This window comes from Ranitomeya variabilis, chromosome 2 (genome assembly GCF_051348905.1).
Source record: "Ranitomeya variabilis isolate aRanVar5 chromosome 2, aRanVar5.hap1, whole genome shotgun sequence".
In the NCBI taxonomy this organism is placed as follows: Eukaryota; Metazoa; Chordata; class Amphibia; order Anura; family Dendrobatidae; genus Ranitomeya; species Ranitomeya variabilis.
In genome coordinates this window covers 849,585,170-849,657,258 of record NC_135233.1, presented here as the reverse complement: position 1 = coordinate 849,657,258, position 72,089 = coordinate 849,585,170, and the positions used below count along the sequence as shown (strand labels likewise).

General features: G+C 45.0%; 1 protein-coding gene across 1 annotated transcript; it reads right to left on the bottom strand.

Annotated features, from left to right (window-relative positions):
* Window positions 1–20,600: 20,600 nt before the first annotated feature.
* On the bottom strand, window positions 20,601–69,172 carry CHRNG (cholinergic receptor nicotinic gamma subunit). Its single transcript, XM_077290208.1, has 12 exons — window positions 69,126–69,172; window positions 66,707–66,846; window positions 55,754–55,798; window positions 55,434–55,543; window positions 46,434–46,589; window positions 45,052–45,149; window positions 44,540–44,740; window positions 40,994–41,108; window positions 27,355–27,469; window positions 25,414–25,624; window positions 25,185–25,318; window positions 20,601–21,784 (listed from the first exon to the last, which is right to left on the bottom strand). The coding sequence occupies exons 1-12, from the start codon at window positions 69,163–69,165 to the stop codon at window positions 21,602–21,604; spliced, it is 1,548 nt and encodes a 515-aa protein (XP_077146323.1). The 5' UTR covers window positions 69,166–69,172; the 3' UTR covers window positions 20,601–21,601.
* Window positions 69,173–72,089: the final 2,917 nt, after the last annotated feature.

The window sequence follows — 72,089 nt, the reverse complement described above, 5'->3', positions numbered from 1 at the left end:
TCGGTGACCCCTCCTCAAGGGGGGGGGGGTACTGTTGTGAATTCCGTTCTGGAGCTCCCTCCTGTGGTTGCTAATGGTATTTTTGTGAGTTCTGCCCTTGGGCTCCCTCTGGTGGTTTCGAGTGGAACTGCTGCTCCTTTAGGTGGCTGTAGCAGCTGCCTTCACTAATCGCCTTGCCTGGGTTTGTTATTTAAACCTGCTCTGGGCTTTAGTTCATGCCAGCTGTCAATGTTCTTAGTTGGATTTGGTTCTCTCCTTGGATTTCTCATATGGCCTGTCCTTGTCAGCAAAAGATAAGTTTTTGCTAGTCCTTGTTTGTCCATTTGTTTTGGACTTTATTGCTCTGCAAATATGTCTCTTTTTGTCCAGCTTGTCACTATGTCATATTCAGGCTAGCTGGAAGCTCTGGGAAAGCAGATTTGCCCCTCCACACCGTGAGTCGGTGTGGAGTTCATTTTTGTAAGCTCTGCGTGGATTTTGTAGTTTTTAATACTGACCGCACAGTATCCTTTTCTCTCTGTCTATCAAGTTTGGCCTCCTTTGCTGAAACCTGATTTCATTTCTGTGTATGTCATTTCCCTCTCCACTCACAGTCAATATTTGTGGGGGGCTATCTTTCCTTTTGGGGTTTTCTCTGAGGCAAGATAGCTTTCTATTTCCTTCTTTAGGGGTAGTTAGTTCTTAGGCTGTGAAGAGGTGTCTAGGGAGAGTCAGGAACATCCCACGGCTATTACTAGTGTTGTTGTTAGGATTAGGGACTGCGGTCAGTAGAGATACCACCTTCTCAGAGCTCGTCCCATGTTGTGTTTTAGCCACCAGGTCATATCAGTGCGGCCTCTTAACCACCAGGTCATAACACTTACCAACTACTTAATGAGAGCCTGAAGATTGAAGCTCAGCTTTGTTCAGTGGAGGACAACACCAGGGAGCGGCAGACACCATTAGTAGGCCCAATCCAACTAGTATCCTGTTATGATCTGGTGACCTTGGAGCCGCATGAAACTTTCTCTGGAGTAGGTGGAAACTGTACTGACCACAGATCCTGAACTAACACTGCAACTAGAAGTAGCCATGGGGTGTGCCTAACAAACCCTAGACACCTCGACACAGCCGGAGGACTAAATACCCCTATAGATGGAAATAGGAATACTACCTTGCCTCAGAGCAGAACCCCAAAGGATAGGCAGCCCCCACAAATATTGACTGTGAGTAGGAGAAGAAAAGACACACGCAGGCAGAAAACAAGATTTAGCAAAAGAGGCCACTCTAGCTAAATAGGAAAGGATAGGACAGAATACTAGGCGGTCAATATTAAAACCCTTCAAAAAATATCCACAGCAGATAATACAAAAAATTCCACAATCTAACTAAAGACGTGGAGTGAATATCTGCAACCCCAGAGAATCCAACAGACTGAGAAAATACTGACACAATCTAAGCTGGACAAGAAAACACAAAAGAATAGCACTGAATTATGAAGCACACAGCATGTGTGCCACAGAAACAAAACCAGACACTTATCTTTGCTGATTTGGCAGAAAGGCAGGAGGAACCAGGCAGAGGTCCAACACCTCCCAACAACAATTGACAACTGGCAAGGACTAATGAATCCTGCACACCTAAATACCCCAGTCAGAACTGCAATATCAGCAGATACACCTGACCAGGACTGCAACTCAGGGACAACTGCATTACCACCTACAACCACCGGAGGGAGCCCAAAAGCAGAATTCACAACAGTATCCCCCCCTTGAGGAGGGGTCACCGAACCCTCACCAGAGCCCCCAGGCCGATCAGGACGAGCCAGATGAAAGGCACGGACCAAATCAGCAGCATGGACATCAGAAGCAAAAACCCAAGAATTATCCTCCTGGCCATAACCCTTCCATTTGACAAGGTACTGAAGCCTCCGCCTCGAAAAACGAGAATCCAAAATATTCTCAACCACATACTCCAACTCCCCATCAACCAACACAGGGGCCGGAGGATCAACAGAGGGAACAACGGGCACCACATAATTCCGCAATAAAGATCTATGGAAGACATTATGGATAGCAAAAGAGGCAGGAAGCGCCAATCAAAAAGACACCGGATTAATAATCCCAGAAATCCTATAAGGACCAATAAACCGAGGCTTAAACTTAGGGGAAGAAACCTTCATAGGAACATGACGGGAAGACAACCAAACCAGATCCCCAACCCGAAGCCGGAAACCAACACACCGACGACGGTTAGCAAAACGTTGAGCCTCCTCCTGAGACAACACCAAATTGTCCACCACATGAGCCCAAATCTGCTGTAACCTGTCAACCACAGAATCCACACCAGGACAGTCAGAAGGCTCAACCTGCCCAGAAGAAAAACGAGGATGAAAACCAAAATTACAAAAGAAAGGCGAAACCAAAGTAGCTGAACTAGCCCGATTGTTAAGGGCAAACTCGGCCAATGGCAAAAAGGCCACCCAATCATCCTGATCAGCAGACACAAAGCATCTCAAATAGGTCTCCAAAGTCTGATTAGTTCGCTCGGACTGGCCATTTGTCTGAGGATGAAATGCAGACGAAAAAGACAAATCAATGCCCAGCCTAGCACAAAAGGCCCGCCAAAACCTAGAAACAAACTGGGAACCTCTGTCGGACACAATATTCTCCGGAATACCATGCAAACGAACCACATGCTGAAAAAACAACGGAACCAAATCTGAAGAGGAAGGCAATTTAGGCAAAGGCACCAAATGAACCATCTTAGAAAACCGGTCACAAACAACCCAGAAAACCGACATCCTCTGGGAAACCGGAAGATCAGAAATAAAATCCATAGAAATATGTGTCCAGGGCCTCTCAGGGACCGGCAATGGCAAAAGTAACCCACTAGCACGGGAACAACAAGGCTTGGCCCGCGCACAAGTCCCACAGGACTGCACAAAAGAACGCACATCACGTGACAAGGAAGGCCACCAAAAGGACCTACCAACCAAATCTCTGGTACCAAAAATACCAGGATGACCAGCCAACACAGAACAGTGAACCTCAGAAATCACTCTACTAGTCCATCTGTCAGGAACAAACAATTTCCCCACAGGACAGCGGTCAGGTCTGTCAGCCTGAAATTCCTGAAGAACCCGCCGTAAATCAGGGGAAATGGCAGAAAGGACCACCCCTTCTTTCAGAATGCCGACCGGTTCAAGGACCTCAGGAGAATCAGGCAAAAAACTCCTAGAAAGGGCATCAGCCTTAATATTCTTAGAACCCGGAAGATACGAAACCACGAAATCAAAATGGGAAAAAAACAAGGACCATCGAGCCTGTCTAGGACTCAGCCGTTTGGCAGACTCGAGGTAAATCAGATTCTTATGATCGGTCAGGACCACAATACGGTGCTTAGCTCCCTCAAGCCAATGTCGCCACTCCTCAAACGCCCACTTCATAGCCAACAACTCCCGATTGCCAACATCATAATTGCGTTCAGCAGGCGAAAACTTGCGGGAGAAGAAGGCACACGGTTTCATCAAGGAACCAACAGAATCCCTCTGAGACAAAACGGCCCCTGCCCCAATCTCAGAGGCGTCAATCTCAACCTGAAACGGAAGAGAAACATCCGGTTGGCGCAACACCGGAGCAGAAGTAAATTGGCGTTTAAGCTCCTGAAAGGCAGAGACAGCCGCAGAGGACCAATTCGCCACATCAGCGCCTTTCTTCGTCAAATCAGTCAAGGGTTTAACCACGCTGGAGAAATTAGCAATGAAACGGCGATAAAAATTTGCAAAACCCAAAAATTTCTGAAGGCTCTTCACGGATGTGGGTTGAAACCAATCATAAATGGCCTGAACCTTAACCGGATCCATCTCCATAGATGAGGGCGAAAAAATGAAGCCCAAAAAAGAAACCTTCTGCACCCCAAAGAGGCACTTAGACCCCTTCAAAACAAAGCATTGTCACGAAGGATCTGAAATACCATCCTGACCTGTTCCACATGAGACTCCCAATCATCGGAAAAAATCAAAATATCGTCCAAATATACAATCAAGAATTTATCAATATAAGTCCGGAAGATATCATGCATGAAGGATTGAAAAACCGATGGAGCATTAGTGAGCCCGAATGGCATCACAAGGTATTCAAAATGGCCTTCGGGCGTATTAAATGCAGTTTTCCATTCATCACCCTGTTTAATACGAACAAGATTATATGCCCCCCGAAGGTCAATCTTAATAAACCAACTATCGCCCTTAATCCTAGCAAACAAATCAGAAAGCAAAGGTAAAGGGTATTGAAACTTGACCGTGATCTTATTCAAGAGGCGATAATCAATACAAGGTCTCAAGGAGCCATCCTTCTTAGCAACAAAAAAAAATCCCGCTCCCAACAGTGAAGAAGATGGCCGAATATGCCCTTTCTCCAAAGACTCCTTAACATAACTCCGCATGGCGGTATATTCAGGCACAGACAGGTTGAAAAGTCGGCCCTTAGGAAACTTACTGCCTGGAATCAAGTCAATCGCACAATCACAGTCCCTGTGCGGTGGAAGGGAACTGGACTTGGGCTCATCGAATACATCCTGAAAATCAGACAAAAAACTCTGGAATTTCAGAAGAGGAAGAAGAGGAGATTGACATCAAAGGAACATCATTATGAACCCCCTGACAACCCCAACTAGTCACAGACATAGACTTCCAATCCAACACAGGATTATGTACCTGCAACCACGGAAAACCCAGCACGATGACATCATGCAAATTATGCAACACCAGAAATCGACAATCTTCCTGATGGGCTGGCGCCATGTGCATGGTCACCTGTGTCCAAAACTGAGGCTTATTTTTAGCCAAAGGTGTAGCATCAATCCCCCTTAAAGGAATAGGGTTCTGCAAAGGCTGCAAGGGAAAACCACAATGCCTGGCAAACTCAAAATCCATTAAGTTCAAGGCGGCGCCTGAATCCACAAACGCCATGACAGAAAATGATGACAATGAGCAGATCAAGGACACCGATAACAGAAATTTAGGTTGTACAGTACTGATGGTAAATGTTATGATCCGGTGACCTTGGAGCCGCATGAGACTTTCTCAGGAGTAGGTGGAACCTGTACTGACCGCAAACCCTAAACTGACACCGCAACTAGAAGTAGCCGTGGGGTGTACCTAACACATCCTAGACACCTCGACACAGCCGGAGGACTAAATACCCCTATAGATGGAAATGGGAATTCTATCTTTCCTCAGAGCAGAACCCCAAAGGATAGGCAGCCCCCCACAAATATTGACTGTGAGTATAAGAGGAAAGACACACGCAGGCAGAAATCAGGATTTAGCAAAAGAGGCCACGCTAGCTAAATAGGAAAGGATAGGACAGAATACTAAGCGGTCAGTATTAAAACCCTAAAAATATCCACAGCAGATAATACAAAAATTCCACCATCTAACTAAAGACATGGAATGTATATCTGCATCTCCTGAGAATCCAACTTGACTGAAAAAATCCAAACACAGTCTAAGCTGGACAAGAAAAAACAGTGAATAGCACTGAATTGTAAAGCACACAGCATGTGTGTTGCGGAAACAAAAGCCAGACACTTATCTTTGCTGATTTGGCAGCAGGGCAGGAGGAACCAGACAGAGATGCATAACCTCCAAGAACAATGGACAACTGGCAAGGGCTAATGAATCCTGCACACCTAAATACCCCAGTCAGAGCTGCAATCAGGAGGAACACCTGCCCAGGATTGCAACCCAGGGACAACTGTATTACCACCAACAACCACCGGAGGGAACCCAAGAGCAGAATTCACAACAGGTAAATGAACTAGCGATCCTTTTTGTCCGCTTAGGGCAGACTGAAATGACATGAGAAGCGTCGCCACAATAATAACACAACCTATTCTGACGTCTGAATCCTTGTCGTTCCGTTCTAGACAAAATCCTATCACACTGCATTGGCTCAGGAATTGGCTCTGAGGACGACGCCAGAGCGCACACAGTTCTACGCTCCCGCAAGCGCCGATCAATCTGAATGGCCAGAGACATAGAATCACTCAGACCGGAAGGTGTGGGAAACCCCACCATAACATCTTTAACGGATTCAGAAAGACCCTTTCTGAAAATTGCCGCCAAAGCATCATCATTCCATTTAGTCAACACAGACCATTTTCTAAATTTCTGACAATACAATTCTGCCGCCTCTTGACCCTGAGACAGGGCCAACAAGGTCTTCTCCGCTTGATCCACAGAATTCGGTTCATCATATAATAATCCTAAAGCCTGAAAAAAGGAGTCTACATTAAGCAAAGCAGGATTCCCAGATTCCAGGGAAAATGCCCAATCCTGTGGATCACCACGCAGCAGGGAGATGACGATTTTAACCTGCTGAATGGAATCACCGGAGGATCGAGGTCTCAGAGCAAAAAACAGTTTACAATTGTTTTTAAAACTCAAAAATTTGGACCTGTCACCAAAAAACAAATCAGGAGTAGGAATCTTCGGCTCTGAAACAGGAGTCTGAACAATATAATCAGAAATACCCTGTACCCTAGCAGCAAGCTGGTCTACATGAGAAGCTATTTCCTGAACATCCATGCTAGCACAAGACTCCTCAGCCACCCATAGATAAAGAGGGAAGAAAAGACAAAACAGACTGCAGAAAAAAAAATGGCTCAACGCCTTTCTTCCCTTCTTCTGACATGCATTTAACTCATTATGGGCCAGTTGTACTGTTATGATCTGGTGACCTTGGAGCTGCATGAAACTTTCTCAGGAGTAGGTGGAACCTGTACTGACCGCAAACCCTAAACTGACACCGCAACTAGAAGTAGCCGTGGGGTGTACCTAACACATCCTAGACACCTCGACACAGCCGGAGGACTAAATACCCCTATAGATGGAAATGGGAATTCTATCTTGCCTCAGAGCAGAACCCCAAAGGATAGGCAGCCCCCCACAAATATTGACTGTGAGTATAAGAGGAAAGACACACGCAGGCAGAAATCAGGATTTAGCAAAAGAGGCCACGCTAGCTAAATAGGAAAGGATAGGACAGAATACTAAGCGGTCAGTATTAAAACCCTAAAAATATCCACAGCAGATAATACAAAAATTCCACCATCTAACTAAAGACATGGAATGTATATCTGCATCTCCTGAGAATCCAACTTGACTGAAAAAATCCAAACACAGTCTAAGCTGGACAAGAAAAAACAGTGAATAGCACTGAATTGTAAAGCACACAGCATGTGTGTTGCGGAAACAAAAGCCAGACACTTATCTTTGCTGATTTGGCAGCAGGGCAGGAGGAACCAGACAGAGATGCATAACCTCCAAGAACAATGGACAACTGGCAAGGGCTAATGAATCCTGCACACCTAAATACCCCAGTCAGAGCTGCAATCAGGAGGAACACCTGCCCAGGATTGCAACCCAGGGACAACTGTATTACCACCAACAACCACCGGAGGGAACCCAAGAGCAGAATTCACAACAGGTAAATGAACTAGCGATCCTTTTTGTCCGCTTAGGGCAGACTGAAATGACATGAGAAGCGTCGCCACAATAATAACACAACCTATTCTGACGTCTGAATCCTTGTCGTTCCGTTCTAGACAAAATCCTATCACACTGCATTGGCTCAGGAATTGGCTCTGAGGACGACGCCAGAGCGCACACAGTTCTACGCTCCCGCAAGCGCCGATCAATCTGAATGGCCAGAGACATAGAATCACTCAGACCGGAAGGTGTGGGAAACCCCACCATAACATCTTTAACGGATTCAGAAAGACCCTTTCTGAAAATTGCCGCCAAAGCATCATCATTCCATTTAGTCAACACAGACCATTTTCTAAATTTCTGACAATACAATTCTGCCGCCTCTTGACCCTGAGACAGGGCCAACAAGGTCTTCTCTGCTTGATCCACAGAATTCGGTTCATCATATAATAATCCTAAAGCCTGAAAAAAGGAGTCTACATTAAGCAAAGCAGGATTCCCAGATTCCAGGGAAAATGCCCAATCCTGTGGATCACCACGCAGCAGGGAGATGACGATTTTAACCTGCTGAATGGAATCACCGGAGGATCGAGGTCTCAGAGCAAAAAACAGTTTACAATTGTTTTTAAAACTCAAAAATTTGGACCTGTCACCAAAAAACAAATCAGGAGTAGGAATCTTCAGCTCTGAAACAGGAGTCTGAACAATATAATCAGAAATACCCTGTACCCTAGCAGCAAGCTGGTCTACATGAGAAGCTATTTCCTGAACATCCATGCTAGCACAAGACTCCTCAGCCACCCATAGATAAAGAGGGAAGAAAAGACAAAACAGACTGCAGAAAAAAAAATGGCTCAACGCCTTTCTTCCCTTCTTCTGAGATGCATTTAACTCATTATGGGCCAGTTGTACTGTTATGATCTGGTGACCTTGGAGCTGCATGAAACTTTCTCTGGAGTAGGTGGAAACTGTACTGACCGCAGATCCTGAACTAACACCGCAACTAGAAGTAGCCGTGGGGTGTGCCTAACAAACCCTAGACACCTCGACACAGCCGGAGGACTAAATACCCCTATAGATGGAAATAGGAATACTACCTTGCCTCAGAGCAGAACCCCAAAGGATAGGCAGCCCCCACAAATATTGACTGTGAGTAGGAGAAGAAAAGACACACGCAGGCAGAAAACAAGATTTAGCAAAAGAGGCCACTCTAGCTAAATAGGAAAGGATAGGACAGAATACTAGGCGGTCAGTATTAAAACCCTTCAAAAAATATCCACAGCAGATAATACAAAAAATTCCACAATCTAACTAAAGACGTGGAGTGAATATCTGCAACCCCAGAGAATCCAACAGACTGAGAAAATACTGACACAATCTAAGCTGGACAAGAAAACACAAAAGAATAGCACTGAATTATGAAGCACACAGCATGTGTGCCACAGAAACAAAACCAGACACTTATCTTTGCTGATTTGGCAGAAAGGCAGGAGGAACCAGGCAGAAGTCCAACACCTCCCAACAACAATTGACAACTGGCAAGGACTAATGAATCCTGCACACCTAAATACCCCAGTCAGAACTGCAATATCAGCAGATACACCTGACCAGGACTGCAACTCAGGGACAACTGCATTACCACCTACAACCACTGGAGGGAGCCCAAAAGCAGAATTCACAACAGTATCCCAAATCCAGTTTCATATTTCAAATATATGCTGAATGCCTGAAGATTGAAGCTCTGGCAAGTAAACCTGGAGAACACCTTGGAGCGGCAGACACCGTTAGTAGGCCCCAAACAAACTAGTAGGCCAACTGCAGTGTTATATTACCAACTACTTAATGAGAGCCTGAAGATTGAAGCTCAGGCAAGAAAACCTGGAGAACACCTTGGAGCAGCAGACACCGTTACTAGGCCCCAACCAAACTTGTTGGCCAACTGCAGTGTTATTTTAACAACAACTTAATGAGAGCCTGAAGATTGAAGCTCAGCTTTGTTCAGTGGAGGACAACACCAGGGAGCGGCAGACACCGTTAGTAGGCCCCAACCAAACTAGTAGGCCAACTGCAGTGTTATATTAACAACTACTTAATGAGAGCCTGAAGATTTAAGCTCAGCTTTGTTCAGTGGAGGACAACACCAGGGAGCGGCAGACACCGTTACTAGGCCCAAACCAACTAGTATCCCAAATGCAGTTTCATATTTAAAATATAGGCCGAAAGCCTGAAGATTGAAGCTCAGGAAAAAAAAACAGGAGAACACCAAGGAGCGGCAGACACTGTTAGTAGGCCCCAACCAAATTAGTTGGCCAACTGCAGTGTTATTTTAACAACAACTTAATGAGAGCCTGAAGATTGAAGCTCAGGCAAGTAAACCTGGAGAACACCTTGGAGCGGCAGACACCGTTAGTAGGCCTCAACCAAACTAGTTGGCCAACTGCAGTGTTATTTTAACAACAACTTAATGAGAGCCTGAAGATTGAAGCTCAGGCAAGTAAACCTGGAGAACACATTGGAGCGGCAGACACCTTTATTAGGCCCAACCAAAGTAGTAGCCCAAACGCAGTTTAATATTTAAAATGTAGGCCGAAAGCCTGAAGATTGAAGCTAAGCTTTATTCAGTGGAGGAGACAAGCAAGGAGTGGCAGACACCGTTACTAGGCCCACCCAAACTAGTTGCCCAAATGCAGTTTTAAATTCTAAATACAGGCCGAAAGCCTGAAGATTGAAGCTCAGCTTTTTCAGTGGAGGACTGCGGGATTGAGTGGCTTAGACAGACAAAGGTAGTATGTGTTAAATAAAAAAGTTTGCTCTATGCAGTTTTAAATTAGGCTACAGGGGTACACAGGCAGCAGTGGTGTGTTCAGCGGAGGACGATTGCAAGGAGGGACTGCAGACAGACTTCCTAGGCCTAAAATACAAAAGCAGGCTCTATGCAGTTTAAATTAGGCTACAGGGGTACACAGGCAGCATTGGTGTGTTCAGCGGAGGACGATTGCAAGGAGGGACCGCAGACAGACTTCCTAGGCCTAAAATAAAAAAGCAGGCTCTGTGCAGTTTAAATTAGGCTACAGCGGCTACACAGGCAGCATTGGTGTGGTCAGCGGAGGACGAATGCACCGAGGGGCAGACACAGTTAGTAGGCCCAAAAAAGGAATAGGCAAAATGCAGTTAAAAATAGGTTACAGGGGTACGCAGGTGGCCTAGCTTTGTTCAGTGGAGGACAACTGTAAGGAGTGTCTGACACAGTTAGTAGGCCTAAATAATAAAGTGAGGTGAATGTCTGGCCAAAAAAAAAAAAAAATCACAAATAACCAGGTGGCATACCTAGGTACAGGGGTGGGCTCCTCTGCTGACTTGGAGACAGTGGTAGTTGGAGCAAAGTATTAACTGGTGTAAATGTAGGGCAGGGCCCCTGAATATTTTTACTATCAACAATCATGTCAACAAATTGGTATTCTATGCGGTGAACTAGACCGTGAGCACTGCTCCAGTAGGTGCACGGGTAGGTTCCCACACCATATAGCTAGTAAATATAACAAAACCCGGCACTCAACTTCAATATGAGATGCTGAATATTTTATTGCGTAGTGTCAATAACAAAACGTTTCGGTCCTTCAGACCTTCCTCAGTTACGATTTGTGAGGTGAATAAGATAGAGTCTCATAGCCAATAGGTCCCTATTGGAATCACTTAATGTTCAGAAGCAGCTCCTGGATTTGAGTAAGAGCTGTAGTGTGTCCGGGTATAGACGCGGATTTCGGCAGACGGTAATGACTAGCGGTGGACACCGCGTCTATACCCGGACACACTACAGCTCTTACTCAAATCCAGGAGCTGCTTCTGAACATTAAGTGATTCCAATAGGGACCTATTGGCTATGAGACTCTATCTTATTCACCTCACAAATCGTAACTGAGGAAGGTCTGAAGGATCGAAACGTTTTGTTATTGACACTACGCAATAAAATATTCAGCATCTCATATTGAAGTTGAGTGCCGGGTTTTGTTATATTTACTAACAAATTGGTATTGGCAGTGCCATTGAATTATTTAACAGCACAGACTAAACAGTGGTGGAGCAGTGAGAGGTAATTTTGCAAGTGGTAGAGCACTGTTTGAGCTGGGGGGGGAAAACTCTCTCGTGGGCGGCGGTACTGGCCCAGGGCCCCTCACGTTACGACGGTGTGTCTGACGTTGAGTGTGCACCACCACCGCCAGAGACACTTCATTGTACTATGAGGGACCCTGTGCCAGTGCCGTCGCCCAAAAGTGGGCACACCCACCTGTTCAGCCAAATAGCACTCGCATGGGTGCTTGCGCCAAGTGGTGACCACGGCCACGTGGGGGGAGTCAGCCCATTTAGGGAGGTGTAAAAAAGGCCTATGGTGGACATACAGCAGCTGCAAATGGAGAAATTGGAGCATTCAGTTAGACGAGTCCAAAAGCAAGAACTTTTTACAGGAAAGGTGTCAGCAGGGAAAGGTGGAGCAAAATAATTAGAAATCCATGTGTAGCGCCCCCACTGCCACAGGGCCGAGGGGTACCCGGTACCGGGCCTCTGAGTCTCTGCTCTGGGGTTGTCACGGTGGCTAGGCCCGGTCCGTGACCCTGCTGTGGGGCGCACAGTAAATAACAGATGTAGATGGTGGTAGTGGTGCGGTGTAGTGCCGGTCGCAGTAAATAACGAGGACGCCAGGTTGCAGTCTCTTTACCTCTTTACTGAAGGTCTCTGGGTCCTCAGTCCGGAATACGGTTCACCAGGCTGCGCAAGTCCGGCCAGTCCAATGGCACCTCCAGAGTTCTCTTTGCAGGTGGAAATTTGTGCCTTCCTGCTAGCGCTATGTGTTGTGGTCCTCCCCTGCTGTGCTTACGGGATAGTCCCCACAACTGTTGTGTCTGTTTCTCGTGTTCCCTCACAACTCGTTCGGATGATGTTCTTCTCCTCCGTCCCTCCCGGTGTTATGGTTGGGACGGCACCCGTATGATGAGTAGGCTCGGAGCTCTTCCGGGACTCTAGAGTCGCCCCTCTCCTTGTGTGCCCCTCATGTCTTCATAGGTGATATATGTGAGACAGGCCGCCTTAGACTGACTGTCCTGCCGCTGTTTAGAGTATTGCTTGAAGCTGGATATTATAATACTCCCTCGGCGTTCCGGCCACCGGTTATGCGCCTCAGTAGGATGTTGCCTCGGTCTTACAGCACGACTCCTACTGGTATTCTCCTATTGCTATGATCTCGTTTCTCACTCAGCACAATCTATCTCGCTTCTGGTCCCTCCTTGGGCACCGCCGCTATGCTGAGCAGGCACGGTCCCGTTACGTTCGTTCAAGTTGCCAAGCCTCTGTCAGGATCCCACCCCTGACAGAGACCCTACTGTATCTTCCCCCCACAACACCCTCTGCCACAAGGTGTTTCCTGGTTCCAACCCAGTCAGCTTCTGATCTAACTTCCTGCCTGACCCCCAGTTTACCCACTATGGTGGGGAGTGGCCTAGTGAATAGAACCCTTAGCTCCCCCTGGAGGCCCGGCTGTGAAATGTATTGGTGTCTGTGATACCTGGTTAGACGAACTCCTTCAGTGCCATCAGACGTACCATAGCTCCCCATAGCGGCGGAGCCACAGTACTGCAACGACCAGGACTCTGGGGCGCTGCACATGATTGGTTCATTTTAATGAAGGTTAGATCATCAACATTTTGTGTAGCCAGACGAGTCCTTTTTTCGGTCAGTATTGAACCAGCAGCACTGAATACTCTTTCTGATAGCACACTAGCAGCTGGGCAAGCGAGCTCCTGTAATGCATATTCTGCCAATTCAGGCCAGGTGTCTATTTTAGATGCCCAGTAATCAAAGGGGAATGACGTGTGAGGGAGAACATCGATAAGGGAGGAAAAATAGTTTGTAACCATACTGGACAAATGTTGTCTCCTGTCACTTTGAATTGATGCTGCAGTACCTGTCGTGTCTGCGGTCATTGCGAAATCACTCCACAACCTGGTCATAGAACCCCTCTGTCCAACGCCACTTCTGATTTGTGCCCCTCTAACACCTCTTGCATGTTGCCCCCTGCTGCTCGTGTGAGAACCATCACCGCCGCTGTGTGCTGGGATTGCCTGAACCAAACGGTCTACAAGAGTTGCTTGTTTGGTAGCCAATATTTGCTCAAGGTTCTCATGTGGCATGATATTTTGCAATTTCCCTTTATAGCGTGGATCCAGGAGGCAGGCCAACCAGTAATCGTCATCGGTCATCATTTTGATAATGCGGGGGTCCCTTTTTAGGATACGCAATGCATAATCAGCCATGTGGGCCAATGTTCCAGGTGTCAAATCTATGCTTGTGCTGGGTTGAGGAGCACTTTCTGGCAAATCCACATCACTTGTCTCCCGCAAAAAAACCTGTACCTGACCTTGCACCACCAACACTTTCTATTCCCCCCTGAGATGCTTACTCCTCCCATAAATAATCATCCCCATCTTCCTCCTCCTCCTCCTCCTCTTCGTCCGCAACCTCGTCCCCGAGACTTCCCTGAGCAGACAATGGCTGACTGTCATCAAGGCTTCCCTCCTCCTTGGCTGCAGACGCCTGCTCCTTAATGTGCGTCAAACTTTGCATCAGCAGACGCATTAGTGGAATGCTCATGCTTATGATGGTGTCGTCCACACTGACCAGCCGTGTGCATTCCTCAGAACACTGAAGGACTTGACAGAGGTCTTGGAGCTTCGACCACTGCACAGCAGACAACTCCATGTCTGCCATCCAACTGCCTGCCCGTGTATGTGTATCCTCCCACAAATACATGACAGCACGCCTCTGTTCACACAGCCTCTGAAGCATGTGCAGTGTAGAGTTCCACCTTGTTGCAACGTCGATTATTAGGCGGTGCTGGGGAAGCTTCAACGATCGCTGATGGTTCTGCATACGGCTGGAGTGTACGGGCGAACGGCGGATGTGAGAGCAAAGTCATCGCACCTTGAGGAGCAGGGCTGGTAACCCTGGATAACTTTTCAGGAAGCACTGCACCACCAGGTTCAAGGTGTGAGCCAGGCAAGGTATGTGTTTCAGTTCTGAAAGGGCTATGGCAGCCATAAAATTCCTCCTGTTATCACTGACTACCTTGCCTGCCTCAAGATGTACACTGCCCAGCCATGACTGAGTTTCTTGCTGCAAGAACTCGGCCAGAACTTCCACGGTGTGTCTGTTGTCGCCCAAGCACTTCATTTCCAACACAGCCTGCTGACGCTTACCACTAGCTGTTCCATAATGGGACACCTCATGTGCAACACTGGCAGCTGCGGATGGAGTGGTCATGCGACTGCGCTCTGTGGATGAGCTTTCACTTCGGCTGGAAGAGGAGGAGGAGGAGGAGGGGTGGCGAACGCCTACAGCCAACTGTTTCCTAGACCGTGGGCTAGGCAGAACTGTCCCACTGTGGCTGTCCCCTGTGGACCCTGCATCCACCACAATAACCCAGTGTGCCGTGATGGACACGTAACGTCCCAGACCATGCCTACTGGTCCATGCATCAGTTGTGAGGTGCACCTTTCTACTGACTGATTCCCTCAGTGCATGGAGAATGCGGCCTTTGACATGCTGGTGGAGAGCTGAGATGGCTTTTCTCGAAAAGAAGTGTCGACTGGGTAGCTCATAGCGTGGTACTGCGTAGGCCATGAAGGCTTTGAAAGCTTCGCTTTCAACCAAGCGGTAGGGCATCATCTCTAACGATATAAGTCTAGCAATGTGGGCGTTCAAACCCTGTGTACGCGGATGAGAGGGTGAGTACTTTCTTTTCCTAATGAGAGTCTCTTGGAGGGTGAGCTGGACTGGCGAGGTGCATATGGTGGGACTTGCGGTGGTGGTGGTGGTGGACATGGCGGATTGAGAGAGGGTTGGTGATGGTATTCTCGATGTAGGCCTACATGCTGTGTTTCCTACCAATAAACTTCTGATTCCCTGACTGCTTTGCCCTAGCGACGACACCTCCACATTTGCTGCTGTTGTTGTTCTAACCGGTGGGCTTACAGTGGGGGAAGCGATGTAGCGTTGCTGACTACCTGGATTCTGAGCAGGTGCACCAACGGTAGGGGATGTTTGGGAGTTATTCTAGGCTGGCAAGTGCATGCTGGTTACATGTCTGAGCATGCACATTGTATTTAAATTGTAGGGATTCTTCCCTCTGCTAAATGTTTTTGAGCATTTCTTACAGATAACTTTGCACTCATCATTCGGATCTTGGATAAAAAATTGCCACACTACACTCTTCCTACTATGGAATACCTTTTCAGGCATTGCACGCTGTGTTACTTTCACCGGATGGCCACGCTGTCCTAAAACTGGTTTTGGTTTTGCCAAACTTTTTTGGCCAGAGACGGGCCTGCCAGATGAAAGCAAATGTGATGTAGATGGCTGCTGCCGATCCTCCTCCTCCGCTTCTGAGCTACTGCCAGCGGCACCCTCTTCCCCCAATGGCTGCCAATCTGGGTCAACAACTGGGTCATCTATCACCTCCTCTTCAATCTCATGTTCAGCTATCTCTGTGTCACCGTGTAAGGTGCTATAACGTTCGGGAATGGGAACCATTGTCTCATCTGGGTCTGTTTCTGGCTCAGTACACTGCGAGGGCAATGTAGTGATGCGAGTCGATGGAACATCATGACAATCTAGCTGTGGCTGTGCATCAGTGCACTCCATGTCCGAATCATCTTGTAGTGGGCTGTTAACTATTTCCCTTTCTAACCCAGGCACGGTATGTGTAAAGAGCTCCATGGAGTAAACTGTTGTGTCGCCTGACGCATCCTTCACTGTTGTTTTGGGGGAAGGACACAAGGAATCAACTTGTTCCTGACCGGGAGCATCCACCGACAACTGGCTACTTTTCAATTTTGAACTATGCGAGGCAAAAGAGCTAGAGGCAGAGTCAGCAAGGAAAGCCAAAACTTTTTCCTGCTGCTCCGGCTTTAACAGCGGTTTTCCTACTCCAAGAAAAGGTAGCGTTCGAGGCCTTGTGTAGCCGGACGATGACGCTGGCTCCACAACTCGAGACTTAGGTGCTATTTTGATTTTCCCTCTACCACCCGATGCTCCACCAGCACCACCACCACCACCATCAGCATTACCTGATGGCAATGACCGCCCACGGCCACGACCTCTTCCACCAGCCTTCCTTATTCTTGGGAAAATGTAACCAAACTGACAACCGTTATATGGTACTGAAAAACAAGGTAGAAAGTGTATGTTAACTTGTTGTGAATATAAATCTCCGTTTTTATGTGTGGGTGAGTGCTGAATAAATCAGGCCCACTGTATGACAATATAGTTTCTGTGGCACAAAATGACTGACAGAGATACCACAGACAGGACTGGCACAGATGCACAGATTTGGCAATATTATTCTCCCTTTATTTTTATTTTTTTATATGGGAGACTAGTGAATAAATCAGGCCCACTATATTACAGTATAGTTTCTGTGGCACAAAATGACTGACAAAGATACCACAGACACGACTGGCACAGATGCACAGATTTGGCAATATTATTCTCCCTTTATTTTTATTTTTTTTATATGGGAGACTAGTGAATAAATCAGGCCCAATGTATGACAGTATAGTTTCTGTGGCACAAAATGACAGACAGAGAAACCACAGACACGACTGGCACAGATGCACAGATTTGGCAATATTATTCTCCCTTTATTTTTATTTTTTTTATATGGGAGACTACTGAATAAATCAGGCCCACTATATTACAGTATAGTTTCTGTGGCACAAAATGACTGACAAAGATACCACAGACACGACTGGCACAGATGCACAGATTTGGCAATATTATTCTCCCTTTATTTTTTTTTTTTATATATGGGAGACTAGTGATTAAATCAGGCCCACTACACTGTGTTCCAAATTATTATGCAAATGACATTTTTCTCGGATTTTCCTAAATGGTCAGTGCAAATGACAGTCAGTCTAATAAAAGTCATCACCCGTTAGAGTATACATCGAATTTTATTGAAGAAACCTCCCAATGATAACAGTATAATCTCCAAAATGAATAAAAACTCAAAATGCACTGTTCCAAATTATTAGGCACAGTAGTATTTCTAAACATTTGATATGTTTTAAAGAACTGAAAATGCTCATTTGTGGAATTTGCAGCATTAGGAGGTCACATTCACTGAACAAAAAAGCTATTTAACTCCAAAACATCCTAGCAGGCCAAGTTACATGTTAACATAGGAACCCTTCATTGATATCACCTTCACAATTCTTGCATCCATTGAACTTGTGAGTTTATGGAGAGTTTCTGTTTGTATTTCTTTGCATGAAGTCAGAATAGCCTCCCAGAGCTGCTGTTTTGATGTGAACTGCCTCCCACCCTCATAGATCTTTTGTTTGATGATACTCCAAAGGTTCTCTATAGGGTTGAGGTCAGGGGAAAATGGTGGCCACACCATGAGTTTATCTCCTTTTATGCCCATAGCAGCCAATTACTCAGAGGTATTCATTGTCATGCATGAAGATGATTTTGTTCCTGAAGGCACGTTTCTGCTTTTTAGACCATGGAAGAAAGTTGTCAGTCAGAAACTCTATTTACTTTGCTGAGGTCATTTTCACACCTTCAGGAACCTTAAAGGGCCCTACCAGCTGGTTCCCCATGACTCCAGCCCAAAACATGACTTCTACACCTCCTTGCTGGAGTCGCAGCCTTGTTGGGACATGGTGGCCATTCACCAACCATCCACTGCTCCATCCATCTGGACCGTCCAGAATTGCTCGACACTCATCAGTAAACAAGACTGTTTTAGTCTTCATGTATGTCTGGGCCCACTGCAACCGTTTCTGCTTGTGAACACTGTTTAGTAGTGGCCGAATAGTAGGTTTATGCACCACAGCAAGCCTTTGAAGGATCCTACACCTTGAGGTTCGAGGGACTACAGACACACCAGCAGCTTAAAATAACTGTTTGCTGCTTTGTAATGGTATTTTGGCAGCTGCTCTCTTAATCCAATGAATTTGTCTGCCAGAAAACTTCCTCATTATGCCTTTATTTGCATGAACTCTGTCTGTGCTCTGTTTCAGTCACAAATCTCATCAGAGTATAATGATCACTCTTAAGTTTTCGTGAAATATCTAATTTTTTCATACCTTGTCCAAGGCATTGCACTATTTAACGCTTTTCAGCAGCAGAAAGATCCTTTTTATTTCCCATATTGCTTGAAACCTGTGACCTGCATAATAACGTGGAACATCATTTTTGAGTAGTTTTCCTTTAATTAGAATCATCTGTAAAACTAATTATCACATGTGTTTAAGATTGATTTCAGTGATTCATTGAGCCCTGAGACACAATACCATCCACGAGTTTATTTGAAAAACAAAACAATTAAATCTTTAAGACACTAAAATCCAATTTGCATAATAATTTGGAACACAGTGTATATCACAGTATAGTTTCTGTGGCACAAAATGACTGACAGAGATACACAGACACGACTGGCGCAGATGCACTGATTGGCAATATTAATCTCCCTTTTCAGGTGTGGGACAGTGCAGAAAAATACAGGCCCACTGTTTTACACTACACAGTTTCAGGGGCTGAAAGTGGCTGGAAGATATATATATATATATATATATATATATATATATATATATATATATATTAAAAAAAAAAGGGACTGTACTACAATTACTATCTCCCTACAATAATCACTGAAAAGTATGGCAGGCAGCAATAAAAAGGACTGCTGCACACAAAAAGTGTGGACAAACAAACAAGATAGCTGTGCAGAAAGGAAGGAGCAACAGGATTTTTGCTTTTAAAAAAGCAGTTGGTTTTCACAGCGGTGTACAAACACCAATGCAGCTCTCAGGGAGCCTTCTAGGGCAGCCCAGTAAGCTACAGAGGTGATGAAGAGAAATCTAGCCTCCACTGTCCCTGCAAAGAAAAGGTGGTGTTGGACAGTGGAAATCGCTACAGCACAAGTGGTTTGGGGGTTAATGTACCCTGCCTAACGCTATCCCTGCTTCTGACGAAGCGGCAGCAACCTCTCCCTATGCTCAGCTCGGCAGCAGTAAGATGGCGGTCGGCGTGCACGCCCCTTTATAGCCCCTGTGACGCCGCAGAAAGCAAGCCAATCACTGTCATGCCCTTCTATAAGATGGTGTGGACTGAGACCTATGTCATCACGCTGCCCACATTCTGCGTCCACCTTCATTGGCTGAGAAAAGGTGCTGAAAGCGTCATAAGAAACGCGACTTTGGCTCAAAGATTGCCGACCGCGTGGCCGACCCCACACTGGGATCGGGTCAGGTTTCACGAAACTCGACTTTGCCAAAAGTCGGCGATTTATGAAAATGACCGATCCGTTTTGCTCAACCCTAGATAGGAGTAATTTTTATCAAAAATTGAAAGTATCTCGAAATCCTGATGTGATAGCCAAAAACGGAGTTCATATTCGTAATCAGCAGCCAAAATTGACGTAAAATTTGTTTTAAAACCTTTTGCCAGAAAAATTGCGTTGACCAGTGAATTCATTAGTCCTTACCATAGCCATGGATCGTTCATAACAGTTCACGTTAGAGCTTTTCCCACTCTTGTATCATATATAGATATTTAGCGCATGTATGTGAGTTTTTAAGATAAACAGCAGTTCAAGTAGAAAGAATGAAGCACATTTACTGAAATTAGTCCAACATATAGATGTTGGGGTGGGCCTTAAAGGGAACCTATCACCCCCCCCCCAGGCGGTTTTAACTAAAAGAGCCACCTTGTGTAGCAGTAATGATGTATTCTGACAAGGTGGCTCTTTTAGTTCTGGGTGCTGTAACTGCCGAAATAATCAGTTTTGTTATTTGTCCAAACTACCTTTTCTTCAGTCAAGGAGGCAGGCCTTTCACCCCTGCTTCAGACGCCGCACAGCCGTCAGTCATGGCTTCTTGGCGCTGGGCGCCGCCTCCTCATCGCTGTTTTGAAATCTGCCTGCACTCTTTTCTTCTGCTTTGGGCAGGCGCAGTGAGCGCTGCCCGTCCGTCCTCATATGCAGTATAGCTGACTGCGCCTGTGCAGCCGCCCTGCCTGTGAATCCCAGCCCCGCAGTATCTTCTGATTTATTCACATTGACTTATATAGACTTTATATAGCTGTTGGACAAATGATGGGTTGGCCTGCAGCTCTCCCACCAGACTCCTCGTGCTCTGCCATGTGTTCTCTTTTTTCTATGAGAGATCTGTTGCCAGACTCCTTTACCGGGACTTATCTCTTAGAGAACAAAAGATTTTGCAGTCAGAAATCTGACATATCATTATCTTTGCCGACATCATCTATTAGAGGAATGTTAGGGTGCCCCGTACACATTAGACTGTTGGCTGAACCTGTCGACATGGGCAGATTCAATCAACAATAGTTAATGAGTATGGGGCCATGACAGTGGGGTGTATCAGGATCCATTCAGCTTTTACTCAGTAAGAAAAGAATAGCACTCTTTGCTACATATGTAACTGATCTGCCAATGCTGCCATTGTGGTAGTTGTAACATGACACTTGATAAAGCTCTTTTTAATGTGCAAACAATCGGTTTTGCAGTAGTACTCACACACACAAAAATGCAAGAAATTAAAAAAACATATTTTTCTTCTCAATTACATAAAGATAACTTCTCACCATCATTATCAAATCAAACATATTACATTGCATTAAATAGGACACTCTCTTACTAGTCACAAACTCAATGTAAAGGTGTCACAGTGATTTTTTCCATGCATTTCTAACCAGCATTTTTCTATTCAAATTTAATCATAGTAATGAACCATAAACCCACAGAACATGCACGAATATAAAAGTTAATTTAGATGTTCTGCATTCTCTGAGTATCAGGACCACCAGGTCCAGATAAAACTTTCAGCCCCTAGTGATTTAGGCCATTATCCTTTTTCCACTACAAACAGATGCATAGTCTCTGTGACACATCAAGAACATGCAGCCAATGCATCTCCTAACCACTTGGAGGGATAACCCTACCTATCAATAAGTTGAAAGATTCATAGACTATAGCAGGTACAGAACTGCAAGTCCAGAAGGTCGACTCATAGCAAGGCTTATGAGCTGATGTCTTCCAATTCTGTAGTAATATTTTCAAGTAGATCCTTCCGATAGTGGCAGATAGAGTTTAGGATCCCCAGGGAAAGGACGTGATGGTGCTTGATTGTAGTGACCAGCCATGAAGGTACCAATGGACCCCAGTATAAACAGTGAGAACATGATCAAGAAACAGACTCTGTCTATTACTCGACCAATTAAAATCCACTCCCCATTCTCCTACAAACAAAAACAATTATCAATGACCAAATTGTTATATCATGAAAAGTAACCTTGTTACAGACTTTATTTCTTAAAGGAGAACTTGTAGCTGTCATGTCATGTCTGTCCTAGAAAATGGTTGTATTTAGAGATGAGCAGAACACTCCATTGCCCCGTTCCATTGTCAAGGTCAGTGCTTTCTGTCTGTGGACAGGAGCAGCTCAATTTTCTTAAGCTTCTGGATTCCTCGACGTGCGTGGTGTTTGATTTGCTGACCGTGCATGACATCATTTGTGCAGCATGCGGCGCACAGGTGACGTCTCGCCAGCCTGGCTTATCATATGCCGAGCCTGGGATAAAGAAAGATATGGATATTTGTGTAGCTCCTGTACACTGCCACAAAGCACTGACAAAGCGAGAGGTTGCACAAAGTGATCCTCTCATCTCTAATTATATTCCCAATATAATAACGAATCCAGGACATCTTTTCTTAGGACTCTAAGAAAGTTGTGTCCATTTCTCTGTTCCTCCTAAAATGTATGACTTAATTCATAACTCAGTGATATCAGTAGAATTTGTGTCCCTAAACATTGACATTGACCAATCAATGTGTCACAGTGGTAACTCGCATGCATCTTCAGCGCCACCCTACTCACCATAGTCACCGCGCGGCTTCTCTTTCTGACCATCTCACTGAGTTTGCCTTCTGCAGCACTCCTCTACAGTGCTGCTTCTACAAGTGGTTTCCACTTGACTTTAGGGGACATGTTCGGTCTCTGCAGGAATTTAACCCTGCTGTATCCGGCAGAGATTAGGTTCCCTGGACTATCTCGTGCCAGAAGAATCTATATTAGGCAGCTACTCAGACCACTCTCTGCCTGAACATTGATTCCTACTTAGTTCTTCTGCTAGTGTCCTGTTTATATGGACTGTTTAGTCTCCTGTTTATGTTATTGACCCGGCTTGTATACCCGTCCAGTCTGACTTCTCCACTCCTGACCTCGGCTTTGTAATCTGATCCTGTGCTTCCTTCCCTGACCCTCTGATTACGCCTCTCTCTCGCTCTCCTGTACCTTGTACCTGCACCTCTTACCCTCCAATCAGCTGCTGTAGTCTCAAGGATTGCCCTGGAGTGGTGCCTGGTGTCTAGAAGCCCAGCTTATCCTCACCATCAGAAGCCCTAGTGAAGTCCTGGTAAACACTTAGTCATGCCTCTCCAGTTTAAGCCTGGCCCCTGGACCAGTGGATACACACACGCCAGCATTACACAGTGATGACATTATAAGATTGTGTAAGAACACATCCTTTGACTAGGTGAAGGATAATACCCTGTTGTCAATTTCCTAGAGGAGGAACAGCAGATGAATGTCAGAACATAGAGTTTGTCATGCACGCAGGTGGTGCACGTGGTTTGCAGACCCACTGTGCCATGGGGCTGAGCCTACCTTGGAGGGGCGTAGCTAAGCAGCTTCCCGGTGTACCCTGGAGCTCCTGATGGTGGAGTCAGGCTTGGCCACAAGTAGCCACCAAGTACCACTCCTAGGCAGGCCTGGGTATTGCAGCTGATGACCCCAGGGTAAGGCACACAGACACACAGAGATGGAAAGGGCTTGGACTCTGTTCCGACTACTAAGTTCTGGATCCTTTGTAGGATGGTTACTGACACGGACATGGGCTCTGTTCAGACTACTAGGCTCAGACCCTCTGCGGAATGGTTACTGACACGGAGTCTTAGACACGGCTAATTTGGAGAAACAGGTCTTGGATACTGATTCAGGGACTGGCCACATATGGACAGGAGGATGAGGTTCAGTCACAGGCCGCACTAGGACTAGGGACTTTGGGTTCAGGACTGGCCACACAAAGATCAGGGACTTCGGATCCAGGATTGGCCTCACAAGGACCAGGGATTTTGGGTTCAGAACTCTGGTGACATCAAGACCAGGGGACCTAACAACTTCACTAGTAGACTACCAGACTACCTAATGAGTTACTGTGCTGCTTGGTACCGCCCTATAAGGGAGGGTGCCTTATATGCAGGATGCCTCCCAGCTATTGGCTGGGAGCCATCTTCTGTTACTAAAAGCCTCCAGGTCATTGGCTGGGGGCATTTTACTATATGCGCGTTATGCCTCATTAAGAGTAGGGGAGAGCGCACTACATCAGGAAGACAGGGAGCACGCCGGGGACCTTGCCGCGCGGCCAGGGCAATCAGTTTGCCGGCATCCCTGCATAGAGGGGGAAGGGGAACCATGAAAAGGTGCCGGTAATAGCGTTACAATGTTCCCTAAGAAGGAAGGATCCAGAATGTTTTTTTATGTGGAATACAAGCATTTACTGGACAGACATGTCCAGAGCGCCAAGGAGTTCTTTTTACATATGTCTGTAGTCGACATGCAGCCTGTTATTTGTCACTTTTTAAATAGCTTCACAGATGGTAAAAATGTAATTTTATCTTTAATTCTGCAATCAGTTGTTGAGCGCATAATTGAAAAGTGATAACTAATATGGTGGCACGTCCGGTTGTAACTGTTGTAAAAATGGTTGGTTCCACAAAACAGAAAATAGTTTTGTTGGTCAACTAACAGCATCAGCGAGTACAATGGCATTTCTTAGAGGTGACAAACCAAAATTGTACTAAAATGCTGTCTTCCGGGGGGTGGTCTTCTCAGAGAAGATGGCTAGTATAATATATGGTGGAACTTTAACACACAGGAGATAGATGCTGTTGGTCTTCTCTGAGAGGTAGTCTTTTGGGAATTTAGATTGTGAGCCCCATTTGGGACAGCGATGATAATGTGTGCAAACTGTAAAGCGCTGCGGAATATGTTAGCGCTATATAAAAATAAAGATTATTATTATTAAATCTTCTTTAATAACCATAACATGCAGCCATTTACTAATAAAAAATTTGAGCTGTTCTTACAGTAATTGATGACAAGTGTTGTGATTTCTCAAGTACCTGGTAGCACAGGAATAGCGGGATAAATGCTGGAAGCTCCTGATGAGGCACTTTCAATACCAAATGAAGTTCTGTGCAGTACAGTGCTACCGCACAGAATATTTCATGTTCTATGGAGCAAACCAGGTCATTATTGAATGACTATAAAAATGTGTGTCTCCAAAATGGATCAGAGTCGGATATATCATAGGCACCGACTGCAGCAACACGGGAGCCCAAGAGGTAAGGGCGCACATTTCCACCTCCAATGCAGGTGAATTTTGCACTACAATTTGATATTAAGATGCAAAGGGCCCATATGCTGTTCTTGCACATAGGCCATTTTTGGTCTGTGTCCACCAGTAGATCCAAAGGGGCATCTTCATGTTCAATAGATGCGTTTGAATCAAAAACACAAGGCTTTAAAAGATCCTTTCATAAGAATATGTACTTTTTCAGGACGTTTTGAAGACTTACACTTTTAAACTCATTCTTTTCCCTGGTGGTCCTTGTGATGTGGTTGCAAGCTTCCACCATGTCTTGTATCTCTGGAGCAGCCTGACTCAAGCTGTGAATCAGGTCTTGGACAGTGCCGTTTCCTATTCCTTTGCCTTAATTTAAAAGATAAAAAAATCTGTATATATGATATGATCTAAATTCTTTGATTCATAATTATAATTTTGTAGCTGAATCGAGGGAAATGTACCAATTTTTTCTAACACAATCTTCATGAGTCCGTCTCTCTGCTTCTGCTTCTCAAACATAAGTTCGCTTATCGGCTTCCTCATCATGTATTCGTCAGCCTTTATTATAAGCCCAAGCGAACTGCTGCGACGCATGAGCGGGGCAGGGTCTGGGGCTGAGTCACTCTGGGGGAGGTGCATTTTAAGAAGTCGTGGAAGTTTTCTCAGGAAGAGCTGAGTACAAAAACAAGAAAAGAAATAGACTGCAATCAGTTATAGAGCTAAGACTCAGTAAAGGCAAATACTGTATATTCTATAAACATTTTTCTTGTGGCACAAAACTTGCAGGAAATTACGTACTAAATGATATCTGATGCAAGTCATGCATAAATAAGCTGGGTGCTCTGTAAGGATAGCCTCTAGTGAGGGGTGTCCTAAATTAAAAAAAACTCTTTTAATTGAGGATCCAAACTTTATTTAGTACAAAAAAAGGTGAAAAAATGGTGGTGTGTTGTACCTTTATTTAATTGCATTTTTCAGGATGTAACCTGTGGACCCCTGACAGTTTTACTCAACCATGAGGCCCCTATATACAGTATATTATGGGCAGCCAGTTCTGCCAAAATCAGTGGGTTTGGACAGCTTTGATTTCATGTGTATGGGGACTGTAGAGCTCTGTGTTTTTAAAAAAATTGGTTCTTTCGAACTTTGAAGAGTTTGATTGTTAAGTGTGGAATGAGAACAGTCCCATTTGGGTAAAATATGTTCATGTAAATGAGACCAAGGGATGTTTAACCGCAACAGAACACTGGTTCTTGAAAAGTAAGAAGTTCCAATAATAACATTATATTAGGCATTTTTATTGGCATAACATTAAACTAGAGAGTTCCATAATATAATTTTTAATAAAAAAAAAAACCTTCAAAGATGCAAATTGTACTTAAAGAAACACTCTCATAAATTTTTTTACGGGCTAAACTTGTGTGAATGTATACAGCTCTGGCAAAAATTAAGAGACCACAGCAAAATGTTCAGTTTGTCTGATTTTTCTCTTTATAGGTATATTTTTGAGTAAAATTTAAATTGTTCTTTTATTCTATAAACTACAGACAACATGTCTCCGAATTCCCAAAAAATACATTTTTTTTTTCTGAAAAGGAGAAATGGTCCAAATTATAAAAAAAAACCCAGTGCTTTCAGACCTCAAATAATGCAAAGAAAACAAGTTCATAATCATTTAGAAACAACAATGCTAATGTTTTAACTCAGGACCAGTTCAGAAATCAATATTTTGTGGAATAACCATGATTTTTAATCACAGCTTTCATGCGTCTTGGCATGCTTTCCACTAGTCTTTCACACTGCTTCTGGTGCAAAAATGTAAACAGTTCTTTGTTTGATGGCTTGTGACTATCCATCATCCTCTTGATTACATTCCAGAGGTTTTCAATGGGGTTCAGGTCTGGAGATTGGGCTGCCCATGACAGGGTTTTGATGTGGTGGTCTCTTAATTTTTGCCAGAGCTGTAAGCTGTATAGGTGTATTAATATTCTCATCGATTGCTGTCTTCTACGACGTTCAGCACCGATTCGATCTATGTGTGAAACGGAAGCTGTAAATCTATAGAGCGTGATTCTAATAAAAGACTTCCGGCTCACACATAGAGCACAGTGTGATCTGGCAAGTAGGAATAGCTATCATATGACCCAGAAGAGGATTCCCAGCGGCTCTAGTTACTGAGAAAGATGGCAATCAGTGAGTAAATGAATGTCCCCACACTACACTACATATACATTCACTTAGGTGTAGCCCATACAATTTTTAATGGGACGGCTTCCTTAAAATGCATCCAATGGTCAAAAGCGCACACGTACTCTGTACTGTATCATCTATTTTTGATCATGAAGCTACTTCTAGAACAGAATTTCCTGCACCCTAGCAATAGCAGAAGTGCAGCCTCATACCTCTCTTACACCGCTTGACATCTTATGAGTGTTTGGGGTGCGGAGAGAAATATTTAAAACAACAACAGCATTAAGTACGATGGTGATAGTGACCACTATAAGAAATGTTATATACCTAGAAAAGAGAGAAATTACACTTACTAAGCAGTAGTTATCATTGGATATAAATGTTAGATTATAATCTAAAGATTTGCATCAAAATATTCCATATAAAATTTAACCATGAATGTTTTAATTTAATTTTAGTTTCATTAATTAGATGATAAGTTTGTAGAAGAGAAATAACGTCTTTAGTATTCTTTTAACCATTGTAGCTATTGTTTTTTAGTTTCATATACTTACTGGGAGCAGTCAATTTGAAGATACACACTTTCTTTCTGTATTGATTGTATAGACAGTACAGCAGAATGTGTGCTTTATGGCAGTTGAAAGTAATTGGGATCAGTGGCAGAGAAATGTAATAGATTATTAAAAAATTCAAGAAGTAATAAAATACACTCTTCACAACGAGACCAAGGAGTGTCAGGGAAGCTGCATACATAGTGTTGCTGTCCTACTTATGTAGACCTCCACCAGAGATGAGTCTGCTTATTCTACCCCAGTCTAAAACAGCAAAGCTGAAAAGCAAGCTGCTAAAAAATAGAATTATTCTTACCGTTAATTCGGTTTCTAGGAGCCTTCCACGACAGCCACCAGGAGGTTGTCTCCATACCCTAATGGGGGACAGGAAGCACGAGAGGTTAAAAGCCCCTCCCACCTCCCATTAACCAGTGACTTACAACTGAACCCATAGCACCGGTTACCTTTTAGGTTCTCAGAAAAAATTTATCCAAGAACATCGGGAGGGAATTAATGCTGTCGTGGAAGGCTCCTAGAAACCGAATTAACGGTAAGAATAATTCTATTTTCTCTAGTAGCCTTCCACGACAGCCACCAGGAGGAATGCCAACCAATTCTGTATTTAGGGGGGGACTACAGCCTGAAGAACCTTTCGGCCAAAGGCAAGATCCCGGTTGGACCAGAAGTCCAATCTGTAATGCTTAGTAAAAGTGTGCAAGGAAGACCATGTTGCTGCCCTGCAAATCTGCTCTGTTGAAGCACCAGCCCTTTCAGCCCAAGAGACAGACGTAGATCTGGTGGAATGAGATTTTAGGCCCGCAGGAATAGCAATATTCTGAGTTAGGTATGCTTCAGTAATGGCTTTCTTTATCCAATTGGCGATGGTACTCTTCGCTACCTTCTTGCCCTTGTTTTTGCCAGAAAGATGAACGAAGAGATTTTTGTCAATCCTGAATGATTTAGTATGTTCCAAATAGTACAACACTATACGTCGTACATCCAAAGTATGAAATCTGTGTTCCTCCGGATTTGAAGGATTGTGACAGAACGATGGGAGGACTATATCCTGTGATCGATGAAATTCTGACACTACTTTCGGGAGAAAGCATGGATCAGGCCGGAACACGATGGAGTCATCTCTTATGGTAAGATAAGGCTCTCTAACTGAAAGGGCTTGTATTTCTCCCACTCGTCTTGCAGTAGAAATTGCAACCAGGAAGGCCGCTTTGCAGGACAGAAGTTGCGAGGAACAAGATGACAGTGGCTCAAACGGAGGAGCCGTAAGGCCCTTTAGAACTATGTTTAAGTCCCATGATGGTACAAAAATTTGTTTTCTTGGACAATGCCTTGATGCTGCGACCATAAACCTCTTTATCCACCGATGATTTGCAAGGTCTTGATCGAAGACAGAGCTCAAGGCTGACACTTGGACTCTCAAGGTACTTGGCTTCAGCCCTAGCTCCAAACCTTTTTGTAAAAAATCTAATATCTGGGAGATATTAGGATGGAAAGGGTCAGGATTATGAGGGTGACACCACGATGAGAATTTATTCCAAATTCTTCCATATATGGCGTTGGTGATAGGTTTTCTAGACTTCTGTAGGGTAGAAATTACCGACTGCGAAAGGCCTTTAGCCCTTAGTACCTTGGCTTCAATAGCCAAGCTGCCAGATTGAACCTTTGTGGTTCCGGATGATAAAAGGGGCCCTGGCGGAGAAGATCTTCTGCTTGAAGAAAAACTGGACCATCCACCTTCAGTTCCTTTATGAGGTGGTACCAGCTTCTTTTCGCCCATGTCGGTGCTACTAAGATAGTTTGGACTTGATCGTCCCGGATCTTCCGGAGGGTCTTCGCCAGTAACGGTATTGGAGGGAATGCGTACGCTAGATGAAACCTCCATGTGTGAGCGAAGGTGTCTACTCCTTGAGACCTGTCTTTGGGGTTCAGGGAGAAGTAGTTCTCGACCTGTGCATTGTGACTTGATGCTAGAAGGTCTATATCGGGAAGTCCCCATCTGTCTGTCAACATTCTGAAAATGTCCGCCTTCAGGCTCCACTCTCCTGGATGTAAGTCGTGACGACTTAGGAGATCTGCATGAATGTTCACTGACCCTCTGAGGTGTATTGCCGATAGTGAGAGGAGATGTTTCTCTGCCCAGCAAAATATTCTGTTTGATATTGCTCTCAGCTGGTTGAACTTTGGACTTCCCTGGTGTTTTAGATGCGCAACAGTCGTCATATTGTCCGAATAAATTTTGACATGTTGACCTATAATGAGACTGCCGGCCGCCAGGAGGGCCCTCTCCACTGCCATCAATTCTCTGGAGTTGGAGGAACTGGAACTTTCTCTTTGGTTCCAGTGACCCTGGAATGGGATCTGCGACACAAATGCTCCCCAACCTTTCTGACTGGCATCCGTTGTCACCGTGATTAGAGGGTCTTGTACCCAGTCTACTCCTTTTAGCAGGTTTGACTGTGTCGCCCACCAGGTTAACGAGACCTTTACCTTCCCAGGAGTGTACACTCTCCTGTTCAGGGAATTTGGATTCCCGTTCCAGTTCCCTAAGATGTGTGCCTGCAGTACTCTTGAGTGGCTCTGAGCCCACTGGACTGATTGTATACAGGCCGTCATCGACCCCAGGAGAGACATTGCGGTCCGTAGAGTCGGAGAACGTTGTTTTCTGAAGTCTGAGACTTTGGAAATCAGGTTTATTCGGTGTTCCTCTGGTAGGAAAGATTTCTGATTCTCTGAATCCAAGAGGACCCCGAGGAATTTCCTCACCCTTGATGGCGACAGCTGAGACTTTTTTAGATTTGGTATCCAACCCAAATTTTGTAAGATGTTTAGAGTTTTGGAAATTCTCTGATTGAGAATTTCGGCGGAAGGACCAATTATTAGAAGGTCGTCCAAGTATGGCACTATAGCGATGTCTTGGCTCCTGATATGGGCTACTGCTTCCGCCATGACTCTGGAAAACACCCTTGGGGCTGAGGAGATCCCGAAGGGGAGAACATTGTATTGGAAATGTAAGATTTTTTGATTGAATTGGACCGCAAATCTTAAATATTTCCTGTGATGAGGATGCATTGGAATATGGAAATAGGCATCCTTGAGGTCTATTGTTGCCATATATGATTGAGGAGCTATTAGAGGGATGGCTGTTTTTACTGACTCCATCTTGAACTTGCGGTAAGTTATAACTTTGTTGAGAGCTTTCAGATTTATTATAATCCGAGATTGCCCGGAAGGCTTTTTTATTATGAAGATACGGGAATAGTGCCCTTTCCCTTGCTCGTTCACCGGGACCGGGGAGATAGCTCTCGAGTCTAGCAAGTCCTGAATTCCAGCCATCATCAGTTTCTGAGTCTCCCGAGATGACGGGGAGGTGACTCTTACGATCCTGGGGGGAGGTGCATCGAACTCTATCAGAAGCCCCTGTTGTATAACACTGACCACCCAGGGGCTGTTGGAGATATTCTGCCAACAGTGAGCGAAGTTCGAAAGCCTCCCCCCCACCGGATCGGAGTCATTGCTTTTCTTGTTGAGCTTGCTGGGGAATAAGGATGTTTTTAGGCTTCCCCTTAGCATAACTCCACCTCCCGGTTTTCCCTTTTCCTCTACCCTGGGAGGGCTGGGATTGGAAGGCTCGAAAAAAACGCTTCCTGAGAGGCCTCTGTTCAGGAAGAGTTTTCTTTCTGTCTGTGGCTTTCTCTAAGATGTCATCTAATGAGGGCCCAAACACATAGTCACCTTTAAAGGGAATGGAACAGAGTTTTATTTTGGAAGTGACATCTCCGCTCCACATTTTTAACCAGAGAGCTCTTCTGGCTGAATTTGTCTGGACCAAGGACCTGGCCGCCACCCGGATAGATTCTAGCGAGGCGTCTGCGAGGAAACCAGTCGCTCTGTGCAAAATAGGCAGGGAGTCCAGAACCTCTTCTCTCGGGGTACCCTGAGAGATGTGGTTTTCTAGCTCTTCTATCCAGCGGAAGAGGGAGCGGGCCACACAGGTGGATGCGATGTTGAATCTGAGGGCTGAGGTAGACGTCTCCCATGATTTTTTGAGAAGACTCTCAATCTTTCTATCTAAGGGGTCCTTCAACTGGGAGGAATCCTTGAACGGCAAAGCCGTTTTTTTAGCCACTCTAGCCACCTGAACATCAATTTTTGGAATGTTCCATTTTATTGCGTCCTCATCAAGAGGAAACCGATGTTTGAAGTCTGGAGGAGTTGTTAGACGTTTCTCCGGCAATTCCCATTCACTATTGATCATGTCTATTATGCTTTTATGGACGGGAAACCCAGGATGTTTTTCAGTAGGTATACCAAAGAGTTCGTCCTGTATAGACTGAGGAACTGATTCCTCTTTTAGCCCCATCGTGTTCCTCACTGCAGATACCAATTCCTCAATGTATTCAGAGGAAAAAATATATTTTCTAATTTCCGCAGATTTATGGGGTAACACATCCTCCCATTTGACAGAAGAGGACGTATAAGATCCCTCAGACTCTGACTCAGAATACTCCTGGATTTTCCTCTTTTTGGGGAGTGATGGACCAGGTGAGGATGGTGGCGGCGGTGGAGGAGGGGTGAGCGTGGCCAGAGAGGACTGAACCTCCTGCCTAACCAGGGAGCGGATCTCCTCAATTAATGAAGGGTGTTCCGCCCGGACAATTTTATCTGTACACGGCTGGCACAGCTTTTTCTCCCAATCTAGCGGCATTTTTACATTATAGGTAGCACATTTGCGCTTGGAAATGTTTTTAGGGCCAGACTTCACTGCCTGCAAAGAGAGAGGGAGCAGTGTAAGAAGGTGTATAAGGAACTACCTGTGAATGGGACCCATCTCTGCCACACTTACTAGGGCTTGAGGAGCGCTGGGCTCTGCAGCTGCAGGGCAAGACGAATCCATGCTTACAGCAGCTTACCTGAGACGTCTTCGCAGCTTATATAGAAAATAAGCCTGCACCAGCGCGAGGCATTTCGCCGCCCCTCCCCCTCCGTAGTCCCAGGCAGGCGTGCGAGGATGCAGCGTGCCTCGCACGCCGTTCGGTAATCCACAGATCTGGCCTGTATCGCTCCTGTGCAGGAGCGCCGACCCGGAAGTGGAGGATCACCTGACTTCCGGGTCGCCGAACAGCGTGCATCAGGAGGGGGAGACGCCGGAGAGCTCAGGGAGGCCTCCGGGATGGGCACACACCGGCCAGCTTTGTCCCCGCAAGAGGACGCAGGAGGACCGGGAACGCGGTCCCAGAATCCGGAGGAGACGGGAGGCACAGCTGTCATGATTCTCAATGGCGAGAGAACATAGCCCAGCATATATGAGAACTAGCTCTTGAAAGATGGAAACTATACTGACCATGAACCAAACCTGCCGCACAACTAGAAGCGGCCGGGTAGCATGCCCACGTTTTTTTATCCCTAGACGCCCAGCGCCAGCCGGAGAACCACCCAATCCCAGCAGAGGAAAAGACAGCCCTGGCTCACCTCCAGAGAAATTTTCCCAAAAGGCAGACAGAGGCCCCCACATATACCGGCGGTGATTTAAGACGAAATGACAAACGCAGCATGAAAATAGGTTTAGCAAAATCGAGGTCCGCTTACTAGATAGCATGAAGACAGAAAGGGCACCTTCATGGTCAGCAGAAAACCCCATCAAAACACCATCCAGAAATTACTTTAAGACTCTAGCATTAACTCATAACACCAGAGTGGCAATTTCCGCTCACAAGAGCTTTCCAGACACAGTAACGAAACAGCAGCTGTGAACAGGAACAAAATGCAAAAACACACAAGGACAAAAGTCCAACTTAGCTGGGAGTTGTCTAGTAGCAGGAACATGCACAGAAAGGCTACTGATTACATTGTTGACCGGCATGAAACTGACAGAGGAGCAAGGTTATATAGCGACTCCCACATCCTGATAGGAGCAGGTGAACAGAGGGGATGATGCACACAAGTTAAATTCCACAAGTGGCCACAGGGGGAGCCCAGAAACCAATTTCACAACAGTACCCCCCCCTCAAGGAGGGGGCACCGAACCCTCACCAGAACCACCAGGGCGATCAGGATGAGCCCTATGAAAGGCACGGACAAGATCGGAGGCATGAACATCAGAGGCAGTGACCCAAGAATTATCCTCCTGACCGTATCCCTTCCATTTGACCAGATACTGGAGTTTCCGTCTGGAAACACGAGAGTCCAAGATCTTTTCCACAACGTACTCCAACTCACCCTCAACCAACACCGGAGCAGGAGGCTCAACGGAAGGCACAGCTGGTACCTCATACCTGCGCAACAATGACCGATGAAAAACATTATGAATCGAAAAGGATGCAGGGAGGTCCAAACGGAAGGACACAGGGTTAAGAATCTCCAATATCTTGTACGGGCCGATGAACCGAGGCTTAAACTTAGGAGAAGAAACCCTCATAGGGACAAAACGAGAAGACAACCACAACAAGTCCCCAACACAAAGCCGAGGACCAACACGACGACGGCGGTTGGCAAAAAGCTGAGTCTTCTCCTGGGACAACTTCAAATTGTCCACCACCTGCCCCCAAATCTGATGCAACCTCTCCACCACAGCATCCACTCCAGGACAATCCGAAGATTCCACTTGACCGGAGGAAAATCGAGGATGAAACCCCGAATTACAGAAAAACGGGGACACCAAGGTGGCAGAGCTGGCCCGATTATTGAGGGCGAACTCCGCCAAAGGCAAAAAAGCAACCCAATCATCCTGATCCGCAGACACAAAACACCTCAAATATGTCTCCAAGGTCTGATTAGTCCGCTCGGTCTGGCCATTAGTCTGAGGATGGAAAGCAGACGAAAAAGACAAATCTATGCCCATCCTAGCACAGAATGCCCGCCAAAATCTAGACACGAATTGGGTCCCTCTGTCAGAAACGATATTCTCCGGAATACCATGCAAACGAACAACATTTTGAAAAAACAGAGGAACCAACTCGGAAGAAGAAGGCAACTTAGGCAAGGGAACCAGATGGACCATCTTAGAGAAACGGTCACACACCACCCAGATGACAGACATCTTCTGAGAAACAGGCAGATCCGAAATAAAATCCATCGAGATGTGCGTCCAAGGCCTCTTCGGGATAGGCAAGGGTAACAACAATCCACTAGCCCGAGAACAACAAGGCTTGGCCCGAGCACAAACGTCACAAGACTGCACAAAGCCTCGCACATCTCGTGACAGGGAAGGCCACCAGAAGGACCTTGCCACCAAATCCCTGGTACCAAAGATTCCAGGATGACCTGCCAACGCAGAAGAATGAACCTCAGAGATGACTCTACTGGTCCAATCATCAGGAACAAACAGTCTACCAGGTGGGCAACGATCAGGTCTATCCGCCTGAAACTCCTGCAAGGCCCGCCGCAGGTCTGGAGAAACGGCAGACAATATCACTCCATCTTTAAGGATACCTGTGGGCTCAGAATTACCAGGGGAGTCAGGCTCAAAACTCCTAGAAAGGGCATCCGCCTTAACATTCTTAGAACCCGGTAGGTAAGACACCACAAAATTAAACCGAGAGAAAAACAACGACCAGCGCGCTTGTCTAGGATTCAGGCGCCTGGCAGACTCAAGGTAAATTAAATTTTTGTGGTCAGTCAATACCACCACCTGATGTCTGGCCCCCTCAAGCCAGTGACGCCACTCCTCAAAAGCCCACTTCATGGCCAAAAGCTCCCGATTCCCAATATCATAATTCCGCTCGGCGGGCGAAAATTTACGGGAAAAAAAAGCACAAGGTCTCATCACGGAGCAGTCGGAACTTCTCTGCGACAACACCGCCCCAGCTCCGATTTCAGAAGCGTCGACCTCAACCTGAAAAGGAAGAGCAACATCAGGCTGACGCAACACTGGGGCGGAAGAAAAGCGGCGCTTGAGCTCCCGAAAGGCCTCCACAGCATCAGGGGACCAATCAGCAACATCAGCACCCTTCTTAGTCAAATCAGTCAATGGTTTTACAACATCAGAAAAACCAGCAATAAATCGACGATAAAAGTTAGCAAAGCCCAAAAATTTCTGAAGACTCTTAAGAGAAGAGGGTTGCGTCCAATCACCAATAGCCTGAACCTTGACAGGATCCATCTCGATGGAAGAGGGGGAAAAAATGTATCCCAAGAAGGAAATCTTCTGAACCCCAAAAACACACTTAGAACCCTTCACACACAAGGAATTAGACCACAAAACCTGAAAAACCCTCCTGACCTGCTGGACATGAGAGTCCCAGTCATCCGAAAAAATCAGAATATCATCCAGATACACAATCATAAATTTATCCAAATAATCGCGGAAAATGTCATGCATAAAGGACTGGAAGACTGAAGGGGCATTTGAAAGACCAAAAGGCATCACCAAATACTCAAAATGGCCCTCGGGCGTATTAAATGCGGTTTTCCACTCATCCCCCTGCTTGATTCGCACCAAATTATACGCCCCACGGAGATCAATCTTAGAGAACCACTTGGCCCCCTTTATACGAGCAAACAAATCAGTAAGCAGTGGTAACGGATATTGATATTTAACAGTGATTTTATTCAAAAGTCGATAATCAATACACGGCCTCAAAGAGCCGTCTTTCTTAGACACAAAGAAAAAACCGGCTCCTAAGGGAGATGACGAAGGACGAATATGTCCCTTTTCCAAGGACTCCTTTATATATTCTCGCATAGCAGCGTGTTCAGGCACAGACAGATTAAATAAACGACCCTTAGGGTATTTACTACCCGGGATCAAGTCTATGGCACAATCGCACTCCCGGTGCGGAGGTAGTGAACCAACCTTGGGTTCTTCAAAAACGTCACGAAAGTCAGACAAGAATTCAGGAATCTCAGAGGGAATAGATGATGAAATGGAAACCAAAGGTACGTCCCCATGAGTTCCTTTACATCCCCAGCTTAACACAGACATAGCTCTCCAGTCGAGGACTGGGTTATGAGATTGCAGCCATGGCAATCCCAGCACCAAAACATCATGTAGATTATACAGCACCAGAAAGCGAATAACCTCCTGGTGATCCGGATTAACACGCATAGTCACTTGTGTCCAGTATTGTGGTTTATTACTAGCCAATGGGGTGGAGTCAATCCCTTTCAGAGGTATCGGAGCCTCCAATGGCTCCAAATCATACCCACAGCGTTTGGCAAAGGACCAATCCATAAGACTCAAAGCAGCGCCAGAGTCGACATAGGCGTCCGCGGTAATAGATGACAAAGAACAAATCAGGGTCACAGATAGAATAAACTTAGACTGTAAAGTGCTAATTGAAACAGACTTGTCAGGCTTCTTAGTACGCTTAAAGCATGCTGATATAACATGAGTTGAATCACCACAATAGAAGCACAACCCATTTTTTCGTCTAAAATTCTGCCGCTCGCTTCTGGACAGAATTCTATCACATTGCATATTTTCTGGCGTTTTCTCAGTAGACACCGCCAAATGGTGCACAGGTTTGCGCTCCCGCAGACGCCTATCGATCTGAATAGCCATCGTCATGGACTCATTCAGACTCGCAGGCACAGGGAACCCCACCATAACATCCTTAATGGCATCAGAGAGACCTTCTCTGAAAATCGCCGCCAGGGCGCACTCATTCCACTGAGTAAGCACAGACCATTTGCGGAATTTTTGGCAGTATATTTCAGCTTCATCTTGCCCCTGAGACAAGGACATCAAGGCCTTTTCCGCCTGAAGCTCTAAATGAGGTTCCTCATAAAGCAACCCCAAGGCCAGAAAAAACGCATCCACATTGAGCAACGCAGGATCCCCTGGTGCCAATGCAAAAGCCCAGTCTTGAGGGTCGCCCCGGAGCAAGGAAATTACAATCCTGACCTGCTGTGCAGGGTCTCCGGCAGAGCGAGACTTCAGGGACAAAAACAATTTGCAATTATTTTTAAAATTTTGAAAGTGAGATCTATTCCCCGAGAAGAATTCAGGCAAAGGAATTCTAGGCTCAGACATAGGTGCATAACAACAAAATCTTGCAAATTTTGTACCTTTGTGGCGAGATTATTCAAACCTGTAGCTACACTCTGAAGATCCATTTGAAACAGGTGAACACAGAGCCATTCAAGGATTAGAAGGAGAGGAAGAGAGGAAGGCTGCAGTATAGGCAGACTAGCAAGTGATTCAATTAAGAGCACACTCAGAACTAGAGGGAAAAAAAAAAAAAAAAAATTGTAGCAGACTTCTTTTTTCTCTCCTTTCTCAGCCAGTAATTTAACCCTTTTTTGGGCCGGTCAAACTGTCATGATTCTCAATGGCGAGAGAACATAGCCCAGCATATATGAGAACTAGCTCTTGGAAGATGGAAACTATACTGACCATGAACCAAACCTGCCGCACAACTAGAAGCGGCCGGGTAGCATGCCCACGTTTTTTTATCCCTAGACGCCCAGCGCCAGCCGGAGAACCACCCAATCCCAGCAGAGGAAAAGACAGCCCAGGCTCACCTCCAGAGAAATTTTCCCAAAAGGCAGACAGAGGCCCCCACATATACCGGCGGTGATTTAAGACGAAATGACAAACGCAGCATGAAAATAGGTTTAGCAAAATCGAGGTCCGCTTACTAGATAGCATGAAGACAGAAAGGGCACCTTCATGGTCAGCAGAAAACCCCATCAAAACACCATCCAGAAATTACTTTAAGACTCTAGCATTAACTCATAACACCAGAGTGGCAATTTCCGCTCACAAGAGCTTTCCAGACACAGTAACGAAACAGCAGCTGTGAACAGGAACAAAATGCAAAAACACACAAGGACAAAAGTCCAACTTAGCTGGGAGTTGTCTAGTAGCAGGAACATGCACAGAAAGGCTACTGATTACATTGTTGACCGGCATGAAACTGACAGAGGAGCAAGGTTATATAGCGACTCCCACATCCTGATAGGAGCAGGTGAACAGAGGGGATGATGCACACAAGTTAAATTCCACAAGTGGCCACAGGGGGAGCCCAGAAACCAATTTCACAACACACAGCGCAGGAGGAAGCCCCGAGGGACCCGACCATTAGTGCCCGGCATCATAAGAAAAAAACCCAGGTACACTGCTCAGAGCCGCCGCTGCAGCGCACCAGAAACCTCTCCATGCCCCATGGGGGACAGGAAAGACACTGGTTAATGGGAGGTGGGAGGGGCTTTTAACCTCTCGTGCTTCCTGTCCCCCATTAGGGTATGGAGACAACCTCCTGGTGGCTGTCGTGGAAGGCTACTAGAGAAATAGGAAATGTTGCCTTCTTTTTTGTGCTTTAGTGGTCAGTGTGGGAACCTTTGGAATACTCAGAATTAAATATTTCAGAATTTTCGTATATGGATAAAAAATACAGACCCTGTTCTCCTAGAGTTCTAGAAATTGGACTCATGCTTTTAAGATTTAGTATAAACAATAAATGTCTCCACACCAATATGTACTTTTGCTAATTTGGGGCACAATCAGATAATCTGAAGGTACATTCAACTGAAGTGCTGAGCTAGGATGGAAATGTATGGTTGTACTACTAAGAGAAATATCAAGAGAAATACATAGGAGTGGAGAGAAGTGAATATTCATTTCTCTTAAGTAACGGGCAGATGTGACCGCCCAGCTGCAGCTGACACTATGCACGCTACTTAATAGCAATGAATACCCACTGCGCTACAAGCACGTAGCCTCAGCGTGTAGAGCAGTGAGTATTCCGGCAGCTGTGCTCTGCTTGAAAACAGTGCATGACGTCCCTGCCATGCACTGCATACATGCATAAAGCAGCTGCTGACACCGAAACAAGACACTGCGAGGGAGTGCAAAAAGGTAAGTAGGATGGTTTATTTTTTTGTTTTTTTGACGGAAGCCATGAATACCAGGATAGGAATGGAGGCCAATCACACAAGGATAGGGATGAAGAGCCATGCATACAAGGATAGGAATGAAGGGCCAATCATACAAGGATAGGAATGAGGAGCCATGCACACAAGAATAGGAATGAGGAGCCATGCATACAAGGGTAGGAATGAATAGCCATGCAGACAAGGATAGGGATGAGGAGCCATGCATACCAGGATGGGAATGAAGAGCTATGCATACAAGGATAGGGATGAAGAGCCATGAATACAAGGACAGAGATAAGGAGCCATCCATACAAGGATAGGAATGAGGAGCCATGCAGACAAGGATGGGAATGAAGGGCCAATCATACAAGGATAGGGATGAAGAGCCATGCACACAAGAATAGGAAAGAGGAGCCATGCATACAAGGGTAGGAATGAAGATCCATGCAGACAAGGATAGGGATGAGGAGCCATGCATACCAGGATGGGAATGATGAGCTATGCATACAAGGTGTGATGGTGTGATATGCTATGTGGGTATCATTTCGTGTATATTTCTATTTTACTTATTTTCATGGTGTTGAGTTGTTATTTGCCATCTGATATTCTCCCCACAGTTCTGTATTATCTCTCCATAGGGTCAGTGAATAATGTTGTTTGCTAATATGCTAATGACATGTTGACCTAGCTTGTTGAAACAATGAGCCCCTGCGACCCACCCCCTAACCTGTGAATGGGGAGGTGAGACACAGACCAGTCTTGTTTGGAACTATGAAGTGAACACAGCACGTCAGAGAGAGAAAGAAGGGAATATGGACTGTTATCCTCTGTGCTGGATTGTTGGATTTTTATCCTGTAACTGAACTGCATTTGTGTTCTGGAATATTTTATCCTTTGTGTGGTGGATTATATGGACCTTTCGTACTTTTGCCTAAATAAAGTTCTTGGGATTGTTCACTGTTCTCTTGCTCTGTTGATTGTGTGATACCGGAGAAGGAACCTGTGACACAAGGATAGTGATGAAGAGCCATGAATACAAGGATAGGGATGAGGAGCCATACATACAAGGATAGGAATGAGGAGCCATACATACAAGGATAGGAATGAGGAGCCATGCAGACAAGGATAGGTATGAGGTGCCATGCAGACCAGGATGGGAATGAAGAGCTATGCATACAAGGATAGGGATGAAAAGCCATGAATACAAGGATGGGGATGAGGAGCTGTGCAGATCAGGATAGAGATGAGGAGTCATGCATACCAGGATAGGATGAGGAGACGTGCAGACCATGATGGGAATGAGGAATCATGTATACCAGTATAGGGTTGAGGGGACAAAGCATACCTGGCTTATACTCAAGTCAATAAGTTTTCCCATTTTTTTGTGGTAAAATTAGGTGCCTCAGCTTGTACTCGAGTATATGTGGTATACCTAAATGACATATACTGTACAAGGGGTTACACTTACTTTACTATAAGTGGCACAGCTGTGGAGGTTTCTGGAATTTTTTTGGCTATCAGGAAGAGAAATACGGTCTGAGCCAGTAAGATATTAATGGATACTGTACATTTCTGACCTCCCGCTAAAAAAAAGAGAAAGTTAAGATGTGGGAAATAATACAGTTGTTTGCATTTTTCTTTGATTCTATTTTTATACTTCTTTATAACCAATTGCAATTCTTTCACCTTTTTTTATATTTCAATAGCTAACCTACTTTTTAGTTTTTTTTGCCGTACATGTCATATAACTCTAGTACAATTGAAAAACAAACAACTTAAAGGAAACCTGTCAGCAGATTTGGCCACTATAAGGTGCGGCCACCGCCTTTCAGGGCTTATCTACAGCATTCTATAATGCTGTAAATAAGCCCCCGGTCCGACCTGCAAGTGAAGAAAAGTACGGTAAGTTTTATTATACTCACCTGGGGGGGGCGGTCCGGTCCAATGGGTGTCACAGGTCCGGGTCCGGTGCCTCCCATCTTCTTGCGATGCCACCCTCCTGCTTCTCCATCGATCCCTGGTATCGGCGCTCCTGCGCAGGCGTACTTCTCTGTAAAGTACTGCAGTGCACAGGTGCTGGGAAAGGTCAGAGAGGCACAGCGCCTGCGCACTGCAGTAGTTTACTCTGCCCTCAACAGATCAGAGAAGTACACCTGCGCAAGAGTGCCAATGGTGGGCAGCAATGAAGAAGCAGGACCTGCGACACCCATTGACTGGACCACACTGGACCGTCCCCCCAGGTGAGTATAATATAACTTATTTTTCTTATCTTTCAGGTTGGACCAGGGGCTTATCTTATCAGGATCCTGTCAGCACTGGTGAAGTGCCACAGCTGAGTAGGGTGACTCACCCACACTGCGGGACAGCCCAGGATCAGATGCCGTGGGGAAAGCTCAGGCACACGGGACCTGAGCAGCGTGGCGAGAGGGGACGCTAAGGATAGCAGAAAGCAGAAGGACCTGCGATCATGTGACCACAGGGGGCGGGGCTTAGTATCCTGCTGCTGGAGATGAGTGCAGGATGCTACCGGGACCCTGGAGTAAAGGAGAGGGGATCTCAGGTTGGACAAACAGGGGTTATACACAGAGAGGGTGGCATGGTACAGGAGGGGTGAGCAGAGAATAGTCAGAATGTAGGCAAGGAGTCATACACAGAGAGGGTGGCGCGGTACAGGAGGGGCGAGCAGAGAATAGTCAGAACGTAGGCAAGGAGTCATACACGGAGATAACTGTGCAGTACAGGAGGCACAGGCAGAACTCTTAACAGGGACAGAACCAGATCAGAACCAGACAATGTTTATCAAATGGAAAGAGGGAGACATATCTAAAGAAGAATATAATGCTGTCTGCAGAACCTGCAGGTTACGAATCAGATTATCTAAAGCTGACAATGAATTAACGCTTGCAAGAGACGTCAAAAGCAGTAAAAAGGATTTTGGGGATATGTCAAAAGTAAAAGAAAAGTCAAAGATGCTATAGGATTTTTACAGGATGAAAATGATGAAATTGTAGGAAAGGATGTTGAGAAGGCCGAACTTCCTAAATTCCTATTTTGCATCTGTTTTCTCTCAGAAAGGTAATGTAACATCAACTGATCTTCATTGTCCTATTAAAGGAGTAGAAGAATCCAGGATATCTATAAACAGAAAAATAGTGAGGAAACACTTAGCATAAATGAATTCAAGTCTCCAGGTCCAGATGAATTACATCCCAGAGTACTGAAGGAGATAGCAGAAGAAATTTTTGAACCACTCTCCATAAGCTTTGAAAATTCTTGGAAAACAGGAGAAGTCCCAGAAGACTGGAGAAGAGCAAATGTCGTTCCTATCTTCAAAAAGGGGAAGAAGGTAGACCTAGAGAACTATAGGCCGTTGACTCTGACTTCCATACCAGGAAAGATCTTTGAACAAATTATTAAACAACATTTATGTAAGTACCTGGATAAGAATGGAGTGAGTATCCAGAGTCAGCATGGGTTTGTAACTAATAAGTCATGTCAGACTGACTTAATTTCCTTCTATGACAGAATCACTGACTGGGTGGATCAGGGAAATGCTGTAGATATAGCATATCTTGACTTCAGCAAAGCATTTGACAAAGTATCTCACACCATCCTTGTTGAAAAAATGACTAAGTATGGAATGGACAAGGCAACTGTTAGGTGGATTCATAACTGGCTTAGTCATCGGACCAAAAAAGTGGTCGTAAATGGCTGCACATCCAGTTGGAAGAATGTCTCAAGTGGGGTACCACAGGGTTCTGTCCTAGGCCCTGTATTGTTCAACATCTTTATCAATGATTTATATGAAGAAATTGAGGGTACACTAATTACATTTTCTGATGACACAAAGTTGGAAAGAGATAGCTAATACTAGAGAAGAGAGAGAGGGGATTCAAAAAGATATAAATAAACTGGAGCAGTGGGCAGCAACTAACAGAATGGTTTTTAACAAGGAAAAATGCAAAGTACTACATCTGGGAAATAAAATTGAAAAAAGCATTTACAGAATGGGAGGCATAGGGCTAAGCAACAGCACATGTGAAAAAGACTTGGGTATACTAATAGATCATAAACTGAACATGAGTGAACAGTGTGATGCAGCAGCAAAAAAGGCAAATGCAATTCTGGGATGTATTAACAGAAGCATACAGTCTAGATCACGCAAAGTCATTGTTGCCCTCTACTCCTCTTTGGTCAAACCTCATCTGGAATACTGTGTCCAGTTTTGGGCACCACAAGTTCAGAGAAGAGCGACCAGAATGGTGACTGGTCTGCAAACCATGTCCTATGAGGAACGATAGCAGGATTTGTGAATGTTTAGCTTGCAGAAAAGAAGACTGAGAGGAGACTTAATAGCTGTCTACAAATATCTCAAGGGCTGTCACATTTTAGAAGGATCATCTTTATTCTCATTTGCACAAGGAAAGACTAGAAGCAATGGGATGAAACTGAATGGGAGGAGACACAGTTTAGATATTAGAAAAAACTTTTTGACAGTTAGAGTGATCAATGAGTTGAACAGTCTGCCACGAAAGGTGTTGAGTTCTCCTTCCATGGAAGTTTTCAAACAGAGGCTGGACAGACAACTGTCTGGGATGATTTAGTGAATCCTGCGTTGAGCAGGGGGTTGGACCAGATGACCAGGGCGTCCCTTCCAGCTCTATCATTCTATGATTCTATAAGCATAAAGTAGCACAGGCACAAAGCACAGGCACAGACACAACAGGGTCACACACACTCGGCCAAGGGTCAAAGTATAAGCGATGAGGAATGACCCCACAATGAGGCTAAAGGAAGCCTCCCAGAATCCCAGTGTGAGGCTGTCCAGATTAACCTCTGAACTACCTAATCCCACAAACTAAGGGGATCATGACATATCTACAGCATTATAGAATGCTGTAGATAAGCCTTGAAAGGCAGTGGCCGCATCTTATAGAGGCAAAATCTGCTGACAGGTTCCCTTTAAATTAAAATAGTCACACTCTTCATGGTAGTAGAATAAATTGACTGATACCTTTGGCCGGGAGGAAGTAAACCAGAACACTAACGAATGAAATGAGAACACAGGGGACTATAATGTTGATGATATAGAAGAGGGGCTTCCTTTGAATGATGAGATAGAAGACGATCGCCTGATAATTGATGTCATCTGGGGTATGCCGATGGTCTAGGATCTTCTTGGCTGGCATGTGTTTTATTGCCCATTCCCCATTTTCTACAGATATGAATTTCAACAAAATTTATACAAGAAGCAAGATTTAAGAAATCAAAGGGATCAAAGTTTTTCCATCAATCACAACAGTTCATTATTACTGAAATTCAATGTAATCGCTACAAATTCTGTACAAATTGAACACCATCACATACAGGTCACATAGACAGGAAACTGACCAGATACACAAAGTTGCTCAACCACTCATCAATTCCTATAAAATGGCACCTCTGATAATATTAATCTGTAGAAGGAGGAAACAATTGGAGTCTATCATATATTCAATCATCCTTATTACCCAAATTTCTTTGTACCTGTAAATGCTTGTGGGTCTATTTCAATCCATTCTATGGTCTTCCCTTTTGACACTGTTAGGAGCAATGCAATCTCATTTGCGTTGTATGTCTGGGACCTGGGTAAAGAGTGATATTTAATAAATGGAATATGTTATGGCATAAAATTACACATATTGGAGAGTAGTGATGTCATGTTTGTCTCCATACTCATGTCCTATAATATAGGTTATTATAACTGTAAGCATCAAAGCACATTTAGATGTAAGAAACATTACAGAATATTTACTGGTCTGAGATGTTTTATCATTAATATTTTTACCAGACTCCATATAATTTAAAAATAAAAGACTAGTTCCTATAGATCAGGGGTGGGGAATCTTTTTTCTGCGAAGGGCCATTTGGATATTTATACCATCCTTTGGGGCCATACAAACTCGGCCCACAAAGTACATCCTGACTCTGGCACTGGTTTCAGGACGTAATCTTTCATTGCATGCCCTTCAGTGTTCAGTAGTGAACACTGCGTGTGTGTGCGCTAGCAGGGCAAGAAGAAATGAATGAGCTGGTTGTAATCAAAATACACCTTCCTGCCCAAGAATGAGGTCCCTGAGAATCTGCTCGGGGGCCTGATAAAAAGTAATCGAGGGTCGTAAATGGATCTGGGGCCTGAGGTTCCCCCCGCTATAGGTGAACTCATTTATACAAGGGATTTGTTCTTACACATTATGCATCAAGGCCGATTGGTCAGAATTTGCTGGGACAGTCCCAATATTTTGGAAGGGATTCCAAAAATTTTGGTAACGTCTCAGACCCCAAAAATGGCTCATTTATGCAAACTACACCCACAAATTAGGGGTTCTGGGTGAGGACCTAAAGGTCCAATTAAACTTCAAGATTATAGTGAACAAATGTTCCTAGGAACACATGCTTCATAAAAATTATGTAGTCTAAACCAGCTGATCATCATTTGACATGATCTTTTGTGCTGCACAAAGATGATCATTCTCAGCATCACATTATCCTGTCTAAACAAGAACAATAGTAGCCTATTTGAAAAAAAATGATCTATGATAGTTTGCATCTAAAGCGTGGTCTGCCCGTTTAAGCAAGCTATTACATGACCACCAGTCAGTGGTCTAAACAGTGGTTTAAAGCCAAAAAATTGGGTGGTGCAAATGTACCCTTTAGATTCCAACATGGATGTTAATAACTATGAATTATGAAACACACAAAACACCTTATTAGTTTATTTAAATGTTAGTTTTTGTCTCATACTATTTGTTTCTTATATAAAATGACAAAATATACTTTACCCTCACTCTGTGTAATTAATCTACAATTTCATAAATTCAGCTGCATTTATAAAAAATGATATTAGAGCTATACAGACATATACTTACTGAAACACCATGGAGCAGTTTTGCCAATCAAAGGGGAAATATGTGACAACAACAGGACAATTGCTTTGATAGATAGCAGGAGGCAGCCAGTACACGGAACCATCATAAGAAACCAAAGTGTTGGTATATAGGGCAATGTTAAAAATGCCATCTACACTACAAATGTAAAAGAAGTTGCTGTTAATCAAGTTAATTCTGCAAATCTCCAACAATACATTTTCTTATATACAGTATTTGACTATTTTCATCTTTTGAACTTTGATAAGAGATTCACTGTACACATGCAGATGTGAGTAAAGCTCTCTTAGAGAATTATAAATATTCAACTTGTCTCTTCAGTGAGGAAGAATACTTGAATTCTAGTGCCATCTATTGGAAGTAGTAATTCTACAAGTCAATATTGACCCTTTAACGAGCCTTGCAATATGACTTAAGATAAAAGTCAAACCAGAATCCCAATTTGCATACACGGTGTTTCGGAATATTACCCTCGTCAGTGCAAAGTATGAAATCTGATTTGGTTAGATGAGAGGCTATGACAGAGAGCAATATGCAAGTCGTTTAGGTCTCCTCAAACTGGCATGCCAAACCTGGCTTGTCATTCTCCACAAGGAGAAACCTTACCCTTTACATCCCAGTCTTAACCTCTCACCTAGCTAAATCAGATCTCATAGATTGCACTGACGAGGGGCAAAACCCCAAAACAGCGTTTCAGCAAATTGGGATTCTGGTTTGGCTTTTATCCTAATTGCAAGACTCGTTAAAGGTTTGATGTTGACTTCTAGGATTACTACTTCCAATAGGTGGCACTGGAGTTCATGTACTCTTCCTCTCTGAAAAGACAATTTGCATATTTAATTTCCCAGAGGAGCATGCAAGGCATTTAAGTCTCCTCATACTGGCATACCAGACCTGGCTTGTCACACTCCACAAGGGGAAACCTTACCCTTTAGATCCTTAAAGAAGACTATATACTCAGGACTCCGAGGCAGACCTACATTCCACAGTTCCTGAACAAAAAACAATCAAAATATCTCACAGCACAGTGTCAATCATAGATAACTTCCACCTGATGGTATTTCCCAATTCTGATTGGTGCAGAAAGAGTAAACAGCATCACTGATGTTTTGAGCCCTCCATTCCTCTTTACTGCAGTCCCATATTGCATCATGGTTTCTTTGCAGAGGCTTCAGTGGCGTAGCATAGCTTGTCAGAACCTGAGTGCCCATTTAAAATAAATAATGCCCCTATGGAATTTATTAATGCTCCCTTAGGGCTCCTTCTCACTTGCGAGAAATATGTGCGAGTCTTGCATGTTAAAGCCAAGCTCTGGCGCCAGCACTCCAGAGCGGAGCATGCGGCTGCATAGCAATACACGGAGCTGCACGCTCCGCTCTGGAGTGCTGGTGCCAGAGCTTGGTTTTAACATGCGACACTTGCATGTATTTCCGTTAAAACACAATTATGCCCACTGAGTGTTCCCTCAAAAAGTAGAAATGTCAACTGTGTGCCATTCCCCAACATACTCCCAAAAATAATGTTTATTTTCACCTAATCTGATCAAATCCTCTTCTTCCCTGCACAACATAAAGCAAGCTGGCACAGTTGGCAAGATGCAGTAATATAATTGACTGGGGATATTGATATATTGTAGGCCATAAGCCTACAGCAGCCTGCAGCTTAGGCCTCTTTCACACTTCCGTCTTTGAGCTCCCATCGAAATCCGTCAATTTTTAAAAACCGCTGCGAAGACGCATACAAAACAGGTGCACATAGCCTCGACGGGTCTGTCAGAAAAACAGGCCCAGTGCAGCCGTTTTTTACAATCTCCACAGGACCCGTCATTTCAACATTTTGACGGATCCAGAAAGGCCGTACTGGGCCTCCGGCCCTCAGGGGAGGCCGCCATGACAGGGTGACGTGGGACAATAGGGAGCTCATAAGAAGGTTGGGGGTTATAGGGTTAACAGGAGCTGAGGGGAGGGACGGAGTTTTTTGAATTTGAAAGGAAGGAAGGTTCGGACACAGGGCAAGGGGGAGGGACCTTATAAAAGGTAGTGGCCACGTGAAGGGGGCAACCATTTTGGGTACTTACCAGCCAGAGAAGAGAAGCTCCGCAGTACCCAAGCGATGGATGTAGAGGCCTTGCTACAGCAGCTCCGGAGGGAAGCAGCCACCCAAGGGACAGATTGGTTACAGGCTTCGGTTAACAGCCTGCTTCAGGGGTCGGTAGCCGGAGCCTCCATCGCCCCTCCAGCAGGACCCCGGCCGCGGAGGTCCCGGCCTCCGGCGCGCCTTAGTCCTGAGGCTACCCCCCGGGTCCGGCGCCGAATTCGGAGCCCCTCCAGGGACCCTCCAGCCAGGGCCGGTGGACGTGTCCCCCCTGCTCCCCGCCCGCAGGCTGGGAGGAATCCACTTACCAGGCGGGACCCTCAACAGGGGCCGGGTTCCTCCCCCCCCGCGGCACAGAGACGACGGGATCCGGGACCAGGAGCGGCGGGTGTCAGCGTCCCTGCAGGCCCCGCTCGGCGTGGAGGATCGAGAGGAGCCAGGGGGCGGGCCCCTGTAGGGCAACGTACTAGCGGCCGGCAGTCGGCCGGCCTGTCTGCGGGCACACCAGATGGAGTGGTGTGCGGAGGACCCTCAGCCCGGGGAGCGGTGGGGGCGGCTCCGGTGAACAGCGGGCAGCATTCGGCTGCCTCGGTCGGCAGCGCTGCAGCGTCGCAGCTCGCCCGGGACTTCATTCAAGATGGCGCCGCTACAGGAAGTGCGGTGCCTCGTGGAGAAGGTCTCCGGCAAGATGGCGCCGGCTGTTGGGACCCGGCGCCTGCGCACCAGCACCCGGGACTTCTCCAAGATGGCGGCGCGCTGTGGGGACCTCCCCAAGATGGCGGCGCTTCACAGATCACGGCGGCAGCTCCGAGGGGCCCTGCGATTCTTGCCGGTTTGCCTGCTTCTGGCGGTGGGCAGCCGGTGAGGCAGGTTGACCCGGGAGCTGCGGAGCCACCAGCGGACAGAACCTACCCGGGATTGGCACGCCTGCAACAGGACTCAGGATCTTCGGCTGCTGGGTTCACAGCGCCCAGGCAGCCAGGTGAGAGCCAGCATTTTACCAATTTTAACCCCTTTGTAGCTCCCAGTGATAGTAGGGAACGGGAGTCATTTATGGGGGGGGCTAGCGGGGGGATGGGATTGATATTACATGGCCTTAGGGATTTAGCAAGATTATGGTATGGGGGCCCTTTAGGTGGGGGGTCACCTGCGTTGGCGTGGCTAGGAAGCGCGGAAGGACCAGCGGGGATAGGGGGGTTATCAAGGTCTGAGGTTGTGTCGCAGTGTGGGGGACAAAGTACAGCGGTCCCAGCTGCGTCTGGGGGGGGCAGCAGTGAAGCAGAAAGGGGGTCAGGGTCAGTCGACGTGGGAGACCGCAGTGAAGGGGATAACAAAGATAAAGAAAATGAGGAGTCGGTGCATTTGGATGATTCCGCTAGGACCGAGGTATATGTTTGTTTTGAGGGGCCGCTGGGGTCACATTTGAAGGAAGAGGTGAAAGAAAAGATCTGGAAGGGGGATTATGTTGATATTTTTTCGTTATTGCCATTGGAAAGATTTAATCTGGATAGGTTAAGGAGAGATGATTCCAAAAAAGATGACGAGGAGAGGAGGAGGTACCGTCTGATCCCTCGTACATTTGCAAATTGGCTCCAGGCGTTTGCTATATTGGCGAGTGTAATAGGCGAGAAGGCGCCCGAGAATTGTTCGGGACTTTTTTGTTATATGGACACAATTGGAGAGGCTTACAGGGTATATGGCGGTGTAGGATGGTTAAGGTACGACGAGCAGTTCAGGCAGCGAAAAGCGGTACGACCGAGCATGCGTTGGGAACATAAGGATATAGCGTTATGGATGAGACTTACGGCCCCAGTTAGAGCGAATCAGGGTTCTCAGCCATTTCAAGGGGGCGCCGGGAGTTCAGGACAGTCAGGACACTCGGTCGCAATGCAGAAGGGACTGTGTTTCTCTTTTAATGAAGGGGCATGTAGGTTTGGGAGCAAGTGTAAGTTCAAACATGAATGCTCAAGTTGTGGGGGCACACATGGGGCGGCTAGGTGTTTCAGGGGGGGAAAAACAAGAGGGGGAGATGGTGTTGAAAAAAGGGGAGACACCAGTGCGGCTGGACGCGATGGAAGCGTATCTAAATAGATACCCCGATGTATCAGCAGCGTCACTTTTAAGGGAAGGTTTTAGTTATGGTTTTAAAATTCCGTTTGTTGAGCAGGATGTTTGTCTGTCAAGAAAGAATTTAAAATCGGCTTTGCAATTTCCTAGCGTTGTGTCTGAAAAATTAAAAAAGGAGATTGATCTGGGTAGGATGGCCGGACCTTTTCCAACAGCTCCAATTAGTAATTTGAGAGTGTCACCGCTGGGAGTGGTTCCAAAAAAAAAAGAGCCCAATAAATTTAGGCTTATTCATCATTTATCCTTCCCAAAGGGTCTGTCAGTGAACGACGGCATTGATCCTCAACTGTGTGCGGTTTCTTACACGTCTTTTGATGTAGCAATGAATTTAATACGGCTGTGTGGTAGGGGAGCTTTGATGGCGAAAACGGATATCGAGGCGGCGTTTCGCCTGTTACCGGTGCACCCTGAGAGTATGCACCTGCTAGGTTGTTTTTGGGACGGAGGTTTTTTCATTGATCGTTGTCTTTCCATGGGCTGTTCATTATCATGCGCCTATTTTGAAACGTTTAGTACATTCCTGGAATGGGTTGTTAAGGACGTATCTGGTTTAAATTCTTGTCTACATTACCTCGATGATTTCTTGTTTGTAGGCCCGCCACAGTCTGCGGCTTGTTCCATTCTATTGCACACGATGGAAAGAGTAGCGAAAGGTTTCGGTGTTCCATTGGCGGCTGAAAAAACTGTCGGGCCAGTGACGTCACTAAGTTTCCTAGGCATAGAGATTGATTCCGTGGCTATGGAATGTAGATTGCCCGATGATAAGTTAGTTGCTTTTCGGGAGGAAGTTGGAAAGGCAATCACACGGCGCAAGATAACGTTACACGATTTGCAATCTTTGTTGGGCAAGCTGAACTTTGCTTGCAGAATTATGCCAATGGGCCGCGCATTTTTTCGGCGTTTATCCTTAGCGACGGTGGGAGTAAAGTCTCCCCTGCATTTCATCAGATTGACTAAGGAGTTGAAACAGGATTTGAAGGTGTGGGCTCTTTTCTTAGAGGAATACAATGGCAAATCCATTTGGATTCAATCAGTTGAGAATGCGGTTGATCTAGGCCTTTTCATTACCGTGATTGAAAAGCGTGGTTTCAATCTGCGATATCGCGGCCAGACAGTGGTGGCGGAGTGGCCACTTGATTGGCGTGAACAAGGTTTGTTACAAAATCGGGTGCTACTACAGTTATTTCCTCGAGTGGTGGCGTTGTCGGTGTGGGGCGAGAAGGTGAGGAATAAAAAGATCTGTTTTTCTTGCGAGCATACGAATGTCGTGGAAGCCATCAATACGTTATCGGCGGCGTCTTCAGAAGTTGTTAGGGTACTGCAGCACCTGGTCTTCTTGGGCCTAAGGCTTAATTTGTGGATTGTAGCGGATTGTAAGTCAACCGGGCCTACTAATGCTGATGATGTCCTTTTCCACTCACAGTGGGATCAATTTCAGGGGCCGAGGCCTTACTTCGACTCAGCATGCCGGGAGTGTCCAGTGGAGCTGTGGAACCTGCCATTAGGGCCGTGAGGAATCTATTTGCTAGATCACTATCAGACAGGTCTTGGCTGCAGTATGAGCAGGCCTGGAGGACATGGGAAGATTGGAAGGGGTCTTACGGGTCCGGCATAGACGACGAGGGTAGATTGTTGTTGCTAGTAGGTCATGTGTGGGAGTCCGGTTGGTCGGTGTCTAAAGTGAATAAGTTTCTAGCTGGATTAGCGTTCGGTTTAAGGCTAGAGGTTTACAGGACGAGACAAAGTCTTTTCTGGTGATGCAAGTGGTAAAGGGTTTGAAAAAAGGGCAGAAGTCTTCGACTGCAGACGCCCGGTCTCTTTTGAGGTATTGTTAACAATTGGTAGGCAATTACGGGTTGTTTGTTTTTCGGATTGGGAGGTGATTTTATTTCAAGCGGCTTTTTCATTGGCGTTTTTTGGAGCATTTCATTTGGGGGAGCTGGTCAGCCCCTCCAGATATAAAGGAGGGGGTTTGCGGAGAGAGGACGTTGATGTTACGTTTGACAAGGTGGTGGTGTTTATTAGGTCATCAAAAACGGACGTGTTTGGAAAGGGTTGCAAATTAGTGTTATTTCAGGTTCCAAATTGTGCATTGTGCCCGGTAACCTGCGTGGATAAATTGATGAGTAGGGGGGGTGTATTATCCGACCCACTGTTGGTTCATGCAGATGGTTCTTTCTTGTCACGCTTCCAATTTGTTTCTGTGTTTCGGAAGTGTTTAATGTCCGGGGGAATTTCGCCCAGAAAATACAGTGGCCACTCATTTCGGATAGGGGCTGCAACGGAAGCAGCCAGAAGAGGTTTAGGGGAAGAAGTGGTAAAAAGAATTGGGCGGTGGGAATCAGAAAGATTCCGGTCTTATGTTCGCCCGGATCTGGTTTAATTTCGTGGGGTATGCGTTCGGCAGAATTTTTCTCGTCTTGATCGGTTTATTGTTTATTCTCTTACAGAACACGGAAAATTGCTGGTGTGGATAATGGGACACTCATTTGTGTTCTGGGCGGCGGAGCGGGCAGCGGTTCGTCCAGATGGCCGGCAATTGGGGTTTTCACGGGACGTCGCGTCACTGAGATGGATCGGAAAAAGGGGGATGACTTGGAGTCAATTTTTGCCCGAGTTTCATCGTTTCGTGCGTTGGGATCAGGTCCCACAAATTGTAGTTATTCACCTGGGGGGTAATGACTTGAGGAAGAGGCCGTGCAGAGAACTTATAAAGGACATTAAGTTCGACATGTTGAGGTTGTGGGCAATGTTTCCAAGGGTCTTGGCGGTCTGGTCGGACATCGTCCCGCGGAAAGTTTGGCGGGGAGCTAGATCACCAGAAGGGATAAACAAGGCGAGGATCAAGGTGAACAAAGCTGTTTCGCGGTTCATGGCAAGGAACGGAGCGGTAGTGGTGCGGCACATAAATCTAGAATCCGGCACCGGAGGTTATTGGAGGTTGGATGGGGTGCATTTAAATGCAGTGGGTACCGATATGTGGTGTTTAGCGATCCAGGAGGGCATCGAAACAGCTTTGAAGGTTTGGAGGGACATAAATGGCTAAGGGGTTAGTGCATTTATGTTTGTGGCAGGGGGTGGTGGTCCTCGAAGTTGGTGGAGGTGGAAAATGGCGGATTGATGGGGGGGGATCTCAATAGGTCCTGGACTCCCCGGGGTGATTTGAAATCGGAAAAGTGGTATCGATAATCCCGTGGAGGGGATTATTAGGGGACCCACAAGCAGGTGTGCGGTTTTGGCCTGGCTGGTGGAGTTTGCCTCCGAGCTGGTGCATAGCGGCTGGGGGTAAGGCGGATATAAGGCCAAAATAGGTGGGACGGTTGGCAAAAAATATTTAATACAGTTTTTCGGGCTTCGAGGATCATCCACTTCCAGGGTTTATTGTTATATCATTTTGTATGTTAAATGTTAAATAAACGGCTGCTGTGGCCAATTAATCCAACCTATTTGTTGTGTGTTTTAATAGGGGGTATTCTTTGGCCGCATAAAAGGGGGAGGTGGCCGTTATCCCGGGGGTGACATAAGGTAAGGTAAAAGGTTTTATATTAGAGCTCACAGGAGTCACGGATACCCGTTGTCATGTGCAGATTGTAAAAATGGAAGTGTGAAAGAAGCCTTACTGGCCAGAAAGTAGTGAGGCAGGGCATGTCTCTTTGCTTTACCACAGGATTTAATTGTATCAGCTTCATGTTGATGCCAATACAGCTTCAAGTGGCAAAGATCTTGGGCACCTAGCCAGAAAAGTAGAGTTTGTGCACTGACCTGGATTGTTGGCAATAGCAATGCCGTTTTAATGTTTGCACACTGTAGCACTGTAGGTAGGCTAAGATTAAATCCTAGAACTACAGGTTCTGATTATGTGCACCTGACTAGCCCTTAGTATATCCAGGCTAGGTGTTCACCTTAATCAGTCCGCTGGGGGAAGCTGAGTGTCACTATTCCACCTCTCAATCTGTCCGGGATGCAGTGCCTGACAGCCCAGCCATCCAATCTGGTGCAGGGGCATGCTGAAGCTGTCAGTACCTTGATTGGTAATTCTGTGTAGCAGCACAAAGATAAAGAATTTTCTATGTGGTCATAACTAGAGATGAGCGAACATCGTCGTCTCCCTCCTTATTCGGCAAGCTATAGCGCTTACTGAAGAAGCTGGATACCTGGAGCGCTCCTGATGATCAGCGGTTCGGCACCACAGCTGCATGCGTCACGGCTGTGCATGGAGAGCCTGTTTGTTGTGACTGTTACACAGGGGCGACACATGCAGCTGCGGTGCCGGACACTTGTCAGCGCGCTCCAGATATCCGGGTTCCCGATGCAGCTTCTTCGGTAAGTGCTATAGCTTGGCGAATAAGGAGGGAGCCAACGATGTTTGCTCATCTCTAGTCATAATTCCTCTCATGCAGTTTAAAATGTTTGCTAAGTGACGTTTAAGCTACTATGTAGGTTTATTTTGGAATCCTTCAATGGTGTTTCAAGACCTGGAAACATTTAAAGATAATGTAGGAGGGATTACTTCTTTAAAGCTTCCCGTTGTTTCAGGCCATTTCATTCACTCCCTAAAATTAATTAGTCCACTATCCCTGCTATAGAAGTTACAAATCTATAAACAGTGTGTTTCTAACATCTTGTGTGTTAAAGTTCATTAACTATACTCTAAATCCTAATGGTCACTGAGCTATGATGAATATACGAATCAATCAAAACATCAAGAGGAGCAATCCACATCAGTTTTTATGCTTCTGAGTGATGTTGGATGTTACTAACTTGTTTTCTAGGCCAATATCTGGAAGCCACACCATGGTGGAGGGAATACGTGTGGTTCCAATGCCACCATGTTCTTCAGGCTTCCAGCTCAGACGATAATCTATCCATTGCTAAAAAAAAGTAAAAGGGAAGATCATTAGGATCATGCGTGAAGGTTAATATATGGGTATAAAGGTTAATGTGAACATACAGTTAATATTCAACATCCCAGTACCTAAAAATGGATAGCAAGTCACTGTAGTCAATGACTAACAATAGAGTCATCAAAAAGGTACAAAGGATAAACCTTGTTACAATGTATCATTATATTACATACTTACCATTTCTACCCAGACATTCGTGGTCAAAGCTTCCCTTTTTTCATTCTGCGATGGGAATGAAATAAAAAAATATGAGACTAAATGTGAAAAGACTAAGTGGCAGAGTAATTAAGACTAACATTGTGCACCCTAGTCTTAACAATATGTTTAATTAATTAGCTGTTGCACACTGCTTATTGAATAAGGTGCAAAGGTTAACCATCGTGTACTACTGGGAGAAACATTCTGAGATGAGATATAAATGTCAGATGTGCAATATTTTTGCACAACTTCCTAGTTGCCCCAATATATTACAACTTATAAAGGTGTTTTATGCCAGAATTCAGGCATAACCAGCTTAATGAATCACCCTTTAAGACAGGACTGCACAACATACGGCCTGCAGGCCACATGCGGCCCACCGAAGTATGTTGTGCGGCCCGGGGACTGGGGCAGAGATTGGTGGCCATGATGTTCAGCGGCGTGATGAGGTCAACAAGGCACTGACGTCACACTGCTGCTGGCACCGGGCCGCAGAGGTGCAGAGGATGGGGCAGGCACCGGTAAGCGCTCCTGGAGCCAATGATGAAATATTTGTTTTGTGCTTGGTGTTACTTTCCAGAGTCCATAATGGAGCAATGGGTAAAACTATGGGGGCCATTATAGGGAACATTATGAGGCAATGGGAAACCTTATGGGGCAATGGGAGGTATTATGAGGCAATGGGTGATATTAGGGAGCAATGGAGAACATTATCGAGCAATAGGGGCACTACAGGGTCTATTATGGGCAATTTGGAACATTATGGGTCAATGAGGGGCACTATGGGGGACATTATGGGGCAATAGGGAACATGGGGCAAAGGGGGACATTCAGGGGAAAAAGGGGGAATTGTGGAGCTATGGGGGACATTATGGGGCAATATGGGACCTAATGAGGCAATTAAGGGGGTTGTGAATGGAGTTACACTATAGTGTACAGTTGGGGAACTTTATGCTGATAGGCAGCGTGGGGGGAGATATTATGGAAAGGTGATGTTTGGGGGGACATTTTGGAGAGGGGTAATATGGGGGGATTCTATAGAGAAGGGCAGTATTAGGAGGATATTTTGCACAGGAAGCACAGAGTTGGACAATTATTTTTTCAGTGGAGCAGCATGGGAGGTATTTATATTTATGTGGCAGTATAATGAAACTTTTATTTCTAAGGGCACCGTGTCAGGATGTGCTGCTGGAGATGGAGAAGAGGGAAGTCTGCAGAGACGTGCACTGGTGTAAAAGCTCATTATGGCATGTGTACTACGAAGAGACAAAGGGATTGGAATGACTTGAATCAGAGAAGATGTCACCTATGAGGTACCTGTATGCAAGCATTTATTTGTGATACTGACTACATCTCTTCAGTGCTCTGGTTCCTGTATGGTTGGCAGTCTGATGATGGCTGGTTACAACTCCCAGCATCTCTTTACCACTGTTAAAGACACACTGGGAATTGTAGGTTCAAGCAATACAATTATATATGGGGCTGACCTGACATTACAATTGATCGCTGTAACTAAGCTTGGTGCTGTATACATTTATTGACGGTGGTTCTGGCGCTGCATTCATGTACTGATGGTGGTTTTGATGCTGTATTTATGTACTGATGGTGGTTCTGGCTCCACATACATGTGCTGACGGTGGTTCTGATCTTGTACATGTAGCTATCTATATTGTACTTCATGGCTATGTTAAAATGTAATAATCCTCAAAACATAGAGATTTGAGATTATGAGGATGATTTGGCAAGATTCTGCTGCAAAACTTCAGTATAAGTTAGTGTGTATTCATATTGATTTCTTCTTGGAGTAGACACTCTCCCAATCCTCCTCAAATACCGAAAATTTGGTTCTGGTGATATATTAATGTATTGATGGTGGTTCTAGTGATGTATTCATGTTAGTACCAAAAAATGTTGTGCATACCTGCTCTAATAGATGAGTTGGACAGAGCATGATAAGGTATATAATGTATGGTATGTTGAAAATATTTTATTCTTGTTTCTCATAGCAACCTATCGATGTATAAGTATAAATTAAGATATGCCCAACTTTTAGTGCATCTACATTAAACATTTAGCAAGTTTCTAAATTCATTATAATACAGTTCTGCAAGATTCAGCGCTCAAATTTCCATAATTGGTTATAACTTATGAACTATGTAAGGCAGCGGCTTTCATTTCTGTGCACCAATGAGGCAGTAACCCAAGAAAGTTCACCTTAAACGACTTTTTTTTTTCCAACTTACAAATAAATCCAAAACTTTATCCTCCAGTTTCACAGCCGGAACATCTGTGTCAGTCCGTATCAGTCCGTTTCCTTAGACGACTGCACCACTGTAAAATCCTTGGGTTCGGTAATGACTTTCTCAAGTCTCTGGTCTGTGTTTAGTTTCACAGAGACAGGTGTGCGCAGAGCTCCTGCTCTATTGCTTGCAAAACTCAATACTGACACACCCAAACCTTAACTAAAAATTTAAATGGGAATTGTGGACATAGACCAGTGGGCCACTCCCAATACCTGGAGTGGAGGGAGAGATCTGGATCGCCCCCAGGCGCAGGGCAGTGGGGTACTCGGTACCGGGTCCCTCTGTCTCGGTTCTGGGGATGTCACGGTGGCCCGACCCGATCCGTGGCCCTGCTAAGGGGCGCCCAATTAAAGGTGTAGTTTGTCAAGTGTTTGTGATGCCACCTGTGGTGTTTGGTCAGGGTGACCGACGCGGCTAGGGGTCCGCTGGGGTGATGGAATGGCAGCTAGATGTTATACCTTCCCACAGGTGAAGTATGTCCACAGGGCTTCCCTTAAAGAGTAGGTGGTAACGGTGGATGTTGTAAGGCACGTTGAATAACGAGGACACAAAGGTTGCAGTCTCTTTACCTTTTACTGAAGACTTCAGTGTCCGCAGTCCAGAGTACCGTTCACAGGGCAGGCTAAGTCCGGCCGGTCCGAAGGCACATCCAGAGTTCCCTTTGCAGGTGGAAATCAGTAGCCTTCCTATTAGCGCCTGTGTGTTGTAGTACCTCCCTGCTGAGCACCACAGGACAGTTCTCACAACTCTCGTGTATATCTCTGATGTTCTCTCTCCGTCACCCAGATGGTATGGCTAGGATGACCCGTATGACGGGGTAGGCCTGGAGCTATTTTATAGGGACCCAAGAGAGGCCCCTCTCCCACAATTTGCCTCCGTTGTCTTCATTAGGTTAAAGGTCGGGCAGCCAACTTGGAATTAACTGTCCTGCCTTGTTTCGAAGTAATGCGTAGAGCCAATTACTCCCTTGGTGTTCCAGCCACCGGCTACGCGCCTCAGAAGGATGTTGACGATCTTAAGGCAGGACTCCTCCTGGTATTATCTCCTTGTGCTGTGATCTCGTTTCTCACTTCTCCACAATATACTTCGCTTCTTGTCCTTTCTTAGGATGCTGCCGCAATGAGGTGCAGGCGCAGCTCCGTAACGTTCTATCTCTTGGTATGTCTCTGTCAGGATCCCACCCCTGACAGGGACCTCTGTCTGCAGCTCAGATGTTCCTCCTTCTCTCTCCCTGTCTGCCTGACAGGTCTTCTCTGGGTCTCACCCAGGCAGCTTTCTGACTAACTTCCTATCCAACCCCCAGTTTTACCCGAGTGTGAGGAGTGGCCTAATAGATAGAACCTTTTGCTCCCCCTGGTGGTCAGAGTGTGAAGTGTAGTGTGTGACTGTGATACCTGGTCAGGTGAACTCCTTTAATACCATCAGACGTACCATCACTCCCCCTGGTGGAAGAGCGACAATACTGCAACGACCAGGACTCTGGGGCGCTGCAGATCCGTCCCATTACCATCCTACAGATCTCTCCAAAAATAAAAGCCCATGTCAGATCTTCCTAAATCTGACTTGGTCAAACAATTTGGCTAAGTCCACACTCACTTTTATTTTGCATTGTAACCTCAGCAGTGGCTGTAATAACAACGCTCTCCAGCGGACTAAATATGCTTCAAAGTACATGTGATCGCGTTGCTCCGAGCGGCTCCTCCGTCCTCCTCCCTGCAGGCCCTGGATCCAAGATGACCGCAGGGCTCCTTCCGGGTCCTGCAGGGAGGTGGCTTGCAAGCGCCTGCTCATATCAGGCGCCGGCAAGCCTCCTGCACTGCCGGTCAGATTGCTGATCTGACACAGTGCATTGCAAAGTGTCAGATCATCGATCTGACACTATAACATTATGTCCCACACTGGGACAAAGTGAAAAAGGAAAAAAAAATATTTACATGTGTAAAAAAAACAAAAACCTAAATAAATAAATAAAAAAAAATATTGTTCCAATAAATACATTTCTTTATGTAAATAATAAAAAACAATAAAAGTACACATATTTAGTATAGCCGCGTCCGTAACGACCCCTTCAGTAAACACCGTAAAAAAATTAAAAAAAACTAGGCAAAAAACAATGCTTTATCATCATACCGCCGAACAAAAAGTGGAATAACACGAATTGCTGGTTTTTGTTCATTCTGCCTAACAAAAATCGGAATAAAAAGTGATCAAAAAATGTCATGTGCCTGAAAATGATACCAATGAAAATGAAAACGTCAACTTGTCCCACAAAAAACAAGACCTCACATGACTCTGTTGACCAAAATATGGAAAAATTATAGCTCTTGGAATGTGTTAACACAAAAAATATTTTTTGCAATAAAAAGCGTCTTTTAGTATGTGACAGCTGCCAATCATAAAACTCCCTACAAAAACCTGTTATAAATAGCAAATCAAGCCTCCCATTATCACCGCCTTAGTTAGGGAAAAATAATAAAATTAAAAAAGTATTTCCATTTTCCCATTAGGGTTAGGGTTAGGGTTGGGGCTAAAGTTAGGGTTGGGGCTAAAGTTAGGGTTAGGTTTGGGGCTAAAGTTAGGGTTAGGGTTGGGGTTAAAGTTAGGGTTGGGGCTAAAGTTAGGGTTAGGGTTGGGGTTAAAGTTAGGGTTGGGGATAAAGTTAGGGTTGGGGCAAGAGGTGGGGTTAGGGTTTGGATTACGTTTACGGTTGGGCTAGGGGTGTGTCGGTTAGGGATATGGTTAGGGTTGGGATTAAGGTTAGGGATGTGTTGGGGATAGGGGTGTGTTGGGGTTTGGATTAGCGTTAGGGGTGTGTTCGAGTTAGGGGTGTGGTTAGGGTTGGGATTAGGGTTAGGGGTGTGTTGGGGTTGGGGGTGTGTTGAGGTTAGGGTTGGAGTTAGAATTGGGAGGTTTCCACTGTTTAGGCACACCAGGGGCTCTGCAAACGCAACATTGACGTCCGATCTCAATCCATACAATTCTGCGTTGAAGAAGTAAAACGGTGCTCCTTCCCTTTCGAGCTCTGCCATGCGCCCAAACAGTGATTTACCCCCACATATGGGGTATCAGCGTACTCAGGACAAATTGGACAGCAACTTTTGTGGTCCAATTTCTCCTGTTACCCTGGGGAAAATACAAAACTGGGGGCTAAAAAATCATTTTTGTGGAAAAAAAAGATTTTTTATTTGCACGTCTCTGCGTGTTTAGTGAAACACTTGGGGGTTCAAAGTGCTCAACACACATCTAGATAAGTTCCTTGGGGGGTCTAGTTTCCAAAATGGTGTCACTTGTGGGAGATTTCTACTGTTTAGGTACATTAGGGGCTCTGCAAATCCAACGTGATGCCCGCAGACCATTCCATCAAAGTCTGCATTCCAAAAATGCCACTTCTTCCCTTTCGAGCTCTGCCATGCGCCCAAATAGTAGTTTTCTCCCACATATGGGGTATCAGCATACTCAGGACAAATTGCACAACAACTTTTGGGGTCCAATTTCTCCTGTTACCCTTGGGAAAATACAAAACTGGGTGCTAAAATATCATTTTTGTGGAAAAAAAAAGGATTTTTTATTTTCACGGCCCTGCTTTATAAACTTTAGTGAAACACTTGGGGGTTCAAAGTGCTCAACACACATCTAGATAAGTTCCTTAGGGGGTCTACTTTCCAAAATGGTGTCACTTGTGGGGGGTTTCAATGTTTAGGCACATCAGGGGCTCTCCAAACGCAACATGGCGTCTCATCTCAATTCCAGTCAATTTTGCATTGAAAAGTCAAATGGCGCTCCTTCCCTTCCGAGCTCTGCCATGCGCTCAAACAGTGGTTTACCCCCACATTTAGGGTATCGGCATACTCAGAACAAATTGTACATCAACTTTTGGGGTCCAATTTCTTCTTTTAGAATTGGGAAAATAAAAAATTGGGGGCGAAAAGATCATATTTGTGAAAAAATATGATTTTTTATTTTGACGGCTCTGCATTATAAACTTCTGTGAAGCACTTGGTAGGTCAAAGTGCTCACCACACATCTAGATAAGTTCCTTAGGGGGTCTGCTTTCAAAAATGGTGTCACTTGTGGGGGGTTTCAATGTTTAGGCACATCAGGGGCTCTCCAAATGCAACATGACGTCCCATCTCAATTCCAGTCAATTTTGCATTGAAAAGTCAAACGGTGCTCCCTCCCTTCTGAGCTCTGCCATGCGCCCAAACAGTGGTTTACCCCCACATATTATGTGCGCTTGAAATACCTTAGGTGACGTCACGGCTTTGTGATTGGTCGCGTAGCGGTCACGCGACCGCTACGTGACCAATCAGAAGCTGCGGACGTCTTCTAAGGTATTTCAAGCGCTTGAAAGACCTTAGGTGACGTCACGGCTTTGTGATTGGTCGCGTAGCGGTCACGCGACCGCTACGGACCAATCAGAGCACCGTGACGTCATCTAAGGCCCTTCAAGCGCGCATTCTTAGGTACAACGGCTCCCGGTTACAGCGGTAAAGTCCAGGGGCCGCCGGAGAGGTGAGTATATCCCTATTTTTTATTTTAATTCTTTATTTTACACATTGATATGGATCCCAGGACCTGAAGGAGAGTTTCCTCTCCTTCAGACCCTGGGAACCATACAGGATACCAACCGATACTTGAGTCCCATTGACTTGTATTGGTATCGGGTATCGGTATCGGATTAGATCCGATACTTTGCCGGTATCAGCCGATACTTTCCGATACCGATACTTTCAAGTATCGGACGGTATCGCTCAACACTACTCAGGAGAAATTACACAACATTTCTGGGGTCCATTTTCTCCTCTTCCTCTTGTGAAAATAAAAGACTTGGGGCTAAAAGAACATTTTTGCGGGAAAAATGTAATTTTTTATTTTCATGCCTCAACGTTATAAATTTCTGTGAAGCACCGGGGAATTCAAGGTGCTTACTACACATCTATATAAGATGTTTTAAAATCAATTTTGAATTCAAAAAGTCAAACAGCTTTTCTTCCCTTCCAAGCCCTGACATGGTCTCAAATAGTAGTTTTCACCCACATATGGGGTATTGGCGTGCTCAGGAAAAATGACACAACAATTTTTGGTGCTTTTTCTCCTGTTACCCTAGTAAAAATAAAAAAATTGGGTCCAAAGTAAATTTTTTGCAAAGCACCTGAAGGGTTAATAAACTTCTTCAATGTGGTTTTGAGCTCCTTGAGGAGTACGGTGTTTAAAATGTCACTTTTGGGTATTTTCTGTCATATAAGCCCTTCAAAGTCACTGCAACTGTGATGTTATCCCTAAAAAAATGGTTTTGTAAATTTTGCTGGAAAAATGAGAAACCGCTGGTCAACTTTTAAGCCTTCTAACTTCCTGACAAAAAAAATTTGTTTAAAAAATTGTGCTGATGTAAAGTAGGCATGTGGCAAATGGAATTTATTAACTATTTTGTGTTACATATCTCTGATTTAAATAAAAATTAAAAGTTTGAAAATTGCTAAATTTTCACCAAATTTCCGATTATTCACAAATAAACATTTTACATCAAGCAAATTTTACCACTACCATGAAGTACAATATGTCACAAAAAAAAACACTCTCAGAAACAGTAGGATCTGTTGAAGCATTCCAGAGTTATTACCACATAGGCTGGAGACACACTAACAATTTAAAAATCGGTCGGTTTTTGATGCAGGAGAGTCGGATGAGTGCAAAGCAATTGTCATGTGAGTGTCATGCATTTTTTGTGGGAGTACAATCCGATTTTTCAGACCTAGCATCCAATTTACATCCAAATGCAGTGCGATTGCTATCAGACTGCAATGCATTAGCACTGCAATGCATTAGCACCGCTCCCGGTTGTAAACTTTATATACCCCAGATATGGATTACGGCGTGGAACTGACTGTACGCCGGACAGGTATGGGTATAATGTTGGTTTATTATTTTTTATTTTTTACAGGAGATCGAGGGCTTCGGGGAATTAGCAGATGTTATAAGTATGGTTTAATTAAGAACAATAAAGGAGTCTGTGTGTTTAATTCAAAGATTTTTTAATGGGTGTCTGTGTTTTATTAACTATTTCACTATATGAGGTTAGTAACGGGGGCTCTATTTGATGCATCTTCATTACTAACCTCAGGGCTTGATGCCACAGAGGTGACATTAACCTCCAAACTATTACCCCACTTGCCACCGCTACAGGGCAAGTGGGAAGAGCAAGGCTTAGTGCCGGAATTGGCGTATCTTACAGATGCGCCTTTTTTGGGGTGGCCAAGTGCTGATGTTTTTATCCAGGGGGGCTCAATATCCATGGTCCTGTCCTAGGCTATTAATATCAGCCTGCAGCTGTCTGCATAGCCTTTGCTGGTTATTAATTATGGGGGGACCCCACGTCATTTTTGGGGGTCTCCCATTTTAATAGCCAGTAAAGGCTAAGTATACAGCTGTGAGCTGATATTAATAGCCTGGGAAGCTCCATGGGTATTACCTCTTTCCCAGGCTATAAACATCTGCCCCCAGTTGCTGGCTTTCCCTCTGCAGGTTTTGAAAATTGTGCGGGAGCCCAAGCCATTTTTTTTTTGTAAAATAATCTTTTAGTAATTACATACATGTCCCCTAATTTGCACACACACTGTACAAATTGTATTTGTCACTGACATCTATATATCTACCTATTCTATATGTATTTACTGTATGTAATCAAACTCTTCTATCCTGTCGGCTCCTGCAGTGAATTTACAGAACCCGGCAAATAAATTACCGGCTTTTCTTCTATCTATATTTCTGTGCAATATAAATACATACTGTATACTGGATGTATATAAATGTGTGTCACTGACATGTGTATATATATATATATATATATATATATATATATATATATATATATATATATACATATATTCTATGTGTATATATCTATTTTATCTTTTCTATTATAACCTGTCAGTGTGATTTTTACAGTAGTTGCATATGAATTGCCAGCTTTTCAAAGGACACCGGTGCGTAAAAAAAGCACAGCACTCGCATGGTGTAAGTGCTGTGTGATTTTTTTCTCGCACCCATTGACTTCTATTGCGGGATACGATCCATTTTCTGATTACAATCGCAGCATGCTGTGATTTTTTACCAGCCAGATCGTGATCTTATCCGAGCTGGATAAAAAAATGCAGATGAGCACAACATCATAGATTAACATTGGTCCGAATTCAATCCGATTTTTTATCGGATTGAATCCGTCCGATTTCATCGCAAGTGGGCATGAGCCTGCAGCGCCCCAGAGTCCTGGTCGTTGCAGTACTGTGGCTCCGCCACTATGGGGAGCTATGGTGCGTCCGATGGCACTGAAGGAGTTCATCTGATCAGGTATCACAGACACCAATACATTTCACAGCCGGGCCTCCGGGGGGAGCTAAGGGTGCTATTCATTAGGCCACTCCCCACCATAGTGGGTAAACTGGGGGTCAGGCAGGGAGTTAGATCAGAAAGCTGACTGGGTTGGAACCAGGCAACACCTTGTGGCAGAGGGTGTTGCAGGGGAAGATACAGTAGGGTCTCTGTCAGGGGTGGGATCCTGACAGAGGCTTGGCAACGAGAACGAACGTAACGGGACCGTGCCTGCTCCGGGTAGCGGCGGTGCCCAAGAAAGGATTAGAAGAGAGATAGATTGTGCTGAGTGAGAAACGGGATCACGCAAAGGAGAAATACCAGTAGGAGTCGTGCTGTAAGACCGAAGCAACATCCTACTGAGGCGCACTACCGGTGGCCGGAACGCCGAGGGAGTAGAATAACATTCAGCTTCAAGCAATACTCCAAACAGCGGCAGGACAGTCAGTCTCAGGCGGGCTGTCTAACTCAAATCACCTATGAGGACAGTCAGTCTCAGGCGGGCTGTCTAACTCAAATCACCTATGAAGTCTTGGGAGGCAATTGTGGGAGAGGGGCGTCTCTCGGGTCCTGGAAGAACTCCAGGCCTACCCGTCAAACGGGTGCCGTTCCTACCCGAACCTCAGGGAGGGACGGAGGATTAGCAGAACATCATCTAGTCGAGTTGTGAGGGAACTTAAGAAACAGACACAACAGTTGTGGGGTACTTTCCGTAAGCACAGCAGGGAAGGACTACAACACATAGCGCTAGGGGGAAGGCACAGATTTCCTCCTGTGAAGAGAACTCTGGAAGTGTCATTGGACCGGCCGGACTTGCGCAGCCTGGTGAGCCGTATTCTGGACTGAGGACTCAGAGATCTTCAGTAAAGAGGTAAAGAGACTGCAACCTGGTGTCCTCGTTATTTACCGCGACCTGCACCCCACAACTGCACCGCTACACCACCACTTATTGCACCGGACGTCCCCCACTGACAGACAGGGCCACGGACTGGGTCTAGCCACCGTGACAACCCCAGGACTGAGACCTAGAGGCCCGGCTCCGGGTACCCCTCGGCCCTGCGGCGGTGTGGGGGCGCTCCAAGCCCATAAAGTTACACTGATCAGAATTGTAAAATTTGGCCTGGTCAAGAAGGTGAAAACAGGCTTGGGGGCTGAAGGTGTTAATAACAAGTGATTAGTCAAAATAGGAACATATAATCTCTGACTGCTAATGGTCTATCCAATATTTGTATTTCAATTCAATTGCATGGGCAGCACATACCAATGAAATGAGATTTGTAAGGGTTAATTTTAGGCTGACGCTGATAATGTCTCCATCCTTTCTTGCTGGACGTAAGTCCTTGTTATAATTTTCCATCAGAACGCTCTGTAGTTTTTCCTCCTCATTGAGACATAAGACCACTGGAATGAAAATTAGAGACAGTGCTATAATAATATACTTAATAACCAATCTAATTTTATCACAGGTTTTATTCAAAACATAAATAAAGTAGCATTTATATAGTACAATGAGAAATACAGACTTCAAATGAGCGCTGTGTTTTTGTTCTTTTCAGGAGAATGTGGTAGAAAAAAAGCGCAAATAGAGTCCATCTGAACCCTGTCTCTTTGGACTCTATGGCTTTATTAGGTGTTCACTACTGATTAAATATAATTTGGGGAGATTGAGATAAAACTCCTGATGGAAGGGGCAAAATGCAATGTGTATGGCTGCTTAGCGGTGTAGGCACTCATGGTCTTGGGGCCCTAATGCAGTTGTTTTGACATGTGAGCCTATCACCCAATCAGCGCTGGCGTCACTGTCCTCTCCTTTGCACAAATTGAACATGAAGAGGAAGTCAGGGGTGCATACTCATGTCATACGGATCTCATACAGATGTTAGTTGAGAAAAATTGCATTGTACTGCAGGACACTCATCCTACTTTTCTGGATCAACTTTGGAGCAATTTTATTTTATGCAGATGAGAGTGAGCCCAAAAACTAAAACTGTCGAAAACTGAATTACTTTTGCTTCCTCCCTCTACTATCCTACCTAAACTCAATTAATAAATATTAAAATGTACATTTGCGGTTCTGCTATAGTTCCCAAGCAGCATGCTTACTATCTTGCGGTTATGTTTGACTCAGATCTTTCCTTCATTTTCTACATCCAGTCACTTGCTCACTCATGTCATCAGTGACGCTGTAAAAACTCTTATTTTTACTTTGATTCATACTAAGCTCTCCCCTCTCCAATCTATCCTAAATGCAGCAGCCTGGATGATATTTCTACCCAACCGCTGCGACGCCGATACCTCCGCTCTGTGCCAGTCAATCCACCAGTTGCCCATCTGCTACTTAATACAACATACAATAAACTTATCATTCTCAACCACAAAGCTCTCCATAATTCTGCACCCACCTACATCTCCTTCCTCATTTCTGTCTATCATCCTACTCGTGTTCTCCATTCTGCTAATGAGTCATGACCTAAGGCCATGTTCACACGTTCAGTATTTGGTCAGTATTTCACATCAGTATTTGTAAGTCAAAACCAGGAGTGGGTGATAAATACAGAAGTGGTGCATATGTTTCTGTTATACTTTTCCTCCGATTGTTCCACTCCTGGTTTTGACTTACAAATGCTGATGTAAAATACTGACCAAATACTGAACGTGTGAACGTGGCCTAAGACTAGCATCCTCTGAATCTCCCATCTCCATCTCCGAGACTTCTGTGGTGGGCCAGCTCTCTAGAATGCACTACCCCGGATAATGTGGTTAATTCCAAGCACGTTTCTTTAGACTGGCCTGTCACCTCACCTCACTAATTTAACTAACTAGTCTTCCTTTCTAAGTTTACCTCAGAATCTGATCCCTTTTATCAGGACCCTTCATGCAATAAGTGGCAATTTGTATTTGTACTTGTATAAACACTGGCTGGTGATTGGATCATGCAGCGTTATTTGAATGCCCTATTTATTATAATGATATCTGGACTAAACAATACAAACACTTTATCGTGTGTCACCACTATTTCCCCACAGATTGTAAGCTTGCATGCAGGACCCTCACTTTTTTTGTCTCTTTGCTTGTACATGTCTCCTCTGAATTGTAAAGTGCTATGTTGGCGCTTTAGAAATGAAAGACAATGTATTATTATTAAATCAATGGGTACAACAATAGTAAATTCTTAACTCCATCATTTGGAAGCTGTCATATATGTTTAGTTGTATATATGGAGAATGAAACTGGGGTCATATTTGTATCATGTCCAAAAATGAAAGCACTGCTTTAACCCCTGAAAGCAATATTATTTGAGATGAACATTCAGAAGCGTAGTTCATAAAAGTGCACGGATTATATTGTTTAGTCTAGGAGCAACATTATTAAAGATGTTGCTCTTAGAAAACAGCTCAGAAATCTCTCATAAAAATTTCAATATGCAGAAAACCCCTAAATCTCAAGATAATTGAAAATACATGGGGACAGGTAAAACATTTTTTCAATAGCAACTGGTTCAATGTAAGGAATTCCTAAGACCACAATTCCTAAGCATCAATTTTCTGTATATAACTATTTCTTTTATTGTGATGATTATTTAGACCTATACGTTAGCCCCACATACATAAAAAAAGGTATATATAGAGATTTATATTTGGACATATGGCAGATCAAAGGAGGATCAGGTGAGGGCCTACCTGTGAAGCACAGAGACAGTAACACAACCACGCTGTCCATGCTTTCATCTCATGTCCTCCGGGTGAAGTGAATTAAACCTCTCTGCAATGTCTGGAATGGTTATTTTAGGTTCCGAGCAGACCTCCGGGACACTATCGCCAGCTGTCCCAGGAATAGTCAGCTGTTGATACCAAAGAGGACAAAGGGAAATAACAATGTCCTGCATTACTGAGACTGATGGGGCGATCCGAGAGTGATCGGGAACTTGTGGTGACAGCAGAGGGCTGCATTACAGAAAATAGTAGTCATACAGGGAATAGTATCAGACGTGGTCAGTTATGCTATTGACCATGTGTTCATGAGCCCATACCGTCTATTATATTCATATTTTTTCAACGAATGTAGCTATTACGTTGGCCATACACTAGCGATTTTAGAGTCATTGTTTTGGGAGACAATATTATGTTGTTTTTTCATCTGCTCTGATAGTGAATGAGAAGTAGTCCAGGTTCAGACGAATGTATGAAAAATCCTCCATTTTTCATCCAGAAAAAAATTGCTATTTTCATCCTTATTTTATATGTGCATCATCCGTATGTCATCCTTTTTTATAGCTCTATATGTAAATATTGAGAAAAAAGTTGCAGGACCACAAACCATCAACCACGTCTTTTAGTCAGTGGCTACCCAGCCCACATCTTCTGCACCACCTCTGAGTAGGAGGCCACAATAATGACGTTGGAACAGCCTACTAATCAGAAGAGGCTCTGAAAATGACACAGATAGTAGGACTTTCACAGTGCTCTGGTCCAGAGGTCATTAACTACTGACTTGACCGCTGGACCAGTGTCCTATGAATCTTTTTGCTCATCTCTAATGGCCACTTTTACTAGTGTCAGTGATATATTGTCTACTGTTCTGACAAGAAATTGCATTTTAACAATTAACAGATAATTGATCCCGATACACTGGATGGTTTCCATTATTTAGGTTAGATGAAAGATTTTTTGTTCATGAATGGTTGTGTGCTGTATTTTAGAAAATAAACAATCTATGAAGTTGGAAAGAAGAGAATGTTTATATGCGACCACTTTAAAAATGATATTAAACAGCTACAACATAGCATTGACCTAATATATTATAGGGATATCTGGCTAAGTAACCTGCAGTAACCACCGAACGACCAAACCACTGCACGACCAGCTCTATCCTCACCTACTGTATCCTCACCCATCCCTTGTAGATTGTGAGCCCTCGCGGGCAGGGTCCTCTCTCCTCCTGTTCCAGTTGTGACTTCTATTGTTCAAGATTATTGTACTTGTTTTTATTATGTACACCCCTCCTCACATGTAAAGTGCCATGGGATAAATGGCGCTATAATAATAAATAATAATAATAATAATATTAAAGCATAAAAATTAATAACACATAGTTATGACCTAAAGGCAAATGTTCTCAACCTTAGGCCTCATTCAGATGACCGATTATTTTGAGCAGAGTTTCATCAGAGTGTGGTTTGAATATCATCAGTTTTTATTGTATGTGGAGAAAAAAAAGTTTCTTCACCTTCTCCTTTCTGACAGTCCATTAAAATCATAACCCACTCGGACACCATCTGAGTGAGGTCCACTTTTATCATTGACCCATAGACTTCCATTGCCAAATTTAATCCAACCCTTGGATCAAAATCGGACATATCTCTGTGATTTTCCAGCCCCATGGAGTTGGACTGTTGCAGGTACCAAAGTTATCCATGAAAGCCATAGACAGCACTTGTATGCGAAAAACGGATGTCTGAACAAAGCTTCGGAGTTCATTCAGATGTCAGTGATTTTTCTTATATCAAAAAATTGTCTAAGTTTCATCAGTGTTTCCTTCTTCAGAGTTTGGTCAGTGTGTTAACTTTTACCATCAAAGTTTGCTCAGAGTTTCATAAGTTTTTCTTGTATGCCATCCTGTCTGATATTTTTCCCAGACCAAGAGACTTGCATTTGTGAGATTATTGGTGCCTACAAATGAACGTATAAATTGCATGTGTGCTTCCTGATTTTTAATCAGATATCACACTGACCATGTGTTTCTCAACAGTGCTTTTAAGGTGACCGATTTTTTTTTTCTCAGTCCGACTGTCCGGGAGAAAGAAAATCGCAGCCTGCACTACTTTCATCTGAGTCTCAGATAAATCTCACCCATTCAAGTTTATGGGTGCGAGGAGGAAATCGGATCCTACGCGGAACATCAGAGTGGCATCTGATTTTTACAGATAGATTTCTATTATAAACCTAGGAAACTGTATTTGATCATGTACATGTTTTATCCCTCTGGCCAACATGTTCTTGACATGCGCCATATACATATACGGCGCAGCAGGAGCTGTTTTCCTGCAAATCATACCTCTCCACTATTTCCGGTCACCGTGCTGATCACGCTGTGTCTGAGTCAAGATGGCTGCTGTCTGTGACAGCGGGCCATCCCTGCATGTCACCCCGGGGGTTTGCACATCCCCCAACTTCTTCTATCGCTGTGATTTTCTGACCAGACAATCACACCAATGTGACAATAAAGTTGTAAAAAAAAATATGTGGCATGCTGTGATCATTGCTGTCTGACACAGCACCAATCACCGCAGTCACAATGGGTTGGGAGATTGCGAAGTCACCTCTCCTGATTGACCCCTTTGGCGCTGATTGGCTGAACAATGATTCTTGCCCATTCAGCGCCAAAGGGGTTATCTAAAATAGCGATCAACATTCTGCATGCTATCTTTACCTCAGAGTTGGCTTACAAGGTGTTTGTAGAACCCCCTGTGTTACCGTGAGAGATAGAATTTGATTGGTGACCAGTGCGATCCTCCTGCGATCTGTGTCCTCCAGCGCCTCCTGCAATCTGTGTCCTCCAGTGAGATCCCCCTGCGATCTGTGTCCACCAGTGCGATCCTCCTGCAATCTGTGTCCTCCAGTGCCTCCTGCGATAGGTGTCCTCCA

Bases quoted from the DNA above. Each gene is read 5' to 3' on its own strand.
- CHRNG (XM_077290208.1), bottom strand. From the start codon at position 69,165: ATGGACAGCGTGGTTGTGTTACTGTCTCTGTGCTTCACAG. The intron at 55,799-66,706 runs GTATGTGCTGCC...TTCCCATCGCAG, and splicing joins TTACAAATCTCATTTCATTG to AATGAAAAAAGGGAAGCTTT. The intron at 44,741-45,051 runs GTACAAAGAAAT...TCATATCTGTAG, and splicing joins AGACCCACAAGCATTTACAG to AAAATGGGGAATGGGCAATA.